At 43.7% G+C, this 72089-nt stretch overlaps 1 protein-coding gene and 1 long non-coding RNA gene across 2 annotated transcripts; both read right to left on the reverse strand.

The window, feature by feature from the left end:
• Positions 1 to 12534: 12534 nt before the first annotated feature.
• On the reverse strand, positions 12535 to 55974 carry LOC118677384. Its single transcript, XR_004974389.1, has 3 exons — positions 55575 to 55974; positions 40185 to 40290; positions 12535 to 14008 (listed from the first exon to the last, which is right to left on the reverse strand). It is a non-coding gene; the product is annotated as an uncharacterized LOC118677384 (long non-coding RNA).
• SOX2 (SRY-box transcription factor 2) lies at positions 41856 to 43348 on the reverse strand. The gene has a single exon (XM_036352470.1). It carries the CDS (start codon positions 43079 to 43081, stop codon positions 42116 to 42118), a length of 966 nt encoding a protein of 321 aa, XP_036208363.1. The 5' UTR covers positions 43082 to 43348; the 3' UTR covers positions 41856 to 42115.
• Positions 55975 to 72089: the final 16115 nt, after the last annotated feature.

Below are 72089 nucleotides of genomic sequence, written 5' to 3' on the forward strand. Positions count from 1 at the left end.
AGGGGAAGGGATTAGAGAAGTAGAGGGAGAGAGGGAGTGACAGAGAGAAGGAAACGAGAAATCTGTTGCCCAGAGGAGAGAAGAAGCCACTTGTTCTGGTTTGTATTGATCTTATTTAAGCATGGGGAGAACTGATGAGTCTGTGATTATTTTAATGACCATGAAACCTGTGCATTCAAAGAAATAAATTAAGCTGTGTAATCACCTTCTAAGTAATATCAAAGAGCCATAAAAGGACTAGGGGGAGGAGTCATTGAGGAATAGTATTTCCATCAGACAGGGCACCGCAGGCAAAGGTAAACCAGGGGTTGAAGTCTTTCCCGGGAGAGAAGAGCCCCACATTCAGTACTTTGTGGCCGTGACCTACAGCTAGGAAGGGTAAGGCATTGAAGCAATACTTGTTTTTCTTTTGGTATACTGGCAAGGAAATGCTGACGTTGGAGGCTGGTGAGTGGTTTATAAAGCAAGTGAAACTGTGGAAGTACAACAACGCACAGTATGCAGAGGGAACGAATGGAGTCAGAGGTTGTGTACCAACCGAGGGCTATTGTGACAACATGCTTCACATTTGAATAGTAATGAAAACACACTTGGTTCAGTCGAAGGACAAACTTCTGATCATCTTCAATAATGTGACATTATTGGAAAGAGACATTATAACCTATGTGATGGCTTGTCTAAGGGACGAGACTAACCAGTGTGAGACACCGACATGGCCCTTGGGGCTAGCAAGAAAAGGAGTACACATATACACCCAAAGGTGACCAGCACTATGACATCGTTTTAGATGAGCTGCAATCCGCTGATGACAGCACTTGTGATGTTAATGACCTTTCATAGTTCACAAACCAGTGCCGCTAAGAGGAAGAGCCCCAACTCTGGAACCTGTAGACGTGGTTCCCCATCCTGGTTCGTGCATTGTTATTTGTCTAACTCAGGAAAGATTGTTCATTGTTTCTGGGCCTCAGTTTTCTCATTTGCAAAATGAAGATAACATATTCTGTCTCCTCTGGTTGCTGTGTATTTGGGCAGGTGCTCAATCATCATAGCTATTATCATTAACTAGATCACTCTAAATAGATAATCTTTGTGAACCCCAGGAAAGTAAAACAATAAAAAAAATTGAATCCCATCAAACCATGAGGCTTCTGATCATGAATCTGCCTTTAATCAATCTCTGCTACCAATAGAGTTGCCCGATAAAATAGGACACCCAGTTAAAGTTGAATGTCAGATGAACAATAGAGATTTTTTTTTTTTAGTGTAAGTATATCCCATGCAATATTATACTAAAAAAAAAAATTGTTGTTCATCTAAAATTCAACTTTAACTGGTCATCCTGTTTTTTTACTTTCTAAATCGGGCAAATTAACTACAAACAGTAAAGAGCTGAGTATATTTAAGTCCTACTGAGGGAACATGAAGGAATCATTACTTAAGAAGGTTTTTACAAATTATTAATAAATGAGGGCCCTGTCCAAGTAGTTCAGTTGGCTAGAGCATTGTTCCAATACCAAGGTTGTGGGTTTGATCCCTGGTCAGGGCACATATAAGAATCAACTGATGAGTGCATGAATAAGTGGAACAACAAATCCATGTTTCTTTCTCTCTCTCTTTCCATCCCTCCCTCCCTCCCTCCCTCCCTCTCTCTCTAAAAATCAATACATTAAAAATGAATAGCCCTAGCTGGTTTGGCTCAATGGATAGAGCGTCAGCCTGCGGACTGAAGGGTCCCAGGTTCTATTCCGGCCAAGAGCACATGCCTGGGTTGCGGGCTCGATCCCCAGTAGGGGACGTGCAGGAGGCAGCCAATCAATGATTCTCTCTCATCATTGATGTTTCTCTCTCTCCTTTCCTCTCTAAAATCAATAAAATATATTTTAAAAATGAATAAATGTTATTAAAAATTTTAAATATCCAGAACATAACTTGTCACTAAAAGAGAGAAAAACAATAGCCGTTTTCCCATTGTACAGTTAGGAAGCGGCTTTTCGTTTTTATTATTCTCTCACCCAAACCATGGCAGAGCTGCTTCTGGGTTCCGGCGACCAGTTCTGAAGGACTACTCCTAGGCCTGAAAGGAGTTTTGCTTTGCCTGTCCTCTGTCTCCAGCGCAGGGCTCCACGGAAACCGGGTTATGCAGATAGACCTGTGGAGCTGATAATATGCTGGCAGATAAGACACCCAAACTGAGGTCTTTGTCAAAAGGAATGGCCTTTCCAGTACGGAGGCAATATGTAGGTAAGGGAAGGTGTATGTCCCGGAAACCTTTATGTCAGTGGAGTATTTATGTTTGGGTCAATGTAAAGTGAATGCTACTATGAACATGTCTATGACATTTTGCATTTGCTTAACACATGATATTCCTTTGTTATTTTGTGCCTTCCCAATAGGGTGACAGGATGGGGCCTATCACAGTACCATAAAATTCAGAAAGTTACATGGACAATAAAGTTAATGCTAGAAACATGAGCTTTGAACCCCTAATTCCACGAGAAGCTCCCTATGGATGGAGCATGTTAATAAGGACTTCTGATTTCACTTTGTCAACAAAAGACACCATACTAAAGTTTGCTTTCACACATATTTACTTGGCTTTGTGGTAACATGGTTGATAAGATACAAGCTTACATGTAAATTCTGAGATGAAAAAGAAAAAAGATTCCAAAAATAACTTAAAATGAGAGTTTTACTTTAGTGTTTAAAAGTATGAAAAAGCTTTAATGTTTCAGTTTTTGCCTCTATTACTGTTCCCTCATTCATCGCTGACACAGATGTGTTCTCAAGTTTTAAATTTTATGATATCCCAATATTTATGCTAATGCCATACATCTCTTTAACCACTTCTAAGTACATTTGAAGGACTGGTTGGTTTTGAAATGCTTTGTAGATGTCATGAACCTATCAAAGTCCCTGTTTCATCTTAATTTAGAGTTTAAAACAATGTAACAAAAAAAAATTGTGAAAGCAAACAAAAAGCCAAAAGGAACATTAGAACAATGCATTCTCCTTGGAAGGGCGGAGAAAAATCATGGGGAATCGGGCCAGCTGATTTCTGAGGACTCCAGCTCTCAGAGTGACTTTGCTGGGAGCGGCCGCTCACTGGTCCTGGCCATTACATGTCAATCTGTCAAACCAACAAACAAAAACACCACAGGCTTTAGCACAAATGGCATATGACAGATGCAGATGTGCCTCCCCAAAGAACCCTTTGCTTTTTCAACACCTGCAAGAATTTCAAAACAACTGGCATGCCTTCCACTCTGCCACAGCCCCTCTCCTGACCCTGAGCTCGGAGAGGTGAAGGAAAAATGCCTAGAATGTCCAGTATTCCACTCCCATTGGGAAGAGCAGTAGGGGGCTGATGAGGAACGAGTACAGTGCTGATATCGCAATGCCACGCACCTGCTTTGGATGTAAAAAGAAAGAGTTTATTACAGAAATTGCAGCATTTTTTCATCTCATTGAGTAGTCCTGAGAAATTCAAGTGTTTCCCTTTTATTAGGTTTACCCATCCTGAATTGAAAGGGCTCATTGAGATTGCCCCCCCCCCAGCCCCCCAACACAGGTATACTGTCTTCTTTTCACGATTAAATTGCTTTCCACATTTGGATTTGGGCAGATGAATAATCTGCAGGACTAGTTGCAAAGTAGTGTTTCTTAGATACCTGATAGCCACACAATGAGATTCAGTTTCTAACTTTTAATTTTCAAAAGACAAGCATTCCCCCAAATACCTTTCTATTCGATGAACACTTTTCTGGCTAGGAAATATACTACAAAAGAGATGCCATTCATTCCCAGGGAACATCCTCGCCGTGTGAATGTTAGCTGGTATCTTTTGAAGTGCCATCCTTATAAAACCAGTACTCTACAACAATGGCTAGCATACATTATTTGAAGGCTAACCGTTGGTAGAGAAAAATGGCATTTTAGCCCCGCAATTTTGTTTGCCAGCCATTTGGTGGTATTTTTCACCTCTCCCTTAATAACAAGCTGTTCGAATACGCGTATGCATAGCTACCAATTAGAATCTCTTGGGTTAGTCGTCAAACTATAAATATAGATAGCCACCACTATGTTATCAGAAAGAATGTCAGCAAGAGCAGGCTGCCCAATAGCAAATTACAAAGTTTTGGCTCCCAAGAATGAGATGCCTTGTTTGCTCTTGCACACTGCAGCTGCCTCACCCCCCCCCCCCCCTTTTGGGTGGTTTATTACACACAAGCTACGAATGAATGGGAGCCGCTGTCTTACAGTACACCACACTTACAGGACTTATCTCTAGGCCTACCACAGATTTGACTGATCAACAGCAGGGCACCGCCATCATAATTCTTCCTAGAAACAGGAGTATAAAAAGGGGTTTGTTGGAGGTTGGCTGGGTCTGCAGAGAATCCTGCCCGCAGGGCTTGCCGATGCCATCACTAGCTGTTATGGTCTTTGGCCTAATAAGGTACAGAAACAAAGATTGTTCACTGATTCAAGAAGACGAAAGCACCCGAATGATGGAAAGTAGAGGCAGCAGGGCACACATCCAAGTGGGATTAAGGCCGCAAGTGCAACTTTATAGGGCTGTCTGGGTGGCAGAATAAAGATCTGCAGCTGAAAATCCAGTTCAAACATAATTTATTATATGTCATTCATAGTTAGAGGTGGCTGTCATTAGCAGTTAAATTGTTGCATTATGTCCCACTGATTTTGAGAAGTATTTTTGTAAGCGTCTTACATGTGACCATAACTCAGAAGCAGAGGCAGAAGGTAAGCAACCGTCTGATAAGTAAACTGACTTAGTGCTATCTACGAAATGTATCTGGAAAAGGCCATGGTACTTCCTTTTTGTTCCATCCTTTGCTTTCAAGTTACACAATGTCTTGAATGTTTCTTTCTTTTCTTTTTTTTAAAATATATATATTTTATTGATTTTTTACAGAGAGGAAGGAAGATAGATAGTTAGAAACATCAATGAGAGAGAAACATCCATCAGTTGCCTCCTGCACACCTCCTACTGGGGATGTGCTTGCAACCAAGGTACATGCCCCTGACCGGAATCGAACCCGGGACCCTTCAGTCCACAGGCCGACGCTCTATTCACTGAGCTAAATCTGTCAGGGCAATGTTTCTAAATCGTAGTATTTCTCTCATTGCAGTAAAATTTTACAATTTGTGCCCTGGCTGTCAGTTGACTGGAGCATCATCTGGATGCACCAGGGTTACAAGTTCGATCCCCAATTGGGGCATATATAGGAATCAACCAGTGGGTACATGAGTGGGTGGGACAACAAATTGCTGTTTCTCTCTCTCTCTCCCTCTCTCTCTCTCTCTTTCTCCCTCTCTCTCTCTCAAATTAATCAATCAATAAATACATTTTTTTAAAATGTTACAATTTGCATCACCTATGCTTTTTTAAACATTCAGATAAGCATCAACAAACTAAATATGCCCATTTCCCAACAAAACAAATACATTAACTCTGTTTTATGTAAAAGAGGAAATTTCAGCTTGGAAAAGTCATTGGCCCCAGTCCTAAAGTCATTAAATAATCTAGCTGAGAATAAAATTCTTTCCCAATGTTGGCAGCAGAGCAAGACAAGCACAGAAACAAGTACATTACAGTATTGAATTTTTCCCCTCTGTGTTTGGATCCCAAATTATGCTGGACTTAGAAACACAGGTTATTGAAAAGCTATTTCCACAATGAGTCCTGCACATTTTGAAGTCATTGTACAGTAGTTTCTTGTCTGAAAGAGAGAAGACTATACTTGGCTGAAGGTTCACTGTATATAAAAGAATTATATGTCCTGAGATACAATAACTTAAAGTCAATTCAACTGACTTTTATATATATTTGTAGTTTGTGAAATTTTTACTATCTTAATACTACTTAATAGGATGTGGCAGGGTTAGAGAGTGTGGGTATAGGAGCATATAAATATCAGTCTTAATAGAGCCAGATCATGGTTAATCAAGGGTGTACCATCTAGGAAGACCAAAAGTCAAACATGGCAGTTTTTTCAAGTAATAGCCTCCTACATAGCCAAATAGCAAGTCATCCTCCCTATTCCTCCTTCTACCACCATGTTTATGTATCCTGATGTCAAACCATTTAAGCATTTAAGATTGGTGTCATGATTTTAATAGTCTCTTTAATACCTAGGACAGTGCCAGGCTTACTATTTTACTTCACCTTTTAGTGTATTTCTTGGTATCTTTTGACCTATGCCCCCTTTGGATGCACATAAACATGTAGTTGCCTAATGCTTATTTCAGAAAGCAGAAAAGTCTTGTCGTGGACACATGACATAAGGACCGCTGTATTTGTAAAGCTATTCTACATCAAATGGGAAAATCTGAGGTAGGACAGTGTTAAACTAGTTCTCTGAACTGCTACTTACTAGCTAATGACCTTGTGTGAGTCACGAAACTCCTCTGAGCTTCATTTTGATCATTTATAAAATGGGTGTATATTACATGCCTGTCCCTTCTGCAAGCCTTGTTTTATATTCAAGGATAAGACATTGGCATTTGCTTTGAAGCGGAAACACCTGGAAACAACCTAAATGACCAACAGGAGACTGGTTAAAGACATTCAGACCCAACTCTGCAGTGGGATATGATGCGGCAGTTACAAAGTGAAATAGACCTATCTGTGTTATAAGTATGTTTCCCAGACATATTATGGAGTGAGGAAATACATATAGTAAAACTTCATTTGTTTAAAAAAGTATATATGTGTGTTCATAAGAAGAGTAGCTAACCCTTATAAAATGCTTACTCTGTGCCAAGCACTGCTCTAAGCAGTTCACATACAGACTCACTTAATCCTTACAATAACCCAATGAGATAGTACTGCATCATGCCCACTTTTATAAATGAGAAAACTGAGAACATACATGTGGTAAGTAGTAGAGACTGGGACTCAAACTATCACTTCTAGATTCAGAGTATATGTTTTTGTTTTTGTTTTAAAAAATATATTTGTATTGATTTCAGAGAGGAAGGGAGAGGGAGAAAGAGATAGAAACATCAACAATGAGAGAGAATCATTGATCCACTGCCTCCTGCACACCCCACACTGGAGACTGAGCCTGCATCCCGCACATGTGCCCTGACTGGGAATTGAACTGTGACCTCCTGGTTCATAGGTGGACGCTCAACCATTGGGCACACTGGCCGGGCTCAGAGTCTATGTTCTTAACTATTATATATTCTTCTATCTATCTATCTATCTATCTATCTATCTATCTATCTATCTATCTATCATCTTTCCATCCACCTATACATCTTTCTTTTTCTCTGAGATCTGGAAGGATACATACTTCTGGGGAAGTGATAAAGAGCACTTTCTCTTTTTATTCTGCATATCACTTTCACTTCTGCTTCTATAGACTTTTGTATTGTTTGCAGTGCCATAGTCACTGGTGCTGGGGATATCTGATATCCAGCTCCAAGAGTTATAAAGGAAAAGCTTTAAAAATGAGTTGTCCTTAAGTGGGTGCTGAAAGCAGTGTCAATAATTTACTTTGGGTGGAGCCTTAAATATGAATATTGCTCTTATCTTTGAGAGCAGAAGGCATGACATCTTTTCCTTTTAATTTTAACACCTTTCTCTTTCAGTAACACCTACAGTATCTCCATGAGCACTCAAAAGTTTTATTTATTTACTGAAAAGAACCTGTAATTGAGAGACTTCTATTAGGTCAGGGCTACAGTTTGAGACTATGTAACAGAAGAAAGTTAAACTGAAATTAAAGATACGGTTCCAGACAGCCAACCAGTGCTTTATCCAACATGCTTAACCAGCCACAGATAAGAATGAGTGTTTCTTTTACCCTTGCAAACACTCCCATCCATCCACACTATTTGCTCATATTTCACTCTAATTTGGTGTTCAAGACATTTCAACCCATTCTCCCTGTAAAATATTCCTGGGGCCTGGATTTCTGAGCTTTAGAGCTAGGATTTAGTTACCACTTGGCTTGAGGTTTCATATTAGGAAGATTGACACTCAGAACAAACACTATCGCTGGACTCTCATGCTCTACATCACCAAAAACTTTTGTACAAGTTTACTATTTTGATTATTACAGGGTGACTCTGATGCTGCTAGAATTTACTTAGTGTGCCTTTATTCCCGGTTTATTTGCCTTTTAATATCTTTTTATAGGAAAGTCTGAGGTCGTTCATATAGTTGGTTGATAATTTCTGATTTCAGGATATCTCTGTGGGCTTTTAAATATATTTCTAGATTTTCATTCACTTGCATAAGCACAAATGTAGAATGTCTGAATGGCAGAATTTAAAACTGACATTTTCCATTCACTTAAAAGTACATTTTTTAAGATGCAGTTGTTATTTGAAACTCTGAGAGCAAGTGATACATAAGAAGTGACTCATGAATAAAAAGAAGGGGAAAAAAAGAAAGAAGTGACCCATGAGTTATCTTTGAAAAAAAAAAATGACTGATTTTCCATAAGTCTTCATTTTAATATTTGAAATGTTATTTAATAAATATGAGAAATAGATATCTAGATGAAGATACTGAGAAACACAGAGGTACCCAGATACAGGAATAATCTAGTATGAGAAACACATTTCTCACACTTACTTTTCTCTTTATTGAATTTTAACTATCTTTAAAAGAAGTGTTTTTATTACTAGTAAAATATTCTCATGGCACTTATGATGACAGTATTTCCTGAATGAATAAAGTTATTGATTGCCTATTAAAATAGACAACGTTAGGCCTCATTTTGTGTTATTCTAGAAACTTCCTTTTAAGTCCATTAAATAATTTTCGATGGTACACTACACAATTTCACTTCTCTACCTTTCTCTTCCATCTGGAATATGGTCCCATATGTGTCTATCAGAGTCCTATCCATTCTTCAAGTCTTACTTTCTCCAACAAGCTTCTCCAGGCTATTCCATATTTTCCTAGCTATTCGTTCATACCTTTACCAGAGTTTATTCTGAAGAGACACTTGTGTACATGCTAATTTCTCTTTCCTGAGGAGCTGGGCCCAAATCTTTTTGTATTTTTTAATTCCAATCTCTACTTCCTCCTAACACCTAGCACAAAATTCCAGGATGGCAGGGATTTAGTCTTTTCATCTTTGTAGAAACTGGAGGAATGCCTCATACCTACTATTGAGGTAGCCAATTGTGCTCATTCAACAATTACCAACAATACTCAACACAACTTTTGGTTTCTCTAGTATATTAAGTCCTGTAATCATGAAATGTATCTATCAGCACTCAAATATACTAGCTATATTCACAAGATTGAGAGACATAAAAAAATCTAGTACTATAGAAACTAATACCCAAATAGTTGACTAAATTTTTCACTATGCATTGTGATTTCCTAAATAGACATGGATATATATTTTTCCTTTCAAAAGAATACAAAATATTTTTATGCATGGTTGACTTACTTAAAAACTTCATTAAGAAAAATTTTTTTACTATTTAAAATTCGATTTTGCCAAATTTATATTAATTGGTTCACACTGATAATAGCTTCAGGAGAGAGAGAGAGAAAATATCTTTGTTTTTGTTTGTTTGTTTGTTTGTTTTTTAAGGGATAACTTTTTTAAAAAATTGATTTCAGAGAGGAAGGGAAAGGGAGAGAGAGACAGAAACATCAATGATGAGAGAGAATCATTGACCGGTTGCCTCCTACATGCCCCACACTGGAGATTAAGCTTACAACCCAGGCATGTGCCCTTGACTGGAATCAAACCTGGGACCTTTCAGTCCATAGGCCAACGCTCTATCCACTGAGCAAACCAGGTAGGGTGAGAAAATATCTTTGATATGACAATATATTGGGCAGGTGTGACTTAAAAGAAAAATGAAGAATCACTGATCTTTATCCTTTCCAGCGCTAGCATGATGCTTCTATGTACTTACATACAAGTTATATGTGGCAATTTGACAACATTTCTTTTCGGATTTCTGAAATAATTTCTCTTCTTCTTCCTGCTCCTCCTCCTCTTCTTTTTCTTCTTTCACAACATGATATGGTTACATGAAAAATAACCAATAGTTTAGATGACTTATAAAGACTATAAAGACAGCAAAAGGGAAATTGCCAGAATCTATTACATTAAAAGTTGATCCCGAGAATATAGGGGGGAGTAAATGATGATGGAAAAAATTAAAAGAAAATAAATTTTAAAATTTTAAATTAAAAAAAGTTGATCCTTCAGAATTGGGTTTTGGTTGTCGAGAAGTCTTAATATTATACTTGCGGATTCTCTGACTTGTTTTAAGTTTAGCTGGAGTGTTTTGTTGTGTAGCATATCAGTTGACCATAATATATTGCATTAGATAAATCCTTTTACTCAAGATGTTCTACATTTTTTAAAAAAAAAAACTACCTAAAATCTCAGGAAGGAGAGGAAGGAGAAAAGGAGGAAAGGAAGGATGGAAGGAAGAGATGAGGGAGGGAAGAGAAGAAAAGAAGAAAGAATGAAATAAAGGGAGAAAAGGTGGAACATTTGGCAGCTACTAAAACATACATGGCCCTGGCTGGTATGGCACAGTTGTTTGAGCGTTGTCTCGTGCACTGAAGGGTTGCTGGTTCAATTCCTGGTTGGGGTACATATCCAGGTTATGAGATCTGGGGCATGAAAGAGGCAGCTGATTGATGTTTCACTCTCACATCCATGTCTCTCTCTCTCTCCCTCTCTCTCTCTAAAAATCAATAAAATATCTTAAACAAAGCAACAAAACCCACAACAACAAAAAACAACTTGAACAAAATGAACGGGGTAAGTAGTAAAAATAATAAACTTAAAAATTTCAGAGCATCTAAACAAACATATCAATGTTAATATAAGTCCTTATTTTTGCATTTCTTAATTTATTTTTAATTGATGAGAAAGAGAGAGAGAGGACATTGATTTGTTGTTCTACTTATTTATGCATTCATTGGTTGCTTCTTGTATTAGCCCTGACTGGAAAGCAAACCCACAACCTCGGCAGATCCGGATGGCATTTGATCCACCTGAGCTACCCAGCCAGGGCTCTGCATTTCTTAATTTGCAAATTAGTAGAGAAGACACTAGACCAGTGATGGCGAACCTATGACACGTGTGTCAGAAGTGACACGCGAACTCATTTTTTTGGTTGATTTTTCTTTGTTAAATGGCATTTAAATATATAAACTAAATATCAAAAATATAAGTCTTTGTTTTACTATGATTGCAAATATCAAAAAATTTCTATATGTGACACAGCACCAGAGTTAAGTTAGGGTTTTTCAAAATGCTGACGCACCGAGCTCAAAAGGTTCGCCATCACTACACTTAGACATTTGAATTTTGGGCTTGATCATTTATGTCCAAATCAAAATCAACAATCTCAGTCTAATGTCATATTGTAATTGAAAAACTTTAGCACAAAAAATTGTTAAAATATATGCCACTATTGATACAACCTCACAAATGCAACTTCCAACCAGAGCAGTTAGCTTTTCTAGACTCTTTCATTTTTCTCTAATCCTAACAAGCTTGACGGGATTTGTCTGGCTGCCAGCATAATTCAGGAGCAAAAGCCTTAATTTTACTATATATAAAATGACTAATTTAATTGTATACAATTTAAGAATAAAAAGCTTAGAATTTCCACATTAACAGCCACACTACCTACATTACATAATTAAAACAACATAATTAAAAACATAAGAGAATCACATGGTGTTATCTTTTGTATTTCTTGACTTCTGTATGGTTACATAGATTATGTCAATATCAAGTTAACTAAACCTTTTTAGAGTATTTTGCAAACTTTATTTTAATATGGAGAGTAAAAGCCCAAGAGAAGCAAAAGTAGTTTTATACAACTTTGTTTATCCAAACTTGTTAAGATGTTAAGAGATACCAGCCTAAAAACTAATAGGGCAGGGGCTGGGGAGTGAGAAAATTAGGAAGAGTACAAACTTTCAGCTAAAAGATGAGTAAAGTCTGAGGATCTAAATTAAAACATGATGACTATAGTTGATAACTCTATGTTAAAAAATTGAAATTCGTTGAGAGTAGAACTTAAATGTTCTCACACACACACACACACAAAATAAAAGTGATGGGTGGGTTAATTAACTACATGGGAGAAGTGCTTTCACAATATATATGAGTATTAAATCAGAATGATGTACACTTTAAATATCTTACTACTTTGTTTCCCAATTATGCTTCAATATAGCTGGGGGAAAAACACTAAAAGGAAAATTTCAACCATTGCACTCTCTAATAATCAATTGCATGTTCTCAAATAATTACTTAACATGCTGAACCTGCTTCAAAGGACTTATTTATTGTTATATTTTATTTTGAAACATATAATCTACAGTTTTCATGTACATTTAAAAAAGTTCCAGGTGGTCGCCCTGACCAGTTTGGCTCAGTGGATAGAGCATCGGCCTGTGGACTGTAAGGTCCCAGGTTCGATTCCGGTCAAGGGCATGTACCTTGGTTGCGGGCACATCCCCAGTAGGAGGTGTGCAGGAGGCAGCTGATTGATGTTTCTCTCTCATCGATGTTTCTAACTCTCTATCTCTCTCCTTTCCTCTCTGTAAAAAAATCAATAAAATATATTTTAAAAAAAAGTTCCAGGTGGTTAGTTAATGTATATAGGGCTGGCCATATTTGACTTTTAGAAATTAAGATCTTCAACTATAAAAGAATATATATACATACATACACACAAAGGAAAACAATAGTTGGCAAAATTCACTTTTAAAGTAATAGAATTTTTTTCAGTTGTGTCTTTTAACATTTTTGTCTGTGAAATATAAAGACTTTTGCTTTTTAATACAAAATCTTCATTTTCAGGGATGTAATACACAAAAAAATAATTTTAAAGACTCTTGTTATAGGTTAAACACTTGAAATAGAAGCTTTATAAAATCTGAGTTGGTGTTTCAGTTCTTTATTTTATCAGCCAGGTCACAATATGCAAATAACTCAGCTTTTCCATTGGTAAAATGGGATGGATATTTACTTTGCAACATTATTCTATGGATCCAACAAAATTATGAGCTGAGAAGTGCTTTATAAGCTATAGGGCAGTAAAAAAATTTAAGATTAAAAAAAATAACAATTTTATCTAATTGAGAATTATGATTGTGTAAGATGTCATTCCTAAGCGTGAGTCTGACATCTAAGCACAGGTTTCACTTTGGAACCATATATTTAACCTCTAGGAAGCAGAGTGTCATTCTGGCCACCTCTCCGACAGATTAACAGTGTGAGAGGAAACGATCTACTGCCAGAGCCGTGCTGTATGAGGTGGACGGTGTAATCACTAGGACAATTCTTAGCACAAAGAAACTGGAAACTTGAGTGTGAAGAGGGGAAATATCAAAGGTATTCTTTACCAAGAGTGAAACTTTGAAATCCATCTATTTAAGATTAATCACTATTCTTTTAGTTAAGCTGTTGTCATCTCTAACTTTCCCTGAGTAGAAAATAATCTACACTTCCAACTCAGTTATTCATGGTCCAATTTGTTCCCAGAATACTATAATAGGCTTTGTGAAGATAAGTTTTATAATAGGGATTTAACATAGTGAGAAGCCAAGACACAGAGGCCTTCACACACAAAGAGTATATATACTTATATGAACAGCTTGGTTCCCCCTCCCACTTCTACTCTCTCTTGTCCCCTCTTCCCAAAGGACTCTCACCCCTACTTAAAATCTAATTTTTACAAAAGATTCTGATAAAATGTCATCTCAACAGCTTCATAGTACAATTGGTTGAGCTATTGCACTGTTGCTTTGGAGCCATTTTCAACAGTTCTGGGAAGGGGGAAACTTTGAGTAAAGTTCCACTGGAGGAAGGATGCTGTGAAGGGTTTTAAGAAAGCGAAACATTGAAAATCTTCCCTCTTGGTAGTTCAGTCTTGCTTGATGACCACATTTACATACGGAGTTCACAGGCTAGAGCTCTCAAAGCGAACTCTACTTCCCTGGAGAAAATAAAACATTCAGAGTGGCATCCTGAAAAAAAAAGGAAGGAGGAAAGAAGGAAGGAAAAAAGAGTCACTGATGATTTATCTACATTAATTTTATTTTCCAAGTTAATTCAGAGACTTTTAATTTCCTGTTTTCTCTTCTTTAGCTCTATACAAGGTCTAACTTTTCATATTTATAATTTTTATCTCATTTGTATACAAAGGAGTTCATTGGCTAGTTTACAAAGTAAAAGCAGCACAAGCTTATTTTCATTCCAAACTGGATGTTGTTGTTTTTTAAGGTTCCTTATTCTCCCATTTTAAACATTTCAACACACAAATTTTAGTATTTAAAATACTAAAAAGTATATTATTTTAATAACTAGCTTGCCTTTTCTGTACATGTCACATCCCTGTTGTACCTATTTTGTTGCTTCAGACTATCTTATTTGCATATTTGTAACAAAGTATATAAAAAGATAAAGTTGTGTGGGTTTGCTAAGTATATTCAAAACTATTCTTTGATTTTTTAAATCCTACAAGTCCAATCAAAGAATACATTTTTTTTTTTACAAAGAGAATTTTCTTTAAAGTGTTTTTTAATGTGCTTTTAATGATTTCTAGCACTCACACCTCCTTACTTGCTTTCCAAACTGTTTATACTGTCCCCAATAACGCTCAGTGGAAAGCTGTCATTCCTGGCTAAATCCTTACTTAGGGTGAATGCTATGCCTCCGTGAGACAGGGTCAGGGGGTCAAAATCGATTTTGGAGGCCACCTGGAGAGTCCAGGCCATGAACTGACTCAAAAAATTTATATCAGAGCCGGAGAAGCCCACCTCCCAGGGTCAGAGCTGGTCTGACACTCCAACCGCAGGCTGGGGCATGCTAGACCAAGCGCAGAGAGAGGCCAGAGCTGTTGACCCTGTTAGCTGACCTCTTCAAACTTCAGGAGAATTTTTTTGGCAGTTACCACGGTGACTGGGTACTCTAAAAGCTTATCCTTCTTACTGAAAGGAGGGAAAAAAAAATTAGGAAAAAAATATGTAAAACCCACCTTGCAGAGATGCCTATCACAGTTAAAGTTAAAAAAAAAAAAATTGACAGAGCTCTAAATTGTGTCTTTGATATTAATAATTTCCACTTTTATCCTAAAGAAACTAGAGTTGGTAAGGTGCAACAGCAAAATTTCACATTTGCAACAGATACTGCTTTTTTAAAACCAATAACTGACGACGATTTGAATAATGTATTAAAATACTTTTTAAACAACACAATATACTTGGAAATTCTAATATTGCTCTGCTTTTCTTTGAGAATAATCAGCTTTGAAATACGATCCATCAAAAATGCTAATCTGTTAGGGAAAAATTCTCTAAATAATCATTTTTGCATCCACACCCTCATATTCATTTTTCCCAAGAGAAAAGTATCCATTTTTGTTTGACTTGAAATAATAAAATTAGGGAAAAAGCAAGAGGCCATTATTATTACATATTGTATCTTTTACCAAATGACCTAATAAAAATAATGTATACATTAAAAACAAAATGCTAAAAATATTCCATATTTAACAAAAGAACACTTGGAGGAAAAAAATACCATGTGCACTTTATTTCAGTGCACATTAAAGCTAAAATAGCCATTGAATATTCTTCCATGTTAATACCAAAAGCTAAAGTTCCACAACTTTAGGACAAGACTTATAATTTAAAATTTAATTCTCTATGGGGTAAACCTATGCACATTATAAACTTGTACTAGTTGGGTTTAGGTCACTGATTGTAATATAAAATACTTTTAAATGGTTCCTATATATGATTTGAAAATAGACAAGAATTGTATTAATTTAGAAATGTAACAGTCTTTAATCATAATACATGCTTTAAAAAACACCTGTGTATTGTACAAGACTTTTTATAAAGTGAAATCATTGCCTTTTAGTGTTGCCATTGCTCTAACCTTGGTTAATTTTCTCCTGTAAGTCTTGAAAGGACTTTCTCTAGAATTTGGGTGTTGTGTGTTTGTGTGTGTGTGTGTGTGTGTGTGTGTGTGTGTGTGTGTGTGTGAGAGAGAGAGAGAGAGAGAGAGAGAGAGAGAGAGAGAGAGAGAGAGAGGAAAAGAGTGTATTTGCATTTTAAAAAGCAATGGCTATATAATAAAACAATGTCTTTGGTCTAAATATCATTTCTCATCTTGACTCTAAGCCAAGAAAAAAAATGATGAATTACAGAAATGTAGCAACTGACACTCCAAAAATGAATACTGACATTTCAGAGGAATGTTTTCACCTAATCTTGAATGTTCATTTTGCTGTGACCTATGTTCACTGGCTTGTAATCACCACTAAATTCCTAGAACATAATGGACATAAAACCAAGGACCTGTTCATTAATCTTAAAACAAAACATAATCCAGGATATAATTTCCTTTCTCGCCTTGTGTCCAAAACAGCCAGTGAAAGGGAAGATCAGAGATAGAGGCTGAGATGATTTTGCCCTGGGATCCGACTGCACTTTGCTAAAACGCAGGTCTTTCTATTCGACAGTGTGGCCCTTGCCATTGCAAAGTGGGCAACCAGGTTGGTGAGTCACTACAACTGTGGTGCCAGCTTGTTCTCTACCATGAGCTCAGACTGTCCTTCCCAGCCGGAACTCTTGGCAAGGCCTGGCTGGGGGCTGGCAAAGCCCAAGGAACTCTCAAACAGGAAATGAGGTACTCCTCAGGTTTTGAAAAGAGATGATAGAAGTCTTAAAATGAGGCAGGCCAGACCAGAATCTCCTAAAACCACAAGCCTGATCTTGAGCGAAACATTACGTCTAAGTTGGATCTGAAAAGGGAAAGAAGTTCAAGTGTAAGACAATGGTTTATTTGTCCTCAAGAACAGAAGGCCAAGTCTCTTAGCTTGGTTTCCTCTAGTCAAATTTAGGATCTCTCCCAGGAAAAGACCAAAAAACATTTGTCCGTCTTCTGCGTAAACTTTCACTGAAAGAACTAGAAAATAAATAGATATTTTATTCAGTAACTCATAGATCTGCTTCTTCTCTAATGTTGAAAATTTACAAGAATGTTATATATAGAACTACAGGATTTAGGGACTGGGAGGGCCCTAGGAGATCGTCTACTCTTTTCTCTTTACATACGGGAAATCTGAAGCCCAGAAGCATGAACTGCCTAACATTCGCACTATTAATTACACACCTTTCCTGGAACCTAGATCCTGCCTCACATTTCTAGCCCAGTGTGTTCTCCACTACAATATGAGGCCCTCCTCACTGGGCAAAGCAATGAAAAGCCCACACCAGCAGACATATTCACAACCTTGGAGACAGAGTTATTCTGGAACCACAATATAAAATGATTGTAAAATTCATTCAAGTTGCACTTGCAGGAAACAACTTTAGGTATCGCCCAAGCAGAAACTCCTCCAAATCAGGCAGTGAAACAATAAAATAATATGTGCTGCGGAAGCTTAAAAATTCTCAGGGGCTTATGTCTGATGGTAACAAGTGTGCTGTTGCCCCAGCTGGTTTGGCTCAGTGGATAGAGCGTCGGACTGTGGAACGAAGGGTCCCAGGTTCAATTCCGGTCAGGGGCACATGCCCAGGTTTCAGGCTTGGTCCCCAGTTGGGGGCGTGCAGGAGGCAGCCAGTCAATGATTCTTTCTCATCATCGATGTTTCTAGCTCTCTCTCTCTGAAATCAATAAAAAGAAAAAAAAAAAGAGTGTGTTCTTAATATTACTTCTCCAGCTGACTGTTTTTATTGACTTGTTATGGCTAATAAGCACTGATTGATTTTCTTTTAATCGGTACAGAGTCTCCACTCTGCCAAGTTTGTAATTAAATACGGAGAAGCAGGGTTTGGTGTTAGTCCTTCTATGTTTCCAGCGGTATGAAAGGGTCTGTCCAAATCACCCTGAGCTATAGAAGTTACCATGGTTGCCAGTCCAGAAGGAGCTTAATCTGGGTTTTCTTTAGCATTTCTCTCATTTATTTTTTTTTTGTTTAACTTCTATCTATTAGAATCAATAGATACTAAAAATGAAGTAAAAGGAAAAAAAAAACCTGTAGAAAAAGTGGAATTCATTGCTGATGCCTCAAACCGCCACTTGTCAACTGCAATTCAGCTGTAACATTTACTTTCTACATCATGTATTTTCAGAGCGGTCCTCAGATTGCCCTTCTAGCTTGTCATGTCATTTGGGAGAAGATCATAATTTAATTCTGAGAATTTGGTTGGGGGGGGGGGAGTAAGGGATAAGAATCTAAAGGGAGGAGAACAGTATTAGGTATGCTGAGGGGCCAATGGGTTTATAGGGAAGGAGGGTGGTGTTTAGGAAGATATGTGATTAAGAGGTGAAGGCAATTGGAGTCAGGTAGTCCTTAACTCCCATCTAGAATTTCAAAGAAATGCTATGTCCTTTCCATAGATTCCACTGGGTGTTAGTTAAGGGAGGCATTTTTGGTACTAATCACCTGCTAACTTTTTGGAGCAGGGAATGAAAAACTGCTCGGAGGCTGGGACTGAAGAATGTTTGCTTGGCAACTCTTGTCAAAGCTCCTGATGAAACTCAGCAACCTACCCCACGTGGGATGTGCGTGCATTGTTCTATTTCTCAAAAACACTATAGCGGCCTCCCCTTGACCCAGAAGCAGATTTCTCTACCTAAAGGAGAAAGCTATTAAGGGAAGCTTCTTGGGAAGGAAACTTTCTGATGCACAAATATTTTTCTTTTTGGAATCCAGGAGGAGAGGCGAGTGAGCTGAAAGGTAGACAAAGTAAGTGAGGAATGGTGAGGCTAAAGAGTGAGAACTAGCCCTAGCCAGTTTGGCTCAGTGGATAGAGCATCAGCCTGCCGACTGAAGGTTCGATTCTGGTCAAGGGCATGTACTTCGATGGCAGGCTCCAACCCCGGCCCTGGTTATGGGAGGCAACCAATGGATGTGTGCCTCTCACATCAATGTTTCTCTCTGTCTCTCCCCCTTCCTTCCACTTTCTCTAAAAGTCAATGGAAAAAATACCTTCAGGGGAGGATTAACAAAACAAACAGCAAAAAGATCGCTTGGATCAACTATATCATAAATGAATGAGTGAATGAATGAATGAATAAATGAATGAATAAATAAGGAGTAAGAACTTTTTGCCTGGTTCTGAGCTCCACCCCCAGGATCAGGTAGGCTGTCCTCCATTCCGGACAGTGTGGATGAGGGAAAAGCTGGTTGCTTCTTCGTCTGCCTTGAGACTTCCACAGAGCGGTTCCCTCAGTCCAGTTAGACACAGCACTCGGATCTAGACACTCAACCACTCACTCTGCGCACCTACAAGGTCACAGCCAGGGGCAACTTGATCAGTGCCTGCCTGCTGCCAAGCCACCGCCACTTGCAAAAAGGCTCACCCTTTGGGCACTTTTCATAGGCTCCTTAGGAAATTGTTAAAGACAGGAGATTTGAAATTGAATTTTAATGATTGTCAGAAGAGAGGATTGAGACACAGCAGCTGCTCCGGGGCAGCTGCCCCAGCTGCTCCCTCCCAGGGGCAGGCCAGCCTCTTGGGCAGCACACCCACCATCCAACAAGAAGAGAAAAGGAGGAGCAAAAAGGTGAAGGTTTCAACCTTAGAGCGCTTTAAATATATATATTTAAAGAGGCAAAAACAAACAAACAAACAAAAACAACCAGAGCAAAACTTAAAACTTCAGGGTGCGGGATGAGGCTATGGGGTGCAGTCTGTGTGACAGGAAGGGGGACTGTGGAAGTCCTCTCTTCTACGTGTCTCACCCACGAGGGACAGCACGGCCAAGCCTGGGCAACGAGGCTGTGAAGGACCTCAAAAGGAAGGGAGAGTTTTGCTGGAGAAGGACCCAGTTTCTCCGCTGGGTCCCCATGGCTTGTGTGGTCACTGAGGTTGGGTTCGCGTCCCTTTTCCTTCTTCTGCCTACCTGGGCCGCGTCTAAATGAGAAGCCACAGGATAATGCCAGCCTCCTAAAGGCAGGTGCCCCAGAGCAACACTTCACAAAAAGTTATTGCGGGCGACAAATTCTGGCTGACATTGTCAAGGTCCCAGCCTTCCACATGCTGGGTGGCTTGCAGGCAATAAAGAAGCAGATGCCAGAAGGGGTGGGCAGGGCCTTCTCAGTGGTGCCCCCCAAGCCACAACCTGCCCCCAAGGGGAATGCACACAGTGGGGGCACTGCAGGGTGCCTACCAGCCTCTTTCTTCCTGTCACACCGACCTCACTTCGGAGCCTCTCTCTTCCTGGTTCTCCAATTAACCCTTTTGGGTGCGCCTGTATATAGGCTCGAGTGCCCTTGATTTAGTCATGGTACCCGAATTTTTTTTGTTTGAAATCGTGGGCCCACAAGACCTTGGCATGTGTTGGGCATCTAGTTACTTCTGCATGCCTGTCTGTATCCTGCGATACAGAAGATTATTAGGATTTGATGCTCAAGATAAATAATAATGATTTCTTTTTTACCTGCAGATGCTTTTTAAAGTGGTTCTCAACCTTCCTAATGCTGAGACCCTTTAATACAGTTCCTCATGTTGTGGTGACCCCCAACCATAAAATTATTTTCGCTGCTACTTCATAACTGTAATGTTGCTACTGTTATGAATCGTAATGTAAATATCTGATATGCAGGATGTATTTAGGTGACCCCTGTGAAAGGGTCCTTCGACCCCCAAAGGGGTCGCGACCCACAGGTTGAGAACCGCTGCTTTAGAAGAATGCATGTGTATTAAATAGTTTCAGAACTTGATAAATCTGAAAAAGGACCTCTCAAAGTATTCGCAGATTAGCACCTCTATAAACAGCCCCGCCTCTCCCCTCCCCCTCTCCCTCCCCACATTCACAAGAGTGACCATTGATTTGTTTTTTACATTTTGGTTCTCTGTTTTAAATTGAGGTACAACTTTATTATTTTATTTATTTTATTTTTTAATCTTTATTGTTGAAAGTATTACATATGTCTATGTCTCCTGTTTTTCCCCATTAACCCCTGCCAGGCCCTCCCCCAGACCTTCCCCACCCTATTGTCTGTGTCCGTGGGTTATGCATATATGCATACAAGGTCTTTGGTTGATTACCTCCCACCCAGTCATTCTCCCCTGCCTTCCCTCTGAGGTTCCGAGGTTCCGAACTCTGTTCCATGCTTAGGAACGACTTTAAACACATACATTGATCTAAATATGAATTTTTTGGGTCAATTATGGCGTCTTGCATGTCTTACAAATCCAGTTACCTAATACGAGGCTTCACACTAAATCATCAGTCACAGCCCTCCTGGGATGTTGATTTAGCTACAAATATTTGGCTTCACAATTTAATTCACTCTTCCACTTTCTCCAACTTGAATTTAATTTCTGCATTTAAATACAACACAGCACTTGAATTAAGTGTCTTCTTGTTAAACTAGAGGCTTTTTTCATTTCCCTGAACTCTATAAATGAACTGCAATGTCATATAATCGATAGGAAAAATTCAGCTATCACGGATCCTAAGCAACCCTTTGCCACAGAAATAACTCGATCTGGCATTTCTGAGTTTGAAAAATGTTATGTTTGGATGACATGAGACCAGAACTACCCAGCCAGCTTCAATGTTCGCGGTCTCTACAACCTGCCGAGGACCGACCTGCTGAGATCTGCTGAGATATTGCGAATAGGCTTCTCTCCTGGTTAGAGACCAGGTGCTCGCTCCCTTTCCCTCCTATACACAAGTAGTATCACAACAGTATGGGGAGCTGGAATTCAAAGCTATTTCTAAGTTCATCTAAATGTGTTCGCTCTCATAAAGTTTATGACAGAATTTCAAATTAGGCCCTTTCCTCCCCAAATCTAATAAGCAATTCAGATTTGGGTTTTGGAGTTGAAACTAAATGTCCAACAATTTCAAAACCAACCCTTTGAAGTCCTAGGCCATTCCCATCAATGCGACCAGGATTTCTGCAGTATATAAATCCTCGAGCTCAAAAGTAGATCAGTCAATGGCACCTTAACACCAGTAACATGACCCCGTAAACCTCCAGCAAGCTGTTTCTCTGCCTCAGTGTCACTGTCTCTTGTTGCACTCTCAACATTCTCTACAATTTGCCACATACAAATGCTGCCGTATCGTACAGAGCATGAAGAAGAAGTAATGCTTCCTTCTCTGTATTCTCTTTCCCTTTTATCTATGGTGCACCGTTCTGTACTTTCAACTCAATGTCTTGTTTCATCGAGGGCATTTTTTTTTAAAAAAAGAGTGATACTGGGCAGACCTACTGTAGAATCTACCTTTTTTTTGGTAGATTAGATTATGTTAATTTATCTCGGAAGAACCTTGCTAAAAAGCCTCATGACCTTGGCAGGCTACCAATCATTTACATACCAAAGGTGAAAGGTAATCCGGTTCATGAATTTGCTCTGTCAGTGAGTCTATGTATTAAATATTAGTTACCCTCCTAGCTGGACCCATCTATACAAAAAATTATAGCGGGGGTACAGTAGCAAGCTAGGTGAGACAAATTCAGTTTATAACTTTAAGGCATGGACACATAAAACTTGTCTTTCCTAAAACTAAAGTGGTTGGAGCTTGCATTTCCCACATCTACCATCGCTGAGATCTTTAGGCTGCACTAAGAAACTCTAATTAGTTCATTTGTCATCAGAGAACCACTGCATCAAGCCAGGTATTTTGCTCCTATTCAACTCTAGAAGAAAATGAGACAACATGGGCTATTATAAAAAGCTCAGCATTCAGTGCCAGCGTTTCAAACTGGCCTCATTTTACATCTCAGAAGCCCCCAACTCATTCAGACTATGTCTTGGCAACCTTGCTCTAGCCCCAAATAAGGCTGTGAACACAGCGGAGTTTACCCATTATCATAGTTCACAGGCTTCTCCATAGCTGCAGGTTGACATGTGGAACCTGCGTCATGCAGAAGGGGTGAAAACGCATCCAGGAACCAAGTCACTTATTTCCGAAGTAACTGTCCAGGGTAAGAGGGGGCAGCAGGAGCAGGGGAGGGGGCGGGGCAGAACCAGGCACACAATAGCCAGGCTGTGACTTTGCTCTTATGTCCATCAAGGGCAGATAACTGATGAAAAGAGTTCTCTTCTTGGATAATTCATCAGTGTGTGAATTGACCTTGTTTGCAATGATGGAAAATGACTAACCCCATCCCAGCCCTACACACTGAAGAGTCTTATATTTTTTATAAATATGGTGCATTAAACAATCTTACCCTGGATTCCCAAGACATAAACCACATGAGGTCAATACCACAAATTCGAGGATTTGCCTGAATTCCTAAACAAAAATTTTTCAGTTACAGTTTACAGCATTATTTTGTAATAGTTTCAGATTTGCCTGAATTCTTAATTACACAATACACTGGACATAGGAGATGTACTGGACAACTCCACCATATGGCTGTATAATCAGAGTTGTTCATTTTTCTCTAAAATTGCATATACCTGCCAGTACCCCTCCTCCCCCAGAAGGTATTTTTCTCCTTAGTCTCTGCAATCTAAACTTAAGAGTTCACAAACCAGGAGCTAAAGGTAACTGATAGGTTCACAGACCATGAGCAGGGCTATTTATGAAACACTTCTCTTCTCTCTTTTTTTTTCTTTCTCACTAAGCATCCACCCCCAGGGACTAAGCAATGCACTAGGCTGCTACTCAAGTAGGTCTCAGAGAACAGGCGAGGATGGCAGAGTGTCTTCCCCACAAAGGTCCGGCTGCCAGCAGCTGCTTCTCACCCAGTTCCCCCAGCCCGCTCTCAGCTTAATTTTACAAACATCTCTGGGTCTCCATTTATCTGTTGAAATAGCCCAGGGTGTTTGCCAGGAGTATTGTGCCACCATTGCTGGCACATTTGTCTCTCCTGTCTAATGTCTGTCATTACACAAAGCATTCTAAAAAGCTAATTTCCAACCCTGGAAATATACTCTTACTGCAGAAAGTCATTACATTAGCATAACAAGCACAAAGTTCCAAGGTGGTAATTTGGTTATAGATCTGAAACGCTTCCTGTTCCATCAGATCGATGTCAGGGCATGAGGTTGCCCCCCCCCCCTACTTTAACGACCAGAATCTGGGTCCCAGGAGTCCCTGCTTGAGGGAGTTTCTGCAAGGCGGGCTGGGGTGGGGGGGCGAGGGGGGGGCGGTAACCACTTTGTCTCTGGGAACTCAACAGGAGGTAAAAGTTTCAAGTTTCACCTGGCCCAAGTAGGGACGTTTCTTAACGAACCAGGATGCCTCCATCTCTCTTTTTTTCCTTCCTCTTTCTGTATTCTTCTTCCCTTGACCACCAAGAAAATATGTCTTAAGTTGATATTCTTCCACAGGTGTTTCATTGGACGTGGGCAAATATCAGGACTCCCGTCACAGGCAATGTCAGCCCTTTTGGGTGCTTGTGCTGGGGGTGGGGTTTGAGAAATCCGACCTCCGCCTGCCCTGCCGGCGGTGGAGGTGCAGATTAGCGGCCACTCTGCAGAGGCAGGCGGGATGGGGTGGCAGTAAAGGTCAGTGAGGTTGAGATGTATTCAGATGTTAATTTACACCTGAAAAGACTGAATGCAGTCACCCACAAGGGTGAGGAGGGGAGTGACTGGAGTTTCTCCTGAATACTGGCCCCGTGTGCTTCCTTGGGAAAGATGAAAGTGGAAGTGGACGGAGACAGTGCTCTGAAAGTTACGGGAGCAGGAGAAAGAAAGGGGTCAGGGGCAGCCTGGATGAGTTCATGGAAATCTCTTTCACCACCAGTTGTAAATCTAGTTCAAGTTTTCCTTTTCAGTGTAGTTTTAAGGTGTGAAGGAGAGGTGGTACTTTCCTTTGTACTATTTGGAAGTTGTGTATCGAATCCAAAAATATTGATGGGGTAGGAAAGATGAAGAATTAGCCTCATTTTTCTGCCACTGGGATCGGGTTCCTTGTTTTGCATAGTCTCTGTTTAACAATCGCTACCTACCTTGCTTAGTGGAATCGTAAAGTACCTCCTGAGTAACTAAGAAAGAAAAACCTTCTACATTCCAGCACTGCCTTTAACCTCAAATGTAGTCCAGGGTTCATTCAGACCCCAGGACCACACTGAGGCATTAATTAGGCTGATGAAATCCATCGAAATGTATGAATTCAGCATAATCAAGTTTCTACCGCAGACTATCGTGAAGGAATACGTGAGCAGCTGGGAGAATAGAAAGTACTGTTAGAGTTAACTCATGCATGTAATTGAGTATATTTAACATAACCATTTTAATGATCAGTGATTAAAAGTGCATCTTACTTAAATGGTATATACTCTGCAGTTTGTTCATTATCAAATCAATATTCTCAAAAGGAAAAAGTAGGGATACACATTTCTAAACAAGATCTTTCTAGAATTTGGGAGGAAACGCAGGAAAGTGAACTGGAAAGAAAAAAAGAAGTGCCTTTGGCATGCAAACAGCTACACTGGTGCAATATAAATTAAGCACCGTTTCGGCACCCTCTGTGCTCAGTTCAAAGTATTTGGAATACTGTACATAACATGTGATTTTTTTCCATCCCTCAAAAACAATGTATTTCATTAAAGGTGGTTTTTTCCCCTGTCTGACAATATTATTTTTTAAGAGAAAAGAGGGGTTTGCTCTTATCCTGGTGATTTTAAGAGCTTCTCTCAGGCACCTGGGCAGTTTCCCTTCCAATTCTTCTTCCAACCTGTTAGATTGGCTTCTCTTAGTGGAACTCACCTCTGACGGTAGTTCTGGGATGGAGAGAGAGCATCAGTAGGAGAAAGGGGTGCCTAGACAGGGCAGACTAGGGTCACAAACAGTAGAAGCCCTCAAAGGGATATTAGCTGTTCACATGAGCTAGGGCCCGGGACCAAAAGCCCACGCCTGGACTCTGTTCTGCTCGATTCACTCAGACCTGGCCAGATAAATGAAGTCATTGTGGAACCATTCACAAGCCAGCCCAACTCTTTTTGTTGTAGTTTCTCAGCTGTTGCACTCAAAACACACAAATCACCGATTACTCGGGAAAGAATAGAGAGAAGGGGATCTAGAGCTACAGTTAGCAGTGTGTACATCCCAGATGTGCACATCTGTACAGGGAGGGTGTAAGAGAAGGGGTGTAGTTGGCCCAGTTCCCAAAAGTTTGCCTCTCGGGGCTCTTTTAATCTCCCTTCACCCTTGCCCCACTCCTACAGAGAGACCCATCTCCCCGCCTGCTCCAAACAGGGTTTGGAAAGCGGCACATCTTGAATGTCTGGGAGTCGTACCCCAACTTTTACAAAGAGGTAGAAAGGACGGGAGGCACATAAACATAATGTTGAGGCTTCCTACCTGCCTGCTGCAAACAAAACAAAAATATTATTCAGGAGAAAGTCATTTGAACCCTGCCTTTCTCCCAGAATCATGTCTGCCTCGGCTCACAGGGACAGCTCTGGGGAATCAGTGCTGTCAAGGAGCTCTCCTGCACCCAATGTATAGTCTATAAATATAGTGGAAGATTCATGTCAGGGTAGTCAGTGCAAGAGAATCTGGAGTCTTGAAAGCATCTTTTTTCTTCTGGCTATGGTGGCACTTAAATGATAATGCGGGCAATGGAGCTAGGAGATTTATATCTTTTGGAAAGTAGGGCGAGCCAGATGGTAATAGCGTCATTAACACACAAACTTGGGATGTGCAAGTGAAGCTTGAAATTGGGAAAGAGATGGGGAGAACAAAGGGGGCTGCTGTTGAAAGGCTACCCTACCCCTCTTCTGCCGGCCAAAGCTAAGAGCCTCTTGGTACTGGGGTCTGCTCCTGCCCAGAGCAGGATAATAAACGACAGTTCCCCCTCCCCCCCTGCCCCTCCCCTGTTGTGACTTAGAAAGCACTGAGAAAACTTTTGCAATAGGCAAATGTGGCACTTATTTATGTGTAACCCTTTGTCGTCTGAAGTGGCAGAAATGGGCCTTTAATTCAACTGCACTCCCACCCTCCACCCCCTACCCTAGTGTGATAAGCTCTTGCAATTGTTGACATCTATTTTATGAAATCAAAGTGCCGCTTGTTGCACGTTTCAGACAAAAGTTCATTTTCCTCCCCTTATGTAAACACTCTAAGTACATATTAAAGGTTGAACAGCACCACCTTTTTTTCATTTTGGTGATGGGGGTTGGTGCGAAGGTGTTGGGGGGGGGGGGCGGGTTAAACTCCAGAGTTTTACTTTAGAAAGCCTCAATGTTTAAGTTAAACTCCCACTTGACCGAACAGATATAATTCAGAGAGTACAGAGAAGGCATTAGAACAAGATTAACAATGGCATGGATAATAATAAGGCATGCTTATAACAAACACCCACGTAGTAAACATCTATAAACAGGCAGGGCAGTTTGGAACTAAAGGAAACGAAATTAATAACTTTGCTCTCCTTTTTATTAATGCATTGTGTAGCTATATGGCTTCTGGGAGGACAGCAAAGGTAACGGTCATTAAGTACTGAATGGCTTGAATGATGCCCGTTAGCGACAAAAAGTTGACTAGGTCTAAACTGAAATCGAACGTTTTTCTTCTTCTTTTTTTCCCCCCTTAAAAAAGAAAAAAATACTGGAGCTCTTTAAAAGCCCGGAGGACTTACCCTCAAGGCATTATTCGGAGAAAAACTAAGACTGGCCGTTCGTCACAGGCAATTGTAAAGGGTTTCAAAGGGCCGATCAAACGATCGGCAGAGTAATCTACATTCAAGTCCGGATGGCGGTGTAACGGCACACACCTGCGGGGTGTTTGCTGTCCGTGCCCCTCGCCGAGCTACAAATCATCATTAAAGGGAGCTGCTCAAGCTGCTTCCCAGCTTCTAGACAAGAGTTGCTCGGGACAGCTCACTTTGATATACCTACAGCTCGCAATTGACAAGCAAGCTATTTTGGAGCTCAAACCGGAGCCCACACCCTCGTGCGCAGGGCGAGGTTAGGAGGGTGGGGGGGTGGGGGGGAGAGGGAGGTGAGTAATTGTAAGTCTGTTTCTCCAGTTTTCCCCGAACAGAATCACCACCACAAAATGTACAGGAAACCAGGTTAGAAGCCGCTGAAACCCGCCTCTGGTTGTCTGTCGAGGACTCTTCCAAAACTTCACTGCCTGCCACAACTTCTCACCGACTCAGACCACCGGCACCGCCTCGCACGCTCCGTTTCTCGCCCTGCGTGCACACGCTCGGGCCGGCGCTCTGCCTCGGTGCAGGATGGGTTGCATTTTTCTTGAACAGGATCGTTGGAAACTTTCACTTTTGGTTCATTCGTTGGGGGTTACATCCCTCTCCCCCGACCCCCCTGGCTAAGACGACCCTGCCCCTCACTGTCCTCACCTGGACAGAGAGAGAAAAAAAGCTGGTGTTGGGTAAAAAGAAAGAGCCGTGGAGGTCGGACAACTGGGGGCGGGGAAGGGGTACAGGCAGGGCTGTTTCTGGCTGCTGCCGGCCTGGGTGTCCGCGATCCCGGAGCCATCCTTGTGTGCACCCCTTTGGGGGCGGGGGAGAAAGAACCCACTGCCCGGGATGCCAAGATCAACACTCGGAGCGAATGTATCAATAGACCAATTTTCTGCTCCTACCGCGAGCTTTTCCATTTCCACCCAGAGCGGAGGCGGCTGCGCTGCGCAGGACGGGAAAAGGAGGGCGCTCTGTGCCGGAGGCGCACAGATGGAAAGCCCTCATTAGGAAGGGGTGTGGTCACCGCGCAGCCCCCTCCTCCTCCCGGCCTTCCTCTCCGGCTGCCGCCGTCGCAGCCCGCTAAATATGAGATTACAAACAAACAAATAAAGCCCGGGCTGACGACGGGGCCGCAGATCAAACACGCTCCAGATCATTCGTTTCACTCGCTGCAGCAGCCAGCCCTGCGGCGCGGGCCCGGACGCCAGTCGGCGGCTGCATCGTCCCCTCCACGCCGGCCCCGGCTTCCGCGGCTCTGAAAGCCAGGGCTCGCGGCGGCCTTTCGAAGGCACAGCACGTGGCTCTGACGCTCCGTCTGGTGTACGTTTGAAAACAGCAGACCCATCCTTCCACCGAGATGGGAACCCTCCGAGGGCGTCTGCGGGTCTCAAAGGTCCTATCCTAGAGGCTGCCTGGAGGGGGGGAGGGCGGTGGTGTTCTTTGGGGGGAAAAACACACACACACACACACAAAACAAAACCAATAAACTAGAAAGTACTGTCCCAGAGTGCCTAGGGGACTCGTCCTGTAGCCTGGCACCTCGAAGGCGGGAGTGGGGGGTGGCGTTGAGAATACTGGCGGGGCCCAGGGTTGAGATATTATCCCTCTTGGGCAGCTGGTCTCTGGTGGAGGGCTAGGGGGCTGGGCAATCTAGAAGGCAGAATTCTGTGTTGAAATAAAATGTTTGGGTTGGGGGGAGGGGCGGGGTCTCAGAAAGCAAGCCAACGCAAAATCTCGCACATCCCCCTTTCCTGCCGCCCAGGCCCCAGGCCCTGCTGGCCTGACCGTGGAGGGCAGGGGGGCGGAAAATTGTACTTCTACGGTTTTTCTTCCCGCGCAGCCCGCTTCCCCAGCTCTGTTGCCAGCCCGGCGCCCCCTCCCCCCCTTCCAGCTGCGGGCCCCTCGGAGGGAAGCCGCCCAGTGCCCTGGTCTCCCGCTGCCTGCAGGCCACCGAGCCTCAAAGCGCGCATTGTCCAGCGGGGGCGGGGAGGCCGGCCGGCCCTGGGAGAAGAATAACACTGCGCCCTACTCCTGCTCGGGAGTTTCCCAGGGCGCTCCTTTGGTAAAATACACTTTCACCGGGGGTGGAGGTGGGGACGGGGGCAAGTTTGGAAAATCCACCGCCTTCTCACAACTCCTCTACTCTTTTCTCCTTGTCCCTTTTCAGGTTCCCCAAAAGGGAGAGAGTGGACCGGAAAGAAGTTGGAAGGTGACCGAACATGTGAACATGACTCTAGAACCGTCGGGGCGATGGTTTGAAAACACAGCTGGGAAGAGAGAGGGGGGACGTGCCCACCCCAGCGGAAGGCAGCGGCGCCATCGGCGCGCGCTCGGGGTGAGGGGAGAGGGGCCCCGAGGGCGCGTGTGCAGGCGAAGCATTTCGCACCTCCTGTTTGTCTTAGAAGCGAGAGGTGGGGGGCAGCGGATGGTGCCTGTGCCTTCGAAAGGCCGCCTCCCTCTCCTTGACCCGAATTCCAAATGGCGGGGATGCATTTGCAAAGGACTCCGAATCTTAGGGTTTCAGGGACAGCCGTCCCCCAGCGACAGCCAGAGCCTCGATAAGAAACCGTTAGGATGGAGGGCTTTGGGGACAAACCTCATTCGCTCAGTGGTGGCCCATCCCCTCCAAGCGTGGTCGTCTGCATTTGGGGGTCTCTAGGTTTCCTCTGCTCTTCCAGGCATTTGCAAAATCATGGCTCGGGTCCCTTGCAAAACTGCCTGAAACAAGTATATGCCCAGGCACTGCGTGGGTGACTCCGTTTTAAAAGTCAAATCAAAACAAAAGAACACTTTTTGAGAGTCCCAGGCCGAGGCACTCCATGCCCAGTAACCACAGGGACCGGAGGGGCGCGTTAGTAGTTGTGGCTCTGGGAGCTGCGCTTAATTTGGTGCGCGGACTCCAAGCCTTCATGCTAAACCGGCAATAGAAAGGGCTGACGAGCAAGCCCTATAAACGCTCTAATTGCTGCCGGGAGATTGAGGTGGTTGCTAGGATCTGAGGACCACCACCACCACCACCACCACCACCACCACCACAAAAAACCTCCCATCGAGTGTTTGGGCTGCGTGTGGGAGGGTGGGGGTAGGTTTCTTCGGCGAGCAGTGCCCACATCTGCTGCAACTTCCCTATCGAAGCTGTTCATTTACGGGAGCCAACTTATGAAATCTCCACAATTAGATCTTCATTGTTCTTCCTCCACAACACTGTCTAGAAAGAAAAGGTCTTCCCGGTCGGGGCCAATCCAACGAAGCGTTTGACGTTATTAAATAATAAAGCGATTGTGATTTACATTGTTGTTCGGGAAAAAAGGCCAATTATCCACTGTGATGTTGCCATAAAGATCATATTAACTCAAATTAGTAATCAAACAATATGCGAGCGTTTTCAAAAAAGTACAGCCGAACTGGGTGACAGCTACCGCGACGTCTTCACTTTCACCAGCGAACCCACCCGCGCCGGCAGCCCGAGCGAGGGAGGCAGGCGCCGCAGCCCCGAAAGGAGGACGGGAGCAGCAACGTGGTGATTAACGGTCTCCAGTGTTAATTATTCTCAATTAATCGCCAACAATGCCAACCTTCGCCGGGTCCCTGGAAATCCCCTGGTTTGGGATGCTCTGAGAATTCCGCCTCTCGGGGAGGGGTTTACCAGAAACCCGGCGCTCCCTGCGAGGGCACCTGGGAGCGGCAGGGCCGGGGAGGAGGTGTGGACAGAGGTGGCGTGCGGCGCGCGCGCGGGAGGGTCCCTGCCTGTTCCCGAGCCTGGAGCGCACCCCGAGGCGGGTGTCTGGGGCGGGAAAGGCATCCTTACACCCCTAGTGAGTCCCAGCTCTTCTCGACTCAAATCCCTCTCTCTCGCCCTCTGTTATTAGGTTTATAACTCTTTGCCCACTTAAATTTGTGCAGCCAACCAAGGAAATCTAAATAGGTTTGAGTCGCCCCTTGGGTACAGAATGGAGGCTTTAATAAGAGAGATTAATTGTGGGTGTGTACCTGCCGGAAGACGAGGCAGCTATCAAGTAGCAGCGGGTCGAGGGGAGGGCGGCGCCTCTCGCCCTAGCCCTAGGCCCAGGCTTTAGTAGGCGCCGCAGGCATACTCAGGGAGGCCACCCGGCAATTCGCAGTCGCAAGCAAAGGGCTCCGCGGATATGCTAAGATCCATCTCTTCCTGTGCTTGTTTGAGGTTTTAAACACCGTGGCCCTCATTCGGCCCGCACACCAAATCCCCCTGCCCTGCCAGACCCCGCTCTCAGGGCCTCCACCCCGGGGTGCAGGAGGCATCTGTGGCCGCTGCTCTGGGAGGTCTCCCCATTCCCACCCCACCCCCCACTCGCAGGCCCATGTTTAGGCGAATGATCAACAACGATTTCGCTCCGAAGGCTAGAAAGTTGATATTTTGTTGCCGCGATGAAAAATGTATAGTTACTTTTTTTTTTTTTTTTTGAAATAAGCAAACAGGGAGCAATTTTCCTTGGCACGAGCTCCAGCAAGTACCGGCTCAGAGAGAAACAACCAGTGGCAGCAGGGCCGTGGCGAGCTCGCCGCGGGGGCAGCGCCGGGGAGCCGTCTTTGCCCGCGGCCTTTTCCTCGCTCCTCCCCATTTCTACTGAAGGTTCAGATCTCAGACTGAGAAGCGGCAAAGGGGGTGGGGGCGGAGAGGAGTAGGGCCGGGCTGGGGTGGCGGGTGAGGGTGGGACCTGGGGTGAGGGGAGGAGGGGGAAAGAATTGACTAGAATAGTTTCCCTGGTACCGTTCCCTCCTATGAATAATTCCATTTAAAACGGAGGCAACCAGGCCGGAGTTTAAACAAATGTAAAATGAAATCTTCGGAAGGTCCGGCCCTGGCCGCGGTGGGGCAGCCAAAGTGTGGTCGCATCTTTGTCCAGTTTTTAAAATAGTTCCTGCCTTTCCTAACCCCCTTCTCTGCCTCCCACCCCTCTCCCCGGTAAGACCGATTCAAAAGGGGACAGAACCCACTCCACAAGATTAATGTCTGTTCATTTACAGGATTAAGCCTCTCACGCAGCATAATAAAATACTAGACGTCCTTTTAAGTGTAAGTAAATTCATGAATTTGTTCCTTCTCTCCTTTCCTGTTTGGACTCTCCCGGGACATGAGAAAATGCTGCCTTGGAACCCAAGTGAGTCTTAGAGGAACTTTTACCTCAAAGTTTTCAGATCATCTGGGGTCTGTATGGGGAGAGAGTGGAGGGACCAGATTCACTTTAAATATGTATAGTTATACATTGTGATTGGGAGCTCATGATCAAAAATCTAGTTGTTCCTCCCAGGGCTCAGCAGATCTCAATGTTGGTCGTAGGAGCCACAAAATGTTCATTAAAGGAACCTAACCAAGGCTACTGTATGGCCACTTTGTGAACTCAGAACTATGGATGGGGGGGGGGGGGGTATGAAAGTGTGAGTTGATGTCACGCTGGCTGTCAGTGTGTGGTCTATTGTGGAGAATGGTGCTTTTTGACTGAACAGAGGGAGCCCCCCTCCCCCCTTCCCCAGCTCTACTGCACCTGCACTGGATGAGGGAGTCCCTGCCATTCAGCCCATCGCAGATTGTTCAAACAGAAGACATCTCTGACAGCACTCAATTCATTACATTTCTTCCTGCTTTTCAAACCAACACACACACACACTCACTCTCTCACACACACACACACAAATGAGTATTGCCAGACAGTGACAGCCAAAAAAAAAAAAATCTTAAAATACTTTATATGCAGCTAATTTGGAAGCTCACATGACTAACCATGAAATATTTTGTATCCTTAACTTGTGAGGGTTCTTGGGAAAAAAAAAAAAAGATTACCTGATGTTTTCCTATTGAAAACATACCTCCATAGTTTACTCAGGGATAGTAAGTTTGTAGAGAGACACTGCAGCAGGGCTCAGAGAGAAGGAGAGAGAAGTTTCAATGTTAATGACAGCAGAGACAGGCAAAAGAGGAAAGCCCCTGATTCATCTATCAGAGGGCTGGTTTGAAATGCACTCATAATTTATGCTGGTGAAACAGCTTGCTAATAGAGGTGGGGTACCCGAGAGCCAGGACTCCCTCCCCTCCCCCCTAGCCCCCCCCCCCCCCTCCAATGAGCAAAGCAAAGCAAGAGATGGTGGTAAGGGAGGCATGGAGGCTGAAGTGTGAGCTAAACATTTAAACACATTTCCCAACAACGAAGTCTTCCTCCATATGTTCAGGTTTGTTTTGCCATCTTAGCTTCCAAGATGTGTTTTGCACCATTTCACAAGGCTGACGAGAGTGTGTAGAAAGCTGAGAGTGCGAGTGTAGTTTAACAGAAGTTGGGGTAAACACACTCTCACAAGGGAAACTTGGTTCTAAGATTTTTTTCCTTGGAGGTGGGAGGAAGGGGGAAAGGGAAGGGAAGAAGGCTTTGAGCAGAACACAGCTTTGCCACTTAGCATTTCAGACTTACTAAATTGTAAAGCTATGCAATAACCCAGATTTGAGCTGTGAAGTGTGATAGTCAAGTCGACCTGGGTGTGAGTTGATGCTACACTGACTGCGTGTGAAATATTGGCTAATTCTCAGAAACCACTAGTTTATTAGATCCGGGGCCACTATCAGGATGGAAGGCCTCGTTCCCAAGACCCCTACCCCTGGATGGGTATGCAGTGAGTTAAATTTCTGTAAAGAAAACCTGGAAGCGCACCTGCTACAAATACCGAGGCGCTTTCCACCACCAAATAATTCCATCCCTTTTACAGAGCCCATGGACCAATTGTCTATCTTCTTATCTAAAGTTTAAATCGTGGTTCCAGGGAGTTGAGAGAACTCCCTGGGACCCAATCCTAAAAAAGATTATGAAAAGCTATACAAATTATTAGGAGTGTGTGTGTGTGTGGGGGGGGGTGGGTAGAGAAAATGGAAAGGGCTAAGCCAGAAGCAACTGTCCTAACCATGACTCCATATCAGAAACAGAAAACTCTTGGAAGTCCAATTCTTAATCCGCCGTTGAAACTTCTGCAGGGCCAAATTCAATCAAGCTACGGTGTACTTCCTAAAGGCTTTCGGTGGGACTTGTTCAGCGTCGCAAAACAAAACAAACAAAAACAACTCGTTCAGACTCGACAACAAACGCTAGCTAGCACATCAGGTAATTTTAAATATATCCATGGAAGAAGGGCCCGCCTGGGAGCGCAGGCGCCATGGCGATGGGTGTTTGTGCGCGAATGTGCGCGCACTGAAGATGTGGGTTTGGTTATGCTCTGGGGGGCGAGCGCCTCCGCAGCCTCGCGGGCGGAGGCGGGAGGCGGGGGGGGGGGGGGGGGGGGGGGGGGGGGGGGGGATGGAGACCGGCTCTACTGGCCTCGCCCTGCAAGTGTTCGGATTGCCCTTTCTGGAACGCTCAAACGAATTACTTTATCCCCGAGGCCCTGTAGACCCTGACGTCACGAGGTGGGGGTGGGGGCGCAGTCCCGCTTCTGGCCTGGCCGCCAGCGATAAGAACCCGCGGGAAGAATTCACCGCTCCTTTTAATACAGTAATTATTTTTCTGCTTTCGGTGGGTGGGGGCTGCTCCTGCCTGGAATGCCGGCATCCCTCCCTCCAGGAAGATGCCCAGGGGGTGGCAAGTTTGCAGGATAACTTCCTCGGCAAACCCTACGCCAGGAAGGGCACTGGGAAAGGAAGAAGAGTGGTCTGAAGGAGGTTCATGTCACTACCTAAGACCAGAAAGTAGAGGAAGGACTCAGATTTCTGTATTGATCTCTGGCGTCTCCAGTGAGAATCTCTTCCCTTCCCTATCACCTAACTACACTAGGCAGTAAGAAACGTAAGACCTATTCACTAAACCTTGTATGTTGTCAGGGGCTTTGCACTCATCTTCTGCATTATAGGTATTATCCCTGTTTTACGAATGAGAAAGTGAAGCGTCTGCCTTCTCTCACCTCTGTCTGCCCTGATCCTACATTCACAGGGGTTCAGTCCCAGGGAGCCCAGCCACCCCAATTCTCAGGCCTCTGGTGCCTAGGAGCTGGATTGCTACTGTTGAGCCTCGGCTCCAAAGAGGGACAAACAACCCCTTAAAAGTAAAGGCCTGGGGGGCGAGGCAAGAGGATCCAGGACTTAGGTTGGACAACACCTGCTTTGGGGAGTCTGAGTTCTAGAACTGCCTTCAGAGTCACAAGGTCAACACAGAGGAGGCTGGGGCTGGGGTGCTGGAGGTAGAGGCTTCTGGAGGGCTGAAGGCCCACAATAGCTCGGGTGACTTTCCAGACTCGCCCGACGCGGGACCGCCAGAGATAAGAGGAAATGCGGCCCTTCCGGGAGGGTCCGGGAGGAGAAGGCTGGAGCCCTACGCAAAACATTCCCAGGGAGCCGCATGGGGCCTTGGTCAGGGCCGCGGTGACGTCAGCGCCTTGGCCCCCGCACTTGCCCGCCTCAGCGCCTCAGCTTCCATCTGCAGGAGCTTTTGCTCCGGGCGCTGGGCGCGGTGCACTCCCCAGGGCGGTGCACTCCTGGGGCAGGCGGGTGGGGGGCAGCGCGCTCACTGAGCTCAGCACCCAAGCCCAGGGAGGGAGGCAAATGCTAGTTCGGAGAACCGAAATCTTTACTGATACTGCACATTTCCTTCTGTGCATGCAGGCAGACGAGAGTAATGACACGAATGACTCCTTGGAGCTTTTAAATCAACTGACACTTCTTTGCAAAGTACAGCAAGCATCTCAAGTCCAAAAGTCCCCAAGCAGCAAAACATCTTTGCATCCTGAAAGGAAAGGGCCTTCTATTTGCTTTTGAAGAGAAAGGGAGTACACTGTTCAAGGAATCAATAAAAATAAAATAAAAAAAGTCACACCAAAAACATTACACCAAAAATAAAATCCATCTAGACCCGCATACAGAAAGAGAGCTCTGCCGTGGGAAACCTTGGCCCTGTCTTAATAACCCACCCTTCCAAAGAGAAGTCTCCTCTCCAAATAAGAAAGTCAAGTCCATTATTTCCTAAAGGCCACAGGAAGCACAACAAAATCCGAAAACAAGGATTGTAAAACTGGACAGCATCGTGAGAAGGGGGAGAGGTTATAAGTCTCCCTGGGTGATATCAGAGGTCATGCTTCCAGGAAAGTTTTTAATAGAAAATAACTATGAAAGACGCCAAAGTAATTCTCTGGTTTGGGCAATTTCTCAATCTTTGGAAAGTTCCTTCCTTAGCTGCTTACTCTAGAACTCCGAGGCTGTGTCCCTTTAAACTTTAGTCACATTTCCCACAGTAAAGGTCATAGGTTTCTCCCCCTTCTCCTGTTTTTGAGGGATCCACTTCATAGATGAGGTCCCAAAGGAAATCCACCCAGACATCTTCCAACTTTAGTCAAAAAGAAAAAAAAAAAAGAAGAAAAAGAAAAGAATTCAACCCCCCATCCCAAACCTCACTAGTGCCATCCTGAAAAGCAGCTTTTGTTTTGAAAGCAAGAAAAGTCAGCATAACACACAGTGAGATGCAAAATATTTTAAGGCAATAATGGGGGGTGGGAGGAGTACTGGAGAAGGTTAACTCAAGTCTTTGCCAAAGCTCAGGGCAAAGGAAATGGTTTCCACAAAGCCAAATATGGGGACCTGTTTTGAAAAGTTCTCCAAGAGCAAAAAATAAAGGTGGGGGGGGCAGGGATATAAAAAGCTCTTTTAATTACAACAAACAAATAAATAAGCAGTGCCAACTAGCAGGTGACAAACCACAGTCAAACTTCCATCTCAGAGCAGTTAGCTATAGACTGTTAGCAGTTGGAAAGTAAACCTTGTGTGCACAAAGGCGCTGTTTAATTTTCTTCTTGTAATGGTTCTGAATGAAGACCCCATCACTATGCAGTTAAGCAGTAGTTCTTGTCCCCCGGAGGCACTGATCAGTTCTTTTTAATGTGAGAAAACTGGCAGCTTAAATCCCGTCAATGGAGCTCCCACAACAAAAGTTCTGAAAAGCTGAATGAATTGGGTTTGTAACTACTGCATCCCATCACCCCCCCCCCCCCCCCTTGCAGCTTATCTCTTATTCATTCACCTTATATTATTGTTAAGGAATCTTACTCTCAGAATCATTCCCCTACCATTTAACCTAGGGCCCTGGAGGACACGCAGGAATAGAACAGTCTCCTTCAGTCCCACCGCCCCCCCCCCCCAACTCCCCCACTACACCTGGAAGTGTGCAGACCAATAGGTGGGAAGGAAGGGAGGAGGGCCTATCTTGTACCTCAATTTACTCTGAGGCTACTAGAACTCAGAGTACTCAGCTTCCATTTAAAAACCCAAATTGTATTGGTAAACAGTAATGTGCCCCCTTTCTAAATTCAGACCCTGCCTGAGTCTGAAATCCTGTGACATATCTACTTAGAAAAGGCAAAGTTTATAAATAAAGCCCCTCCCCTCTCTTCCCAAACTGCAAGGTCCTAAAAGACCTTGCCAGGCATGTAGAAATTAAGATAACTTGTTTCTTTTTTTTATTCTTTCTTCTAAACCCCAAACAGTAAATGAAATAGCCAAAGGGACCATACCCCCACTCTCCAGCCCAAGAAAAGGATTTATGAAAAAGTCAGCTACAGAATGCCAGGGCTCTGTGTGTATTTCAATTCAAGGCACTGCTGATGGAGAAGATTCTCCTGAGATTTCCTACTGTAAGAATGTGTTGGTTCTAGAAATAAGTACAGCTATTACAACCAAATCTACTAGCAGACTAAATAATTAATTGAAGCGTTGCTCTTTGACCCTTGAAAAGTCCAGTAGGGACACGTTTATAGTAATAATACCTCCGAATGAGCCCTTGTCAAATATTCATTTAGTGGTTAATGTGAGCCATTTTCCCCTGGGACCGTCTGTAATACCAGCTTCCCAGCATTGGCAAGAAACCTCGCTAATCTACTATAGCTCAGCAAAATATTTTAACGCTCTTGATTTAAAGTATGGAGGGAGGGCTGGGGGCAGAGAAAAAATTGCAGGGGGAGCAAACTATAATCTCATCCTTCTGCCCATTTCTATTCAGTTTATAGGTTAACAAAACATTAAATTCGCCCTCTTAGACTGGAAATTAAAAGGATTTAGTGAGCAGAATAATATCCCAAGGAAGGAACTGAACAACTTTAGCATCATGAAATGACCACTTCTGAGCAAGTTGAAGGATTGACCCCCTTCTTGGGAATCACGTTATAATTAAAATAGTATATGTTGAATATTAATCTAGCCATGAAACTACACATCTTGGGGAACCAATTAACCCAATCAAATGATCGATGAAACATGTATCAGTTTTCTTAAGTGCAGTTTATAAAAAAAAATTTATATTTACAAATAATATATTTTGGCTTTTATTTGGGTAGGGACTGTGGAGGGACAGGAGAGGGAATGGGGGTTCTCTTGTTTCATGCAGAGAGTGGCAATCATTCACAACTAGTTTAACTTCCCCAACCATTGCTCTCTTCCCTCTTGCAAAATATTTGAACCTGAGAATTTTTGCCAAAAAGTTGTTGCTCTTTTTAGTCTGCTTCTGTGAGCTCTTTTTTTTTTTTTTAAGGGAGGTTAGTGCAGTACAATTACTCTAAACCCCAATACATATTTTTAATATATCCCTATTTTTCAAATATATATACTCTAGATAGTCGATTGGCTCAAATTCCGGGAATATCCTCCCCAGCCCCCCAGAGCAAGATCATCGGGATCTTTATTCAAAGTTTCTTTTATTCCAACGTGTGAGCAAGAACTGTCGAAAGTGCTCATTACCACGTGAATAATCCATATATGCATTACAATGGCTGGCCAGGCTGGGGAAATTCTTTTAGAGTCTCTGCATTAATTAGGGGGGGGGGGGGAGATACCTGGCTTAGAATTGGAATTGAGAACTGGCATAATAATTCTCCTTTCCCAGTACAATATTACCCTAAAAATGAGGATAAGAAAGGAATAAATAAAAACCAATATGCCCTGAAAATAAAGCAAGCCACATGAGATAAAAATACAGAAAATATGAAGATATCCTCAGCTGAACCCAGAACTAACAGCAACAGCACGAGTTAAGAAATCCTTTCTGGGAAAACGAGACGGTGCAAACCCCCTGGATGAGCTCAGTGGTTGCAGCCGGGACTCTACTCAAGGTTGGAAGGTGCTGCCGGATTGCAGCTTCTCCGAAGTTGTAACAAGGTGACACAAAAAACCATTGAAAGTGTGGGAAGCAAACCCACGCTTTTAAGAACGCCTGCCTGACTCTCGGTTCCTGGTCCCCGTCGGCGGGGAAAGCTGAGCGAGGTTAAGCAGTAAATAAAAGAAGAAAGTCCAGGAGTCGGTCTTGCAGGGTTCTCCGGCTGCGCCAAAGCGCGAGTCGGTTGCGAGGCAGAAACATCGCGAAGGCCAAGACCACAGCGATCCCCCAACTTCTCTGCTCCCACAGAGGACAACTATAGTCTTTCTTTACCTTTCCTAGGGCAAAAGAAAGCAACAAATCCAATCTTGTTTCTCCACCCCTTCCCCTCCCCCTCCCTCTCTATTACTAGTAAAACATGGTTAACAGATCAAAAGCATAATAATCTCCACATGTGATTAGATCGGACAAGTAAAATATCTACCTCAGAGTTGTTTTCTTCTTTATTATGTCTGTTGCCTGGCTTCTCTCTTTTGCTTGTTATCAGCTGCAGAGCTTATCCGATTTGGGGCTACAGGCTTGGACCCGCGCTGCCAATTTAAGAAATGGAATTCGTGGAGGGAGAGAGAGAGGAAAAAATAAAATAAATAATGATAATAATAGCCGTGGCAAGTCAGGCATTTTTGCAAGACACTCTTCGCTTTCTCTCACCCCTAAACAGGAAAATGTTAGAGGAGAAAGTTTATGAAGTCAAAGAACAAAGAAAGCAAACCACTTGTTTCCTCTCAGACAATAGCAGGGCTGGAGTAATCCAAACACCCACCCAGCAGATGAGCACTTTGCATGTCTAGTTTGCAATTATTCCGATACAAGAAGCATTTTCCCCTATAACCACATTTCCAAAGGGCCATTGTACTGTGAAGAAAACGAAAACAAAACCAGCCAACCTGGTCCCGATTTGGCTCAATACCCCATCTGCTAAACTACACGAAAAATTTCAGAATGGACTCCTATCTGGCAACAAGTGGCATAAATCAGTTTAAGTCCCCCATCATGCTGCTTAGAAAGGGAGGGAGGGGGCGAATTTACAATCTATGTCTTTAGTTTCTATTTTAGAAATGACACGAGCATTTTAATTTTTTCCTGTTCTTACTCAACCATCCAGCCACATGTTAACATTAGCACAAGCTACTGGAACAGAATACCAAGGTTTTAGGTATTTTGCTTTCTTGGCTGAGCACAGCATATAATTTCCTGAGGAGTTATGTCTAATCAGTGTTCACCAAATAAATGAAAGACTCAAGAATAATTTCAGTGTCCATATTTCAAAAATTTATTTATCTCAAACTGTGCATAATGGAGTAAAAACTTAAGTTGAAAATGTACCTGTTATAAGGATGGTATTAGTTCAAATATATACATGGATTCTCGGCAGACTGATTCAAATAATACAGAGCCGAATCTTTAAAATACAACTACGGAAAATAAAGGGGGGGGGGACCTTAAAATATCACAACAAATTTACAGAAATATTACAAACCATAAGAAAATATTTCAAACACAGTAATTTCATGTTTTTTATCTGAACAAAATGGAAAGTTGGGAAACAAAAGCTATTATAAATTACCAATGATGTCAACCTGCATGGCCATTTTTACTTTTAACAGTAAGTTAAAAAAAATTTAGTACAATCTAAAACTTTTGCCCCTTTAAAGACCGCGGAGATAGTTTTACCAGTACATATCCTAGTTGTTGTTTTTTTCCTTTTGTACAATTTTTAAACAATTAAAATGTCCAAATCTGAATAGTTTCCTTTTCACGGCTGCAACTGCCCTAAATTTCAGCTGCAGAATCAAAATTCAGCAAGAAGCCTCTCCTTGAAAAATTTTGGCAAATTCTCAGCTTATAAACAATGGACATTTTGATTGCCATGTTTATCTCGATAAATACTGTACAAAAGTTGCTTGCAAATATTAAAACATTTTTTTCCCGTCGCTTGGAGACTAGCTCTAAATATTACTGGTAAAGACTTTTGCAAACTTTCTGCAAAGCTCCTACCGTATCACTAGAACTTTTTAAAAGTTTTGCGTAGTTTTCTTTCCTCCAGATCTATACAAGGTCCATCCCCTCGCCCTCCCCACCCACCCCCCTCCGGTTTTCTCTGTACAAAAATAGTCCCCCAAAAAGAAGTCCAGGATCTCTCATAAAAGTTTTCTTGTCGGCGTCGCGGCTTTTTTTGTGAGTGTCGCTGGGATTGGTGTTCTCTTTTGCAGACAGATGTCATTTGCTGTGGGTGATAACTTTTTGTTTTGAGCATACCAGGTGTTTCCTCCACGCTGCTTCGTACTCTCCTCCCATTTCCCCCTCGTTTCTCCTTGAAAAAAATCCCCCCTTCCAGTTCACCGTACACGACCCTCACATGTGCGAGAGGGGCAGTGTGCCGTTAATGGCCGTGCCGGGCACCGGGCCGCTCTGGTAGTGCTGGGACATGTGAAGTCTGCTGGGGGCGGCGGGCTCCGGCACCTCGGCGCCGGGGAGGTACATGCTGATCATGTCCCGGAGGTCCCCGGCCTGGCAGGGCGCCCTGGAGTGGGAGGAAGAGGTAACCACGGGGGGGCTGGAACTGGCCTCGGACTTGACCACCGAGCCCATGGAGCCCAGCGCCATGCCGGGAGTGCCCTGCTGCGAGTAGGACATGCTGTAGGTGGGCGAGCCGTTCATGTAGGTCTGCGAGCTGGTCATGGAGTTGTACTGCAGGGCGCTCACGTCGTAGCGGTGCATGGGCTGCATCTGCGCCGCGCCGTGCGCGTTGAGGCCCGGGTGCTGCGCGTAGCCCAGCTGGTCCTGCATCATGCTGTAGCTGCCGTTGCTCCAGCCGTTCATGTGCGCGTAGCTGTCCATGCGCTGGTTCACGCCCGCGCCCAGGCCGGCGCCCACCCCGACCCCGCTCGCCATGCTGTTGCCGCCCGGGGCCAGCAGCCCGCCGGGCAGCGTGTACTTATCCTTCTTCATGAGCGTCTTGGTTTTCCGCCGGGGCCGGTATTTATAATCCGGGTGCTCCTTCATGTGCAGCGCTCGCAGCCGCTTGGCCTCGTCAATGAACGGCCGCTTCTCCGTCTCCGACAAAAGTTTCCACTCGGCGCCCAGGCGCTTGCTGATCTCCGAGTTGTGCATCTTGGGGTTCTCCTGGGCCATCTTGCGCCGCTGCCCTCGGGACCACACCATGAAGGCGTTCATGGGCCGCTTGACGCGGTCCGGGCTGTTCTTCTGGTTGCCGCCCGCCGCCGCCGCCGCGGTGGAGTTGCCGCCGCCGCCGCCGCCGCCCCCCGAAGTTTGCTGCGGGCCCGGCGGCTTCAGCTCTGTCTCCATCATGTTGTACATGCGGGCGCTGTGCGCGGGCCCGGCCCGCCGGCGGCCGCCGACCCTCGGCCCGGCCGGGACTTTGGGGGGCCCGCGGGCGGGGGGAGAGGAGGGGAGGCGGGCGGGGGTGTCGGGAGCGCAGAGCTCCGCAAGGAAAATCAGACGAAGAATAATTTGGGGGAAGAAAAGAGAGAGAGGCAAACTGGAATCAGGATCAAAAAAAGCGCTTCCCTCCTCTTCTGGCCGATTCTGCCGCCGCCGATGATTGTTATTATTTTTTGGAAAGGCTTAAGCCCGGGGCTCAAACTTCTCTCCCTTTCTTTCTCTCTCCTCTTCTTTCTCTCAGCCCTAGTCTTAAAGAGGCAGCAAACTACTTTCCCCCTTTTGCAAACACTCTTCTCTGCCTTGACAACTCCTGATACTTTTTTGAACAAGTTAATAGACAACCATCCATGTGATGGGGGCTGTCAGGGAATAAATGGGTTTCCAGCGACCAATCAGCGTGCGGCGGCTCCTCCACTCGAGCGCGGCCTCGCCGCCGGGTTTTGCATGAAAGGGGGCGGGGCCTGCCGCGCCGCGGGCCGCGCGGGGGAGGCGGGGGGAGGAGGGAGGAGGAGGAGGAGGGAGGGGATGGAGGGAGGGGGAGGCGGCTCCCACAGCCAGCCTGGCAGCCACTGAGAAACCTTTGTATCCCCTCTCGCAGCAACAGGTCACACCACACGCCTTTTCGAAGGAAGTGGGTAAACAGCACCAAGACTGAGATGATTTCCTTTAAACTTAATGCCGATTTACTTTTTGGTGCGGCTGCTGAAATGGGGACGGGGCGCGAGAAGCCGCTAAGGTGTGGGGGTGGGGCAGGGCAGAGTGGGTGGTTCAGGGCGACTGTCCTACTAGTGTTTCAGGAAACAGGCAGCGCCGGAGTTGGCGTTATTGTTCTCCCGCTCCTCCGCGCGCTCCCCCCAACTCCAGCCCCTCCAGCGCTTCTCCCGAGCCTCGCTCTCCCCTGGGCCCCTTTTTCTCCACAGTTGTCCGCGCTCGCTCACCCCCTCCTCACACTGTCCCGACCAGAAGTTAGGAGGCGGGAAGCTCTATCCTCAAAACCCTCCTAGCTTCCACGCCATTTGCTCTGTTTTAAAAATCCACCCTGCTCGGACAAGGAGGCCGAGTGCAGAGCTGAGGCTGGGCAGGCCCCGGGTGAGCTGCCGCGACCACGCTCTGCCCTGCCCAGCCCTGCTCTGCTCTGCTCTGCTCTGCTTGCTCTGCTCTGCTCTGCTCTGCTCAGCTCAGCTCAGCTCAGCTCGGGCGCAGGAAACCACAGCTTGTCAGCTTCCCCCAGCCACATCTCCCACAGCCGCGCTCCATTCAGTCGGTGCAAAGGGGATGCTCATTCTCTCTCCCCATCCTCCTGCTGAGCCGCCCCCAAAGAAGGATTTTAGTTGTGCCGGTTTCAAAAGGAGGCTGGGGATGAAAGAGCTGAGCCGAAGGACGCTCAGAAGTGCAGGCTATGGGGAGCGTTAGCTCAACTTCCTGGCGTGCCACAGCTCCATGGAGGTGGCATTTGGGCCGCACACACCAACTCCCTCCCACGCAGAGTTTCCAGGACTCAGGCAGAACCAGCCCTGGCATTCCCACCCCAAGTGATTGCCTTGCCCCGACGGTCCGCCCGGGTCTGCAGGCTGAGCTCTGAGGGGGGTCTAGGTCTGGGAGGCTGGATGGTGCTCGCCAGGCACAGGTGCAGGCAGTGCGGGCAGGAAGAGGGCGGCCAGCACTAGGAAATGGGGGAGCCCAGCCAGGCCAGGGCTGGAATCGGATGGGATGAGGGCGGGGGTTGGGGCTCAGAAATCCTGCCCGCCCAGGACCCAAGAGGGTAATTTTAGCCGCTCTCCCATTGTCCGGACGTAAAGATTTCAATAGGTAGGCGCTCAATGCGGAGAGCAATGGCAGCACGTCCGTTACAAATAGGTAGTTTTGTTTCTCTTGTTGTCGCTACACGGAGTCAAACAAAGCCCCGTCTAAGTTTCCTTCCACTCTGTTGTTGGGATCTTTGTGGCTAAAATGCACTTGACTACAAAGGGGGGGGGGGGAGAGAAAAAAAATCCCCGATGCCATTTCTTTTTTTTTATAAAGGGCTTAAACCATCGGGGTTACTTATTTTCTTTCTTCTGTAACACCCTCTCCGCCCCCTCGTCCCCTGATCCCCCCTTACGCACCCTAAGAAAATGTACTGAATAGTATCTGTCGGCCACGTTCCATTTATTATCTTTACAAAACTTTGCATTGTTTTGTTCCTCACTAACCTCCCCATAAACCGTCCTTACCCCCAGGCTAACGTCTTCAATCTCTGCCGTCCCAAGCTTTTCTGCTCTTGTAAGACTCAAGATAAGTATGCTCGCTCAGAAGAGTTGAGAAACAGAATTCTGCAGTAGACTTGTTCTAATAAATTATCATTTCCAATCAACCCCTACTCCCACCCGCCTCCCGTAGTTCTCCTTTTCCTCTTAAGTTATGGTTTGTTTGTTTTTTGGTTCTTGGGAACCTGGGAAGGAAGACACAGGCCTTCTCGAAACGCATAAATATGCCACTCTTCAAAATAAAGCAATGTCTTCTGTTTTTTCGAGGTGTAATATTAAGCTAATCTCGGACATGAAGACTAGGAAAAGAGAAAAGGTTTCCTGGATCTGGAGACTGGCTTTTCAGTGCGTCTCGGTTTCAGGGATGTGGCTGGTGCGCCCCCTACTGGTGGATTCGCTTTCCCAAGACTATGGCTTTTACCTTTAAAAGGTGTTTGGAAATAAAGAAAAGAAAAAAAAAAAAAAACAGGAGGGGGATGGGAGGAAGATAAAATTAATTACATGTAATTTAAACAAAAGAGAAGTTAACATATCATATAAGCTATGGAACCAAATCATAAGAGTCAGATTTAATTTGCTTAACTTAGAAACATACGTATATAACCTCTAGATAAGTGGGAGGTTAAACCATGGAAAAATGAGGTACAAATTATGAGATTCAACATATGAATGAATTATGATTGTCCAGACACCACGAAGGGCAAAACAAGCATTCATTTTATGATTGTGTATGTGTTGGTCTGTGCTTAGTAACATTATTCCAAAAACTAGGGGGGAAGAGCCTAATTAAGTTTGAAGACAAAACCAAGAAGTGGTGTGGATATTGGTGGTGTATATGTATTAAAATAAATATTAATAACAGATGGTTATAGAAGCAAATGTTGTTAATCTCTCTCTCTCTCTCTGTAGTAAGTAGTAAGAAGCACAGATTTTTCCTTGGGATAATATGTAAAAGCTTTTATACATTCTCAGATGCATATGTTTGTGTCTGAATTCTATAATAATTCATTTAAGAGGTTAAAGGGGATGGCTAGGTCTTTTGCTAATTGTTTTTATCATATAAATAAGCTATGGAAATACAGTACAATTGTGTTATCATTGGTTGCATTTATTTACAGCTTTATTTTAATTAAGCCTGCAGTACTTATCAAGGCAATAAACTAACTGTGGCTGGTGTTTATGCATAATAATGTGCTATGAAAGTAAGATTAAAGAAGATGGTGATAGCAGAAATAATTTTCTCATTAGACTTTTTTTTTTTTTAGAACATATGCATTAAAAAAATCAGATCACCGGCCACTCTATTTCAATGCAGCACTATCTCCAGCACCTAAATATAATAATAACTATAGCAATCACAGTTGATGATAGAAACAGTACTGTTTTAGGCTTATAACAGACGGTTCCAGTACTAATAGCAACATACCATTGACTACTAGGGAATTAAGATAAGACTTGGACGAGGGTGCTTCATCTTCCAAAATTCAAAATGTTGCCATTGGCACAATTTATGAAAATTGAAAGTGCTTGATCTAAAAAGAGTGGGCAGCGAAAAGCGGCAAACTTTAGAGCAAGACTAGAAATTAGGAATAAAAATGCCTGAATCCTGGGCTATTCTTCAGAGTTGATTTTGTTCTACTATAGGCCCCAGCCAAAAATCCTTAACTGATTAAATGTAGCTCAATTTTATTTAAAAAAAATCTTTTGCATTGATATTTTTCTCCTGAACTCCTCCTCATCCCTCCTCAAGTATTATATCTGAAGCCAGCTAACACTTTTGTGGATAGGGGACTGTAGACTTATTTTTTCTTCTTAGTGGCAAATAGAGGTTTAACTTGCAGTAATTAGGTGAGAACTAGCCAAGCATCTTACTATTATGATGCTTGTTAAAAAAAAACCGCTTCTTTTCTGCATCTGCATTTGAGTGTGTTCCCCTCCTCTCTTAATCTTCTTATGGAAATGAAGGCAAACGGCAGGGAACCTGCAGAGTCCCGGAGAATGTCCTTGTTAACTGGAATTTCTCAGCATTGCTAATTAGCAGAGTTTGACGACGACCACCAGTATTGGGGGGGAAAGCTCTGTTTAACCACTCACAAACCATTCTGAGGAAGAGCAGACTGATTTTATTTTGTAATTAAAATCTGAAAAGGGCCCTATTTGACAGTTAGGGCTATGAGAGTTTTATCTCCCCGTGAAATAATTACTGCCTTGATAACTCAATTTTCTGAAAAATGTCAACTGTGGGCTCCAAAAGTTTTAATTTCATTATGTGAGGGGAAAAAAAGAGAGCAAAATAGAAGAAAATGTACAGAAAGGCTTTCTAATTCTGGAACTGGTTAAATGTATTAGGAGCCAGATTTGGCCAAATCAAGGTTTTGTTTTTGTTTTGTTTTTTTCTCTCTCTCCCTTTTCTGTTACGTTTCCTCCGGATCCTAACCTTCCAACTACCTCCCCTGAAAGCGACCAGGGCAGCAGTGATCATTCTGCTGTGAAGGAGAACAAACCAGTGTGGTAAATCAGAGGCAAGTAAAAAGAGAAGTATGGAAATCCAAGAAAATTTCCTGATTTTAAAAGCCAAAAATAATGGGAAATCCCAGTGTTTAGGACAATACTGGTGCAATCTGGTAAGATGAGATTTGATTGATACTTGTCCCCTAACACAAGAAAACTGAGAATTACAGAGTAAGGAGATCGGTATAACCCAATGTTTTAAAATGTTTCCTTTTCCCCATTAAATTGCAAAAACAGTTCAATCACTCCAAATTGGAACATGCCACAAGACTTCCAAAATGATCAACACTTGATTCTCCAAGATTTATGAAACAAACACAGATAAATAGAGGTAAAAGGGGGGGGGTATTAGAGGATTTCTTTTCCTTAAGAAGGCATCACATAGTTTACATATTTTCAAAAAATAATTGCTAAGACACAAACTGGGAAAAGTTAGGATATTGAAAGTAAGAGCAAAAATTAGAATAGAATTTTACTGGGATCGAACTACGTTTGCTTTAGATAACTGTAAAAGATCCGTCACAGGGAACCCCAGAGGGGACACTTCAGTTTTTATAAAGCAATTTTCAAAATGATGGAAGCTCTTTCATCTACATTTCCTTCATTTTCTTCCTATTGCCAAACTTGTCAGATTTTGGAAGGGTGAAGGATTATTGACAGGAACTATAAGAAATGTTTCTAGATGATACGAAGACAAGCATATATCTCTATCCCTCTTTACTGACTAAGGCATAGACATGCACATGGAGGCATGGTAGACTGGCAATTTAAAATTGCTTAATCATATTTTTTCTTCTTGTCTGTCCCTTCAGTGCCTTGCCTTTAATTTCTGGAAGTGGTATTACACATAACAAATGAACAAGGCGATAACAAATGCTATTTCAGTCCAGACCCAATTTCACCAAATAATTTCACTCAAGAGCTGTAAGAACCCTTGAAACCTAAGGAATGCAGAGCTGCTCTGCATTCAACTCCTTTTCATATTCATTCTCTTTCATCTAATTCCCACTGATGAAATAAATACATTTTTAAAAGAATCCGGCAGTTAGAGAACTAAATATATTTTCCTCTTCAAATTATAGCAACAAAAGTGATCTATAATCACTTGTAGATGTCTTGAGTGCTATATATAATAACCATCATATTCCTTATAGCATTACATATATATGCACATCCTTCCTATATTCCAGCTCAAATGTTTTCTGGAAAAGGGGACTTACTCTCCACAATTTCATTTCATTTCTGAATTATCAAGTTACTTTAACATAAAATTCTGCCTCTGCTCTGCAGCTGTTGTCCGTGGGGGGGGGGGGGGCGATAGTGTGCCCATTAAGTGATCTAATTATTTAAAATGGAAATTCCCTTTAAAAAAGACAACCTGAAAACATTGATATTTCAAAATTTTCACCAGTGGTTTTCTGTTGCATTGGGAAAAAAAAATAATAATAAAAGAACCTGTGATTTTTGTTTTAAAAATTAGGAGAAGGGAATGAAAAACAAAGACCGGGCAAACATTCATCAGGAACTGCAACTGGCCCAACACACCCATGGGCCGGTTCACACCTCTAAACCATTGCCTGGGAGTCTTCATACATATCTCCCCAACTGACCACACTCTCTTGTGCAGTTAATCACACCAAAAGGAAGGGGCTTCCTTAGAATCCCAGTTTTCCAGTGACTAGGATTGTTACCCTCATTTTAGGAAAAAGATGATTGTTTTAAATTCTCCAACTGTGATTATTTCATTTAGTCGTGACGTCAACTTTTGTGGGAAAAACAAACCTAAATGATGCACGAATGACAGCCCAGTGCATGCCAGGCTACACACTCTGGGCACCGGCAATCCACGAGACAGGGAGATGGTGTTTCCCTAATCCTGGCCATTTCAACCTGCAGCAATGGCATTTGGTCTTCTTTATCAGAAGCTTAATCAGACATGATACAAACTCATAGAAAGTGACAAAAGCCAACTCCCTCAGAGGCAGAGGTGTTTGGTATCCCCCAAAACAAGTTGTCGAAATAAATTAGATCTGCTTAAGGGACAGGAATATTATCAAAAGAAAAGGGAGATATTCTTTTACCTGTTTGCATGAAAGGAAGCTGAAAGCAAACCACTGGGTGGGGGGGTGGGGGGGGGAGAAATCACCCTATAATCACATCAGCCCTACACAAAACTATTACCCACTTTCTCCTTTCAAAAGATTTGCAGCTCTGGCTCGTCCTGGAAAGTGCTCTAAATCAAAGTGTACACCCATCTTGGGCGGGCTGGCATCCTCAAGGCCTCCCCTTGACAGCTGGAGCCCTCTCCCAAAAGCTCTTCTGGCCTCAAAAGAAATGTCTGAGGAGCCTGCCTTCCCAGGGGCCCACTTCTGCTCACCCTGAGCACCCCCTTCCAGCTCTGGCTCAAATGGAGTTGGGCTTCCAAAACCCATCCCAATGGAATTCTCAGATCACTAGCCTGATAATCTTTAAAGGCTTTTTCCGAGCTGGGGCTCTGACTTTTATCTCCCCTCCAACCCTTCTTCCCTTTTTGTAGGCTCTCCCCACTCCTTTTCCTTCCCGTCCCACCCTCCCTCCTTAATTTGAAGATCATTGACACGATAGGCTGTAATGAGTCCTTCAGAAACTGTTATGATCTGCAGTGACAATCTCTGCACCTAATTCACAGATTATTGACAAGCACCGTGGGCTCAATGGTGTCAAGCTGTACTTGTGGTTTCAACACCCTTGAGCGACCCACATAGCAGCTGGGCCCTGGATTAGGACCCGTAGTCTGGCAGCGTTTATCTGCCCGCTGAGTGGTGGAGAGGCGAGTGTCTGTCTATATATCTCAGCTCCTTCAGGCCTGGCTGCCTCGACTGTCTCAGGGTTGGATCAAGAAACTAAAGTATCTTCAAAGTTAAAAAAAAAAAAAAAAAAGCAAACAGTAAATGAGGGCTCCTCCTTAAATCTCAGTCTTAACAGTCATTTTCTCCACTCCAAAATAGGTTAATAAACTCCAAGCCACATCCATCCACCGGCCTTTCCCACGAGGCTTGGGTTCACCAGGGAAGATGTGCTGGAGAGGAGAAGGGGCTGAGGACTTGGCACCGACTCACTGGGCCCAACTTGGGCCGCCCATCCTCCTGGATCGCCCTCAGCGTCGGGCAAGATGGACTCCTGACAAAACAGGGCGCCCAGCCAGCGGGCACGGGCTCAGGCCTGGACGCTGGGACGACAAACCCCAAACGCCCGCCCCGCCCCTGAAGAACTCTGCGGCGGCGGGAAAGCGCGGCCCGCAGCCAGCCGTGGCTTCGCCGGCTCCCACGGAGTCGGCCGCTCGCTGCCCCCTCCCCGATCCCCCCAAACACGCCAGGCTGCCCTGCGGCGGGCGGGCTGCGGGGCGCGCGGTTCCGGCGGGGGCCGCGGCTGCCCGAAACCGCAGAAATGACCCTGCGCTGGGAGGGCCGGGCGGCGTTCCCAGGCCTGGGCCACCCACTTGTTTAGTTCAGTTCCCGGCCCCGGGAACCGCGCCTTCCCGGGGGGCCCTGGGCAGCGGGGGGCTCGCCGGCAGCCAGCGCGCAGCCAGGTGCGCCCGCCTCCTCCCCTCCCCCACCCCGCCTCTCCCTACAAGTTGGGACCCTCGAGGGGGCGGGAAGGGGTCAAAATCTCCGGGCCTCGGCTGTTGCAAATTCGACATCGATTCCGAACCGCAGGCGTGGAACCCGCTTCGTGGGGGCGCCTCCAAGGTTCTGCGGGCTTGGGCCTCCCCACGCGGCCCGCAGCCTCGGGACGCGGCCGTCCGCGCTTCGCTGCTTCCCTTCCCGGGTGGGCGCTGGTTCCGAAGCTGCCCGCACTGAGCACGACTGTCATGGTACCAGTCTTCGGGTAAAGCGAAGAGTAGGAATGTCGGGAGCGCGGAATCCCGCTGGCTCATTTCGATAGAATTCCGGGCAAAAATGGATTAAAAAAAAAACAACACAAAAAAACCCCCAAAACGCTGACTCTTTTCCTGCCACGGTATCCGAACTAATTTATTGAGAAGCCTAAGCCGGGATTCGATTCTGGAATCAGATGGAGAAGGCATCTCTCATCGCACCAAATTGTTTTCAGCAATTCCCCTAAAAGCACAACCTCGGACCCACTGATTTTGGGAGGTGGGAGGAAGAAAGCAGAGATCAACATGAACAATTTGCGTAGCCACAGTATAAATATCTTTAAAAGTAATTCCGCTTGAAACTTCAGCTGGTTTCCCCAATGGGCGAAACAAGCCCTAAACTTCTTAAGGTAAATTTTATCTAAAAATTAAACTTGTAAGTACATCCCTGATGACTGAAATCATAAAACACCTCGCGGAGACCTCATCTGTTCATTTAGCACAATTATTTCAACTTGACTTTACACACCTAAATAAACCCATATTTCCCCATTGTTTTAAATTCAAAAGAGGTCTCATTTTTATAGCTGATCTTTCTGAAAGAATGCAGAGTGCACTTTGGTCTTTATTTGCTCACCAAAGAACAGGTCAAAGTGCTTTCTTATGGGGACAGGTAGTTTTTGGAAGTGTAAAAACAGTCCTCGTCCCCCCCTAGGATAATTTGGATTCCTGGTCCATGGAAATGATGAACTTCAAAAGAAAATACTCTTTATCATTGGTCCACTTTCCCTGCAAGCCTAAGGCTGAGAGAAAAGAAGAAATGTGTCAGGCACCTGTTTCCTAAATACTATCTGGAATTTAACCACTAACGGGGAAAGGAAAAGTTTGATCAAGATCGGTTTGGGGATGGGAAACATTCAAAGAGCAGACTGGCCTTTTAATTACATTATGAAAATAAACAAAGAGGACCAAATATTTCATTTATTCAGAGACTCGGTTACAATACTTGAAGGATCTCTGATGGCATTCAAGATGCTGTTGACAATGTCAAAACAGCAAACAGCAGCACCGTCCGTTTCATTTTTTGAATGTGTGCCTAACGGGAGAAGTAACTTTGGCTTGATTCTCCACTGCTACAGAAGAAATTCTTTTTGATTTTTAAATCGTGCTTCTCTACCTGTTTCACTCTCACAGAATCTTTAATAAGAGCCCTAAACCCAAATGGGGGGTAGGGGTTGGCTAGGATGTGAGGAGGAGGAATAGGAGGTTGAGCTTTACTTTTTACTAAATTAAAGTTGTATTATCTCCTTGTAATTTTTATTGGTTTACAATTAAATTATCTTTAAAGGATATAAAAGCTTGTTTCTTTGCCCCCATCTCCGTTTTGGAGAGTAAAAAAGAGTTGTATCTAACCCCAGAGCAAGGTTCTAGCGATTTCCAGGACTGGCGCTGCGCAGCTTCTACTGTGTCCAACAGGGGGCGCTGGGCACGAACCTGAGCGGCGGCTCATTGCCGCTTCACATCTGAGCCGGGTTCCAGCCCCGGAAGGCGAAAGCCGCTTGCCGAGTCGAGTACAGAGCTTTAGTCTCCGTGGATAAAAAGAGATTAAAGACTAAAATTCTTTTTTGGGGTGTGTGTGTGGGTGGGGGTGGGGGGGTGGTGGTTATCAATTTTAACCAACTCCGAAAATGTAGAGCTTTTTATGCTTTGATGTTCTCATAAAGAAACTCCTATCGGTTGAGGAATTACACGGTTTCTGAGCCAACTCTGCAGCTACAGTGTAAGGGAAATTAATTAAAAATATATTTTTCCATCTGTTCACATGATCAGCTTTTTAGAAGTCTTAAAAGCTGACACTGATCCCTCTGGCCTGTTAACCTTGCCCCAAGTTTCAAATACTTTAGCTATTTCGAAGGCCCTTCTATTAATTTGAAGAGGGGTGGGGTGTGTGTGGGGGGAAGAGACCTAAATATTTAAATCCCCCCCCAACAGTTACTCCTCTGCATCCTCCCCCCTTTCTTTCTTTCTTTAAATGGGAGCTTTTATGGATTGACACATTTTAAACTGTCGATTCTGCAAAGCCAGGTATAAATGACATGAAACGGATCTTAAAAATAAATCTGGTGTTGGACTACAGAACACCCATGTATAAGATGAAATCTAACTAAAATTGTAATCCACCCACCCCCACCCCAACATAAAAAACCCCCAAAAACCTTCACCTGTATTTAAATAGCATGTCTTTAATTACAGCAGTTGGGGATGCATGAGGCTGAAATGAAATTAGCAGTCATTACCAGTCCTTTAACTCTGTGGTGCTTTTGATCAGCACTAAATTAGCTTTCCAGTCCTAACAAAGACTCTACAGCAAGCAGTGGGCTGTAAATAAGACAGCGCGACCTGCCCTCAACACCTTTTCTCTTGTCAATCATAGCTCTATCATTCAGCCCAAGATTAACCTTTATCTACCAAATTAAAAAAAAAAAGAACGAAAGAAAGAAGAAAAAGAAAAAAGAAAAAGGAGGCGGGAAGGAAAGCCCCCTGACCACCACATGTCGCAATAACAGAGGTTCCTAAGAGCCCCCTTTAAATTGTATTATAATGAACCCATGTCAGAATCTGCAATTTCCAAATCATCCCTCCCCACTCTACCCCACACCCTACACACTCCTATAAGAGTCCGAATGATGTTCAGGTAGCAAAGGAATCCCTTTTTTCCGAGTTACTAATTGGGCATGGGCCACCCTCCTTAAATCCATTTACCATTAGCCTCTCCTCCTCTATTAGTCTAACAAAATTTTGGGAGAGGAGAGGATGTTTGAGGAGAAAACATTGATAATTTAAAGATATATGCATAAGTTCCTGGGATGAAAAGAATCAATTTAATCCACGAATAGTCTCTAGTTTCTAACTCTGCGGAGAAAAAAACCACCACCAGCAGCAACAACAAAAAACCCAGCTGCTTTTCTCAGTACTGAATTAAGAAAGTAAAACAGTGGTTCTAATTGCCATTAGAGGGCGCCAGAGAACAAGCCCCCTATCCGCCCGCACACAACTTCCCACAGAATCTTCCCCCCACCCCCGGCTTCCAGCTTCCAGTTCCTCATGCCCTGTAATTCTTTCCTTCAGGTAATATTTCCTGCTTATCCTGCCCTCTTTGCATCTCTAGATGTCAATGACAATCTCTCATAAAGAACGAGGCGTCGCCACGTCCTTTCCTTCTCTTTTTTTCACCCCCCCCCCCCCCCATCCACCACCAGAATAGGAAGACGAAGACGCCAGGTGAAATAGCAGCCACCCCCTCATGACACGTATCTTTGGGCTCAAATCACTCTTCCCGTTCTATGTACTCTTGGTCTGGAGAAGGTTCTTCGTGGGGATGAAATGCTAGAGTGTAACATTCTTAACATGGAAGCCTGACTTTCATTTCTGCATTTCTCTTTGGGGGCTCAGAGATTTCTTCATATTCATAAAAAAGGGAAACAAACACGCCCTTGCAAGGCAACTGATTACGTTCAGCACTAAAACTGTTCGGAGAATAAAATAATGCCACTTCATTTCTGCATTTGTTAAAGAAATCAAAATCAGCATTTAATCCCACAACTTAACGCTTTCAGACTGAAATCTGCCTGTGTTAAACGACTGTCACACAGGGTGTATTTCCAGATCTCTTAAAGGTCAAAAGGAAAAAAAAAAAAAAAAAAAATGAGAGGGAAATAAAGTGAGTTGGGGGTGGGGTGGGCGGAGAGGAGTGGGCTAGCCGTTGAATGTCAAAGTTGGGTTGCAAACTACTTACATGTCCATGGCAGATCAGGGTGTTGTCTTGTAGCAGTTTGATTGGCAGGTAAAAAAGCGAAAGGACGTGAGGGCTCCCTCAGCCTCTTGTCAGCCCAAGCTAGATCACTTCTCACCGGACAGAGCAGTTGAAGGAGCTTGCAGTTCCTTTCTCATCCTCCATCCAAGGCACGGTGAATCCATTTCGGTTTTTCTTCCCCCCAGTCTCTCCATCAGCCTCCTGCCTTCGCCCGCTTCGCCTCACACCAGCCTCCAAGACCTAGCCTAGCTTTGCCACTGCAATCCCCTGCAACAAGAAAAATCGTTTATGGCTTAAAACCCCAAATGGCTGATTTTTTAAAAGAGAGAGGGAGAGGGAGAGAGAGAGAGGAGTGAGAGGGTGAGGGGGAGAGAGGGGGAGCGAGAAGAATGCACCCAGAGAACAACAAAAAAGTCAGTTATCCTAACACTGCTCTATCCCCCCCACCGTACAGAAGAAGAATAAAAAAAAAAAAAAGCTTTATGTTTTTTCAGTGGGTATTCAAAGATAATTTGATGCCATTGTTTCTGCTACAGATGGTTCTTTTAAATACAATAACACAGCTCTTTGTGCAGGCTACCCACAATAAAAATCGAAAGCGTTCCCTGAATAACCATTTTGTTCTCTCTTGTATGGGGCCAACAAAAGATGCCGTGAGGTAATGGGTTCTGTTTATTGAAGCCATAGAATAGGGGTTTGATAAAGATTTTTTTTTTAAAAAAAGCAGAAGACCTTGCAAGGTCGGGCTGATCTCTTCATATCTTTTTATTAAAATATTTGTCCAATAGATTATTCCTTGGTGCAGCTGCAGGTTTCTCCTGAATTCTTAATCAGCCCAAACATCTGTCTCTTTGAGGAGGCTTTAAAAAAAATCTGCAATTGTATCGATGGTGCAGTAACCTTATCAAAACCTGAATTTTTAGGCTCCGTGCAGGCAAAGGCAACGGAGTTTCAATTCTATTTGGTCTTGATGGGGTGAGGCAAAGGATGGGGGGAGAGGAGACATAACCCCAGAGAGAGCAACTAAGGAAAACCAGCGAGGCTCTCCTCTCCCCTCCCCTGTTGACGATGCACAACTGCATGAGCCAGACACACAGACCACTGAGGACTTGAGGTGTGTCTCCTGATCTCTGCAAGCGCCCACCCGTGCCTGCGTGTGTCGGGCAGGGGCTAGGTGTGTGTCCTTAACCTTCTCCTCTGGGTAGGTCTCCAATCCCAGAAAACCTAGGTTGGGAGCCCAGGGGGAGGAGTGGAACGAGGTAAACATTGGTCTCTAGCACCCAAAGGGTCCTCCTCGAGGCTCTCTTGCATGCACTGATAGCTAGTTTTGACTCCTTGATCGCCATCCTGCCAGGTGGCCTCAGCCCTCTGGTTACAGTGCCCTGCCCGCCCAGGCTTCTTCTTACAGTCCCCTTCTTCCTCAAGTCCATGGAGAGCCTTGGCCTCGGCCCACCTAGACCCAGGTGAGGTCCGTAACTTTGAGAGAGCCCCCGAATCCTTAGGCAATGAGGGTGCTGCGAGGGAAGGGGAAGGTGGCGAGGAATTAAGGCCAGGTCTCTCCAGGCCTCCCACAGCCCAGAGTGACAACAATCCACTTTCATGACTTCTGCTCTGTGTGTTTTCATTTGTGGCAAGACAGCAGTCTGGGAAAATGCCTTGAATTTTAAAAAAGAAGTTTCCATCGGTTCTCATTGGTCCCCTGCCCCATTCAGTCTTCCGATTCTTCCCACAAACCATCCAAAGTAAAAGAAAGATGAATGCTCAAAGGAATATCTTGACAAAACTGATCTTAGCTTCTAGTTTCCATTTGGCAACAACAATGTTATTGGTTTACAAGTGGTCTGGAAGGCATCTAATAAGGGATTCTTGGTGACTATTACTTAGACACCAATTCAAACCTTTCCTGTGGAATCTGAAACACACACACACACACACACACCCAACAGGTGAACACGTTAATGTCTGTTTGAAAAGAATGAAAGTCAGGGCAATACTAAAAAAGTTGTGCACATCTCAATGCTCTCTAGATCCAGAAAAATGTGCTTGTAGAAGTGTGAGTGTGTTGGTGGATGGGGAATTGAAGAGCGTAAATCAAGGGTGACATTTAATAGAGCAGGCTAAGGAAGGTGTATTTGTGACTTTTGGTGTATTCGTTACTTTGTAGGAAAGGAGGGGAGGGGGCATTATGCAAAAGTCAATAGTAAAAAACCCTTCTCCCAACTAAGGTGGAGTGGGAGAGGCCAGTGTTCTTCTAACTTTGCACTAAAAAGCAATCCACTGAAATAATGGAATGCTCTCTTCCTGCTTCCCTTGTCATATATATATATATATATATATATATATATATATATATATATATATATATATATTTCTGAATGGAAAAGCTTATAAAGGATGCCCAACCTGTTTAAAAGCTATTTTGCTTTTTATGATGACCTGAAATAAGAATCTGAACTGCTGTGCTTTCTCCACTGAGGGAGGGGGTTGGGGTTGAATCTAAGTCTGTAAGATAGAAAGGCATCAGTGAGTAGCCAACTGTGACTAAGGGTGAGCAGACCTTACACGTCTTATCAATCGAATCTGTTCAGTCCCAGACGTAAGGAAGTTTACAGTCTCTCAGTTGGCCTTACTCTCTTGTGAAGGATCAGGAAGAGTTTTGTAGGCAAGTGCCCCAAAGTTGTCTCAAAAGCTGTAGTGCGTTCTAGCCAATGTAGGGGAAGACTTGCGCCTTTAAGAAATGTGGGATGTGTTGAGGTGAAGGGCCAAAATGACAAACTGCCTTGGTAGGTGAGGGAATCAAGAATTGGTTGTCTGCAACCGGGAAACTACCTTTAAAATAATCTTTCTGCATCCAGAACGTAAGCCCCGGCCAGTTCCTTTCTTGTTGGAGCAAGCACACAACCAAAATGACTCTAGGTTATAGAAACGGCTTTCCGAGGGGCCGGGAAAATCCTTGTAAACCTGCATTTATGGGCTCTGATAGGAAACTTCACTAATCAAAAGTGCTTTGGGGTCCAATCTGTGCGCTCCAATTCTAACTGGGAGGTGTGGGGTTTTACCCCATGCTCCTGGCCGGGGATGTCGGTGAGTGAGTGGCCTTCAGCACCAACAACTCAAGGAGGTGGAGGGAAGGAGGAAGGGGAAGGGAGAGAAGGAGTGAGAAAAGACTGGGGGGGGGAGGGGGAGGGAAAGGGAAGGTAGAGAGGGGATAAAAACCGGGATGCAAAGGAACTAAAGGCAGAGGTGATTAGCCAGAGGGGCACCCCGCCCTGGTTTTATGCTGTCGAGTGCTTCTTATAAGGCAACACTATACGCACGATCAGGGCCTGGATGTCCCAGCGAACCACTGCCCCTACAATCAGGAGTTCCACTGAGATGGCATAGTGTCACGCTGTAGCCACCAGCTATGGGGAACGCTGTGGCTTCCCCCTCATGAAGCCATCCATCATTCACCAACTGGCCGCTCTGACCTCATCACGTGGAAAGAAGTCAGACTCTGGTGGGCCTGGCTCCCGGGGGTCCGGCCACAGACTCCCGGGAGGCCTGTCGAGGTCCAGGGGACGCCTCTGGGGATGCGGGGGCGCGGGGCGGCACGCTCCTCGCGGCACCGCCGCCCAACTGCCCGGCGTGAGGCTCAAAGAGGAGCGGCCGCTCCGGGGCGGCGGGTGCGGCTCCCGCTGCCCGCGGGGGCGTCAGGGCCGCGGGTGCCGGTAACTAGAAGACCCGGTGGTCGCTCCGCTCGCCCACCGCCATTCAGTGATCCGCGTAGACAAAACGCCACCGCGCCACGCCGCCACCGGTGCGCGCACTTCCAGGCCGGGCAGGGGCCGTCCCGTCCCAACGCCCAGCTCCAGCATCTCACCCGCGCGCGCGCCCGGACGGGCCCTTCTTTCTCAAAGCCCCGGGGCGCCCGCCCATCCCGGCCTCGGGAGTGGAGACCCAGGGGAGCTGGGGCTGAGGATGGGCGCGCCTTCTCCCAGCCGCCGGCCTCCAGGTTGGCCGGGCCCTGGGGACGGGCAGCCCCCACCCGATGTCACTCGCGCTGGGACGCGGAGGCTGGCGGGCCGCGCGGGTCACCGGGGCCCGGGAGGCGCTGCGCCCCCAGCGGCCCGCCGCCCTCGCGCGCCACCCGGTTTCCCGCTCTTGGCTCGGGCCCAGCCCCCGCGAGGCCCGCACAGCCCGCCCGGCTCCCCGCACCCCCCCCCCGCCCCCCGCCCCACGCGCCTCGCTGCCCCGGCTGCCCCGCCGGCCAGATCGCCCGACTAGACTCCAATGTCAAAGTGAACCGCTCGGCCCGCGCGCACAGTGAGGCCGGCGTGGTTTGCTCTCCAGGGCGCCCCCCGCGCGCGGAAACCCAGCCGGGCGCGGCCCTGGCAACACGCGGGAGCGCGGGGAAAGGCGCGTGCTCCTGAGGGTGGACCAGGGTCCCCTGGCCTGGAGGGTTCAGGGATGGAGAGTCGGGAACTCCATCAGGGCGGGGCAGAGGGCAGCTGGCCAGAGGTGTGGAAGGCGGCAGTGAAGGCTCAAATCCCCAGCATGGCCTTCTTTCCCGCCCGTGTTCACACTCCGGGAACTCCCCGTGGTTCCATCAGCCTTTATGTTCCGCTAAGACTGGCAGCAGGGACGACAGAAGGGTGTCCTTCTATAACTAAGAGGAAAATCGGAGGTGGTAGTGCGGCCTCCGGGGAGCATTCTCTTCCATTTCCTTGTTATTTGTCAAATGAAGCTATACACGCAATCACAGGTTTTGTGCTTATGTGTTAACAGTATTGATTTTAAAATGTTAAACATGTAAATATGCCACACATTTCGTGACCCCTTTTGTTCAATTTCTTACTTTATCACTATTTCAGGGGTTTGATGAATGGAAATAGCTCCAGTCTCTCAGCCTGGGAGTAACAGAGGAGAGTGAGGGAAGGGACCCTGGGACATTTGTCTTGTCCTTGTCCCTCTGGCATATGCTCTCCAGCACCATGCTTCCAAAATTACCTCTTGTATCCATTTAAGATAAATTAAGTTGCATTTTGGATAGAATATTATCATTGGCTGGACTTCAAGAATAACCATGTAGCCTGGCTGGCCTGGCTCAGTGGTTGAGTGTCAGCCTATGAACCAGGAGGTCACAGTTCCATTCCCCATCTGGTTGCCCCGGTGGCGGTTCCCGGCTGGATGCTGAGTGGGGGGCGTGCAGGAGGCAATCAATGATTCTCTTTCATCACTGATGTTTCATTTCTTTCTCCCTCTCCACTCCTCTCTGAAATCAATTTTATAAAAAGAAGAACCATATACACTTTCCCACATGTACACCTCATCCAGTACTGTAACTACCACTACACAGGTGGATTTGAGAGGCATGTATTTGAACCAAAATTCACATAGTGCAGCCCCATGGACACACTGGTAGACCCAGTGCAAAAGCTGGATGTGCATAAACGTTCGCAAAGGTATGTATCCTAAAGTGTGATAATCATTGCTTATTTCTCAGAGGTCCAAGGATAGGCAGTTGGTTTGGGTGGCTTACTGATACATTCTTAAAAGAGAGTAAATATTGTGGTGAATATTGGGAGAAAAGGAGCCTGCCATTTTTGGTTTTGCCGCTGGAAAGAAGTTAATGATCCAAGGAAACTGATCCTAGGGAGAATTTCTATTTGTACCACTCCTTCCCATCCCTCCTCCTAACATTCTTCCTTCAGCCTTAAAGAAACAGCAACATTCCATTTGATTGATGGTTGAAAAGAAGAAAGGAAGGAACCTTTAAGGAGCATCTATTATGTACCAGTTACCTTCTCTTATCTAATTCTCATAATAGTCCCATAAAATTGAAATTATCATCCCCCCCCCTTTTTTACTTAACAAAGAAAGGGGAATATCCAGCTGGGTTAAAAATCTATGCTTATACAGCTGAGAAATAGTAGGCCTGGGTTTCTAATCTAGCTCCGAAATCCTAAAACTGAGCCCAGTCTTTAGAATCTGGTTGACTGAGTCCAAATGGACTCAAGCAAGAATCGTTGGTTACTGGCTGTTGTGGATACAGGAGGAAATTAGTTGTGAACAGTGTGCGGTCTTCCCCCCCCCCCCCCCCTTCTCTCCTTTCCCTGGAAGGCCACCTGTAAATTCCGACTCTCCTTGGGATCTCTGGCTATGAAGAGACTGATTTGGGGCAGGAAGAGAAAAGTCTACGTCTTTTTCCTGTGCCGTACCAAAGTCAGACCTAGAGTTGAAAGTCAATTTTCCTAATATAGGTCTCAGTTGGCAACCGGTTTAAGGCTACCCATAGGCTGAGTTGATCAGGGTAATGATTTCACAAGGGCAGGTTTGACACATAGGTCAAACTAAGCATCACTCTTAAAACCCCAGCCTCAGAAACCAAGAGAGTGGGAGGGAAAATATAGTAATAACAGAACACGCGACTACTAATTAACCTTATTAACAACTGCAAACCAGTGAACATTTATATTTTTATTTTCTCCAAAAAGACAATTAAAATTTTTTTTGGCCTTCTATTAACTATCCCCCCAAATAATCACCTATATAAAAACCATCCTTTAAAAGGTCAGTAGAAATTATTTTAAGACATTCAAATATAAAAAAGTATTGTTATTTTAATAGGCACTGTGGGTAGTTTAATTTGTATCTTGTATTAAATTAAACATTTGGTGAACAGGGTATAATAGATTTTCTATAATTTAGCTGCCAATGTGGCAACAGCAGCCAGTTACTCTCACCAGCAGACTTGTCAGTGGTTTGTTTACTAGCTTATTTGAATTAAAATAAAGCTTCGCTTCTGCTGACTGCACGTCATTATCTATGAGACCATAATCCTGCTAGCAAATCCTATATCTTCCAGAACTGGCTCTTTTGTTTGGGATTACTGAGAGCTTAGCTTATAACAAAGAGGAATAAGGCATCCCTCTCATCCTCATAATTAAGTGTGGGGACTAATTTAGAAACAAACCCAGAAAGATGTACTATTTGGAGTTATATTTCTATACAGAATGGAGGGGAAACAGGATAGGCCAAACACCCGATTGTTAACAGAATGTTTAAACTATTAAGCAAGTGTACTACAGGAATCCAGCTTGTTAGAATTAAGAGCAACAGCAAATCAGGCACTGATGGCCTTTGCACGGGGCAGTAATTCTGTATGAAGGATCTGAAGGTATGTTTGGGAAGAGGGGGTATTAGGATGCCAAGCAGGAGAAGATGTGCTGCATGCTTTGTGAATGCTAGTTAGTTTGTTCTCCCGTTATCCTAACAGGCTGCACAATTAATCATTATTATTATGAACAGAGTTATTAAAATACCGAATAAGAACAAACCACTTTTTTATTTACTAGGAAAAATATAACTCATTAATTAGGAAATAGTTAATGTTACTTCCAAGGTGAAAAAAAAAAAAGATGGGTGATTCCCTGGCTCTTTCCATACACCCAATTCAAACAGATCTTCATGAATTCTATTTGTGTTTAAGGAAAGAATGTCACAACTAGGATGGATATAAAATTAGCTTTTACATCTATAATTCGTCTATGAACGGATGCCTGTTTATTGAAGAAGAGAGAAAACACGACTTGATTTATCAATGTCTTTAACATTAATTGTCACAGATGGGAATTCTGAGGACCTCTGTAAAACCAAACCAGACCCTGGTGAATTATAAAGCAGGTCCTTAGACTAAAAAACATTTAGGCAAAGTGACAGTTCAGAACATCTGTTAGCCTTCTGTCTGAGTATAAACTAGATGTCATGGAGTGCACAGCTGTAGGCATTTTAGGCTTCTTTGCCAACATCTGTCACAGCAGTACAATAATATAGGTAATTATCAACACCTTACATAAACTGTTTGCTATTTTAATTTTTAGAAAGAGTAAAATTAGTGTTATAGTCCTTGGCAAAAATAATTGAGTTGAATAGAATAATTTTTTTTCTCTAAAAGATGAATAAATGATCTGATCATTTTTTGAAAAGCACACATTTTAAATATTTTCTGCAGCCAATGCCAGTATTATACCGTTTTGAAAAGCAAAAGTTCTAAGTGATTTTTTTGAAAAGTAAAGATACAAGTACATGTAAAATAAGGGGAAAGGTAGAGAGAGTCCAATGATTTGCTATTTGAAGCAACCAAACATGGTATGTTTTCTGATTAAAAAATAGTTTGTGAATACCCCACAATCATAGCATTAATTGGTTCCATATTCATAAAGATTAAAAATTCACTTTATGTCAGCATACCAAAATCTGTAGTGATGAGTTACAAAAAAATTGTCTTCCTCATTTTTCCATGCTCCTCTCAGTCATAGAATTTTGCAGCAAAATGACATATAAAACTATAATTCACATCCTGCCATCTTATAACTAAAGTTAATTTAAAAAGGGTTAGCACATCAGATAAATCCAAGGACCTTCATTCTTTTAGTGTACTTACATATAGATCATCTACAGTGCTCCCCCTAAGATACTAGGCATTACTGTCTCGTATCTGATTCCCTTGACGTATACTGGAGCTATTTTTCAGTCTATAGAACTCGAAGCAGCAAGACTATATTTGGAAGCACCTGTTCTGGGGAAGATGCCAGTCAATAATGTCTTATTGAAAGACCAGGCCCAGCTCGAGAAAATAAAGGAATGGAGCTGCAGTTGGATTTCATCATCTAACCATGCAATGTAATCTTAACCAATTCATTACACACTCCTTTTGTTTCCACGACAAAAGGGATGTTACCTTTGTCAGAGGTTGTAATTCCAGTATGTTCAAGCAAAGACAAGGAAGAAATTGAAAAAGTGCTATCAATTCTACCCACAGCCAGGAAGAACTGTAGGGTCAGAAGGTCATTATCACTGTCCCATGTACAGTTCAGAGTAGGCCACAGATAGCTAAAATTTCCACACCGCAATTGAAAGGTATAATAAAGGAGACTCACAGAAAATTCTGAGTAAAAATAGGAGTAGGAAATCATATCCTTGAACGCATTGGATTTAACACATGAGAAGAATGAAATGACGTGAATCTCTATTTGGGCAACAGTTGTGGATGCTTGAAATTATGCTTTCTTAGAACAATCCAGGAGGAGGGAAATTTTATTAATGGGAGGTCACCATGGCAAAAAAGTGAGTCAAATTGCAACATTCATAATCTAAAGGTCTAGAGAAGGTCAAATGAGAAGACGGAGGAAGTAATATATAGATATAAAAGGCAGACAACTTGGTCCAAAAGGAACATTAAAAATGACAGAAAGTGGCTAAAAGGAAAAGGCAAATGTGAGACAAACTGACAGAGAATAAGGCTGGGGGGTGGGGGGGGAGGTGGGGGATGCAAAAGACGATATTGATGATCAAATGGAGTTTAGAGACCAAATGAAAATTTAGGGCCTGTGAGTGTTATTGTCTTCTAAAGAGAGTGACGAGCTGTAAGAAATGAGTGTAGGAAAGTGAAACATTTAAAAATAATAACTGAGTAGTATTGTTTCGAAGTCTGTCAAAATGGGTTTATTTGATATTTGCCAATGTCATATTTCTTTACCAGCAAGGGAAAAATCAATATATGTTGATGTTTAGAAAAGGTGGGGAAAAAGAGAAAGTAACTCATTCCCCAATACTTTTCCCCACCTGTTTTTTTTTTTTTTTAAACAGTCAGCACAATTCCTTCTTTTTTTAAAAAAATATTTTTATTGATTTCAGAAAAGAAAGAAGAGGGAGAGAGAGATAGAAACATCAATGATGAGAGATAATTATTGATTGGCTGCCTCCTGCAGGTGCCTCCCCCCCCCCCCCCCCCCCCGCATCTCCAGACCCAGTCCGCAACCCAGGCATGTGCCCTGACCAGGTACTGAACTGTGACCTCCTGTTTCCTAAGTTGACGCTCCACCACTGTGCCACACGGGCCAGGATCCACCTGGTTTCAAATACTGGGAACAGAATAACTGAACAAGGATATCTGAGACATCAGATTCTGGAGTGAGCTTCAAAAATTATTGGACTAAAATGATCTTCACTGCAGTGATGGCTTATAAGAAAATATATACTATTTCAGAGTTTATATTGTGAATGTGAAGGCGTATTTGTCTATAAATATTCCTCCTTGATTACTTGGCACTCCTCAATTGATAGGAATAATACTTTGTTAGGGTTCCTTTTATACACTAAAAATTATATTCAAAAGTCAGAGCTGGCTCTGATGTACCCTCTGAAACAGACACAGTTTGCAGTCAGCATGCTCTCATCTCCTTCCCTCTTTTGTGCTAGTGCCTCTCCCGGCTTGTGCCCACTGCCCTCCTCTTCCTTCATTAAGGGTCTTAATCCAGGCTGATCTTCCCTAGGTAGTGTCCCAGGCTTGCCCCATCCTTCCACTTTGCAAAATCTGAAACAAATGGCTAATAAATGGATTCACCATAATGTACTAATGACTGATAATAACAATGGGTTCTTTCTTCAAAGTTACTAGCTTTATGCCAGAAGCTCTTTGAAGGGGGACATGGCACAGATCTTAGTCATTTTTTAAAAATATATTTTATTGATTTTTTACAGAGAGGAAGGGAGAGAGAGAGAGAGTTAGAAACATCGATGAGAGAGAAACATCGACCAGCTGCCTCCTGCACATCTCCTACTGGGGATGTGCCCGCCACCCAGGTACATGCCCTTGACCGGAATTGAACCTGGGACCTTTCAGTCCGCAGGCCGACGCTCTATCCACTGAGTCTTTTATATCTGCTATATCACCCAACAAAGTGCCTTCCCCGTAATAAACATCAACCTGTAAATGAATTATTTGTTGTTTTATATTTTTCTCCCTAAATCAATCCATCCATCCATCAATCAATCATCAATCTATATCACTGAGAGTAATCTTTTAAATTTTTAAAATGTATTTATATTTTAGGTCCTAATAGCTAGATACCGTGGTCAAGCAGAATTAGGATCTTTAAAAGTGATATTAATATTTTTCTTACTGATGTTTATTACAAGAACATTAAAAGGAAATTTAAAAAGGAAAATGTAATCTATAATACTACCACCATAACACCATAAATATCTTAACATTTTCTATATTCCTTTCTGATCTTTGGCCCACACATACTTAAAAATTATGTAGTACACATACCTTTGGGTTTTTATGTTCATTTAATTTTGCTGTGCTTTGAAAGTGAATTTATCATTAAAGGACAAAAGCTTATTGTTAGTATTGAAATTTCTAGTGGTAGAATTTTAAGAGTTTTAAAGTAAGTCTGAGAAGACATTTTTGGATTGGGGAGACTTTTTCAAGCTCTTTAAGGCCAGTATTTCTGAAAGTAGCTAATCTTCCCTTTTACTTTTTAAATTGAATTTATTGGGATGACATTGGTTAAAAAAATTATATAGTTTTCAGATGTGAAAATAGCCAATCTTTTATGATCTAAATCATAGGATCTTTGTTTTCAGAAGGAGATATTGGAAACGTAGGATTTTAGAAACACAAAATAGGTCTTAGAGAAAGAGAAGATTCTAAATGAGATTTAATGGTAGGTACTAGCTTCCATTTTGATTGTCGATAACTGAAGGCATTTATCTGTCCTTCCTGGAGTCTATCTAGAAAAAGTCTCAGATCTCTGAGTGTTTCTACGCTTATTCCAAATATGTTCCTCCTAATAGAGTTTTGTCAAAAAGGTATGGATGTACAAGTCATATTCACCAGCATAAAAAAAAATCAAATTAATTTTCTCTAGTCAGTCCCTATCACTCCTGCAGGCAATCCAAAGCCCTTTACAGGAGAAACACTAGAATGTTTTATTAATCAAGGGATCATGTTGAATATTTTTGAGTTACATAATTAGTATTTTCACCATTATAAGTCAAAAAGATTTGGAAAAACTGCCACAGTGTGGAGTTTAGCCTTGAATGTCCATTACCAGCAAATGGAATGATTGGAAGAACATGATAAACTGGTCTATAAAAAATATGCATTTTCAGGCAGTCCATTTCTCTCCTTTCCCCGCTCTGTTTTGACCTTACTATCTGCTGTGGCACTTATATATTCAATGCAAGTAGTGATCCCCTTCACACACACACACACACACACACACACACACACACACACACACACACACAGCAGGCTCATCCCTTGACACCAATTGAAGGAGGCTGATTTATTGTGCTATGCAATTCAACCCACCATTTCTTATTTAAGTAGGATGGTCTCTAGAGTATTTTTCTCTTCCTAATATGAAACTAAAATCCTACAAGGCCACCACTAATATGTAATGTTATCAGTGTAAACATAGAGGGAGGTGGTTTTAAAGGTCAAAGTTCACAAGATCCTAGAGCAAGACCCTCTGGAATTCTCCCCCGTATACTATTTGTAACAAGCCGTATAACCCAGCTTGTCTTGAAGAGGCGAGAAAATCAGGCCACAGCACAGAGCAAATTGTGCTGCAGAGAAAATGCAGAGCTGATTCCCATCTCACACCTGCAGAATCTGCTGTCAGCTGTTCAATTCTAAGTTCTGTGGCTTTTTTTCTCTTCCTGCCTGTTGGCTGGCTTAATTGATTAACTCCTTAATATCTGCAGCAGAGATCACATAAGCAAATATTTATGGGATCAAGAAAAACACTCGAATGAAAGGGTGATTGAGCAGGCTGACTGAATTTTGTGCTTCCTGCACGAAATCATTGCTGAGAGTTGTCTCCCCAGCTGCACACGGACCTGAGTGGCGTCTCAAAATTCAGCCTTGACTTCCTAGCCTCGCTTCCATTCACTCCACCTCCAGCAGCCCCGCCAGCCATTCAGCACACCATCCTCATTTTATGTCGCAGGCAAAAAGCCAACAAAAATATGGTCACATTTAAAAGCCTTTTAAAGCAGTGAGCACCTCCCTCCTTCCCCAATTGTTCCCTGCTTTTTCACATTCCTAGTTAATAGGTTTTTAAAGCAGTTTCCCCAACTCTTTTCCTGCCACATACTGTCTTGCCTGGCACATATGCAGCAAAAGGCTGTTCTTCAAGAGGTTTTTATATCCATTGTACCTCTTGGCGCCTTTCAACTGCTAACTGTTCAGGTACGGGCTGTGTTTCTTGCTTTGCGTATTTTGCATGTTCCAAGCCATTCACAGCAACTACAGCAAAAAGTGAGGTGAAAAATAAAAATAATGAATACAATCATTTTAAGTGAAGTTTAGGGCCATGTCTGTGGTTTTCTATTTGCTCAAGGCATCGAACAGATATCCAACATTTTTAGGGAAATGTGCAATTTTGAGTTGAAATATAAATAAGGAGGTTTTTCTTTCTCTCTCTTTTTTTAGAATTAAAGTTTCCTGGCAAGTCCTGAGGCTTTCGTTTGTTGAAACACCCATACACTACAGATTAGGCTGATTGGAAATCCTCCCCCATTCTTGTTTTTATTGATAGAATGAGGATAAGAAAAAGTGCAAATGAAGAACATAAAATAATTTGAATATTGAGAGCTGGTAAAGATTTAAAGGTCTGTGTTTACATTTTTTCATTGAACAAGTATTTGTTGCCTACTGTGTGCCAGGAATTGTGCTTAGGTATTAGATGTGACGATGAATAGGAAATAGTCTTTGTCCTAAAAGAAGCTCACAGAGAGAGCCAAGAAAATAAGCAATGAATTAAATATGCATTTGGAGAAATAACACTCTGTGGCTTTGCTTGAAGTTAAAATGTTTAGCTTTGAGATAAGAAATCTAAAGTAGGTAAATATGCTGTTAAAATCTGAAGTAAGCAAGTATTTCCCCTCCTGACTACAGAAACTAATGATGACTAGCACTTGCTGTTATTTTATTTTATTTATTTATTTATTTTATTATTAGTTAAGATATTACAAATGTGTCCTCATCCCCCCCCATTAACCCCCAACCTCCCCCCCCCCGTCCCGCACACTCATGCTCCCATCCCCCTGTTGTTATTTTATTTTTTAAAAAATATTTTTTTATTAATTTCAGAAAGGAAGGAAGAGAGAGATAGAAACATCAATATAAGAGAGAGTCATTGATAGGCTGCCTCCTGCACACCCTGAGGATCGAGCCTGAAACCCAGGCATGTGCCCTGACTGGGAATCGAATCATGACCTCCTGGTTCATAGGTCAACGCTCAACCACTGAGCCTTGCTGGCCAGGCGTCTAGTACTTGCTTTGTAAATGCAGCCGTATGTTCTCCTCAGGCTCTGCAATGCTGTATGCTTTTTCTTCAACTTTGAGACCAGCGATCTCATCATGTTGCCAAAACGAATGGAAGTTTTATAAACAGCGTAGCCATTATAAATTACTCAAATGCTTAAGTCTTATAACATGTTCTTTTTTTCCTGGTTTTGTCCAGTGGATGATATTTTAGAGTAAGCTACAGAAAATCAGTTTAGTTAAAGTTCTCATGGATAGAACTATTTGCAACATTCACTTTTTTTCCTTTTCCTGTACTACTGTTATTGCTGGCAAAAACTTTACATTTAGATTATTTTCCCATTATTTGCTTATAATTCTTTAAAGAAAGGTTTAAGGATGCTGTGAGGGAAACAAAATTGAAAGAAGTATCGCCTCTTCTTCATTTTGGGGGGAAGAGTTTGCAAAGAACAGGTATCAAACCTTCTTGTTTATCCCCATATATAAAACTTAACTCAAAATGGGTGAAAGACCTAAACATAAGACCTGAAACAATAAATTACACAGGAGAAAATATAGATACTAAATGTATGGATCTTGGTCTCTGAGGGGATTTTATGACTTTGACCCCAAAGACAAGGTAAGTAAAGGCAAAGATAAACGAACAGGATTATATCAAACTGAAAAGCTTCTGTACAGCAAAAGAAGCTGCCAACAAAATGAAAGGCAACCAACGAAATGGGAGAAGATATTTGTAAACAACAGCTCCAGCAAGGATTTAATATCTAATATATACCAAGAATTCATACAACTCAACATTACCAAACAATCCAAATTAAAAAATGGGCAGAGGCCCTAACCAGACACTTCTCCCAAGAAGACACACAAATGTCAAATCGAACCGTGACCTCCTGGTTCATAGGTCAATGCTCAACCACTGAGCCACACCTGCTGGGCAGGGAACTTTTGATGAACAAAACGACTGAACACGTATAATATATTGTAAAGCAGAATATGATTAATGTCTCAAGGGAGTCACATTAGGGAAGAAGAGTTTGACCTGCGCCTTGAGTAAGTTAAACCAGCAGAGATATGAGGATGACTTTGTAAGCAGAGCAAACAGAACATCCTAAGGCTCCATGATTGGCACAGGGTGGAAGTATTGCGATAAAGCCTGTGTAGGGTAAGGTCCGATAACAGAGACATTTGGATGCACACCGTGAAGCTTAAACTGAAATTCAGGGAATACTGGGTCTGCAGAACACAGACACAGGAGGATTAGGCTGTTAATCTGTTGGATGGCTAGGTACAACAGGAGGGAAACCTAGAGGTGGGAGCTGAGTTGAGAGGGGGTTGTGAGATTCCAGGGAGGAGTATCACATTGGATTTTGGCTGTGGTGGCTGAAAGAAGGAGATGAATCCTGGATGGATACTGTAGCTATATGAGCTGCTAAAACCTGTTCTAAATAGCAGTGATGAAAAGCAATGAAAAGGAATCAAGTATGGCACCAAAATGTTGAGCTTGGAAGACAATAAGACAAGCTATTAGGAATGGAAAGAGGAAACTCAGATGGAGGAAGTGGTTTAGTGGGAAAGATATGAATTTGGGTTTGATCCTGTTGGATTTGAAGTGTTGTTAGCACATTCATGTTCGGATAGCCATCAGAGAGTAAGAAAATGGAGGAACTTTGGAGAGAGGTCAGAGCTAGAGACAGATTTTGGAATTATTATTTAAAAATCTTTATTGTTGAGATTATTACAGATGTCCCTCTTCTCCCGCCCCCCCCCCCCCATTGCCTCCCTCCATCCTGTTCCCACCCTGTACCAGGCCTTCACCGCCCTATTGTCCCTGTCCATAGGTAATGCATATATGCATATAAGATCTTTGTTTAATCTCTTCCCACTTTCCACCCCCTTCCCTCTGAAAATCGTCAGTCTGTCTGTTCCATTTCCATGCCTCTGATTCTATTTTATTCACCAGTTTGTTCTGTTCATTAGATCTCGTATTCATTTATTTTGATTTTGAGATTCAACTGTTGATAGGTATGTATTTGTTGCCATTTTGTTGTTCAGAATTTTGGAATTATTTGCATTGTAATAACTGCAACTCCTCAGAGAATAGGTCTCAAAAAGAGAGAGAGAGACAGGGAAGGGTGGTGAGAAGAGATCAACCAATGGACTTACATGCATATATGCATAACCCGGGACACAGACAATGGGGTGGTGAGGGCCTGGTGGGGGGCAGGGGGTTGAGACGGGAGCTGGTTGGAAGAGGTTAATGGGGGAAAAAGAAGGACCTATGTAATTCTTTCAACAATAAAGATTAAAAAAATAAAAAAAAAGAGGGAGAGAGGATGGTGAGAGAAGAGAACTATGGACAGAACCTGGATACTCAAAGTTAGGAAGATAAGCCC

The sequence above is a fragment of the Myotis myotis genome, unplaced genomic scaffold (assembly GCF_014108235.1).
Source record: "Myotis myotis isolate mMyoMyo1 unplaced genomic scaffold, mMyoMyo1.p scaffold_m19_p_2, whole genome shotgun sequence".
NCBI lineage: Eukaryota > Metazoa > Chordata > Mammalia > Chiroptera > Vespertilionidae > Myotis > Myotis myotis.

What these genes read in the sequence shown, in the direction of transcription:
- SOX2 (XM_036352470.1), bottom strand. Translation starts at nt 43,081, where the DNA reads ATGTACAACATGATGGAGACAGAGCTGAAGCCGCCGGGCCCGCAGCAA.